At 45.9% G+C, this 72,089-nt stretch overlaps 2 long non-coding RNA genes across 2 annotated transcripts in view; one reads left to right on the top strand and one right to left on the bottom strand.

The window, feature by feature from the left end:
* The first annotated feature begins 14,375 nt into the window (after nucleotides 1-14,375).
* LOC135400302 (uncharacterized) lies at nucleotides 14,376-49,003 on the top strand. The gene is made up of 4 exons (XR_010424580.1): nucleotides 14,376-14,413; nucleotides 24,892-25,021; nucleotides 44,975-45,109; nucleotides 48,767-49,003. It is a non-coding gene; the product is annotated as an uncharacterized LOC135400302 (long non-coding RNA).
* Nucleotides 49,004-66,744: 17,741 nt separating this feature from the next.
* The window catches only part of LOC135378377 (uncharacterized), a 5,966-nt gene continuing 621 nt past the window's right edge, over nucleotides 66,745-72,089 (bottom strand). The window contains exons 1-3 of the long non-coding RNA XR_010418339.1: nucleotides 68,340-72,089; nucleotides 68,176-68,251; nucleotides 66,745-67,055 (exon numbers count right to left, since the gene is read on the bottom strand). The exon at nucleotides 68,340-72,089 is cut by the window's right edge and continues 621 nt beyond it. This is a non-coding gene — a long non-coding RNA (uncharacterized LOC135378377). The remainder of the gene's footprint in view (nucleotides 67,056-68,175; nucleotides 68,252-68,339) is intronic.

Here is a 72,089-nt window from a genome sequence, read left to right as displayed (position 1 = left end):
TACCAGATTCTCAGAGCAGGAAGGACTGCACACCCCTCTCCTGTGCCACCATCTATCACCATTGCTCTTCCCCCTCCTCTGCATGCACAGAGGCGCCACCTGCGATCAGTCTGATCGCACCTTTCCCAAATATTTTATCCCCCTCGCGACGACGCAACGTCACAAGCCTCGTCAGCACTGGCTAGGGCATGTTCTTTCTTGTGCCCTTCGAGAGGGACTATCTGGATTACCAAGGTAGTTTCGTCATTTGTCCAGTAGATGGCGGCACCGGCATTTCGGTAGTCTTCTCTCTTCGCACGGGAGAGGCATCGCAAACAGGAACGTTCCCAGACCCACACTTTAGGGGCGACTCATTTGTCGAACCGCGTAACGGGGGACTGGAGAGGGAGAACTAATGGTTATCATAATTAACACGGTGGGTGAACTGTTAACCTAATATTTTGGCGGGCGATCTCCCAACCGGTCAACGCGGATTTGCACCCGGGCCACCTTCCAGTCTCGGCGTTTAATGCCATCATCGTAGCCACTAGACCACGGAGCACGGCAGCAGTTTTGTACCCCACTTCAACACGTGATCTCCAAGCAGCAGCCAATGAGTCCATGGCTTACGCTGCGACACACTTCACCTCAGGAGAACTGTGAGGCTTCGCACAAAAATTTATATCATGGATGAAAATGGGTCTGTAAACGTTGAACGGGATTTACAACGCCCAAAACCAGCATGTTTATAAAAACCTAAAGCACACCATTTGCATAAAGTAGGCTACCACCAACTTGTTTTGGCATGTAGAACAAGTAGCTTTCCATGATGTAACAAAGTAACTTTACATAAAGTAGGTGACCTCCACCTTGTTTTGGGCATGTAAGATAAAACTGATGACCCTCCAAGGCTCATTGCTCCAGATGAGGTGTGTTCCGCTTGATGATTTCGTTGAAATTAGCCCAGCAAACCATTAATATCCTAGGGACACCCCTACAAGGCATGGACATCCATAGGATATGTATGGGATGTCGTACAATGACAGTTGCGTTTCTGGAGGTGTATTAACATTTTTAATTGCATTGTTGCATATTCCTGCAGTAATGGTAATTCTGTAGGTGGTGCTCCTTCCAAACGCGTGTGGTGATTCTTTCTGAGTTATGAGCGTGGTACGTGCCCCGGCGAAGGTTCCAAGGTGGCTCATTGACGGTCTGCCCTCCCTGACGGTGACGAATGGAGGAAGCTCCATTCGTCACCGAGTCAGAGGAGCGCTCCCAACGCGCTCCCAACTGCAAGCTGGAGCGTAATAGTTCATGAAACGCTCCGCGCTCCGGAAAAGGAGTGCCACCGTTTAGTAAAAAGAAGCGCGCTCCCTGCGCTCTGGCGCCGCTACTTAACGCGGCCCGGAAAATTCGTCTTCGGGTGCATCATTTGTAATCGTCAGTCATGTGAGCTCGCGCCCGTGCGTCACTGAAGGTGCATCACCAAAAGGTTGCTTGTAGCTGGTGCATTTATGTGTCATGTACTTGTATGTATGCGGCGTGTGCATAACATCAACTTTTCTGAGGAACACTGTTTTGCAGGAAACAAGTTCTCTTCTACCAGATGAAAATACAATTGGAAAGGTAAGATAGTCATTCACCTCGTACCTGATTTTCATGCGATAGACTGTTTCGGTTTGTTTGTTTTTCTTTATTGTCTTTTTGACACAGTGGCCTCAATACTAAACAGACGCTGCAGATGCGAACGAATGGTCTTCAAATATGACAGAATTTACTGTTTTCCTCCTTATCGTTGCTTTAACCTCATACAATGTTACTAATATTTCACATGCCCTCTCTCGCTACGGCACGTATCTCCTACACTGCCTTATAGAGGTATCAATGGTTTATCCGGATATTCTTCAAGACAACACATTGCCTCATGCATGTTCCTAAACCCCGAGGCACTGCACGCTACTGCTTCGCAAGAGAGTCGTGGATGCTCCGAATATCTGAGACGCTAAAGCCCGTTATGCCAGAAGTGGGCACTTCTCGAGTTATTCTCGAGGGCATCGGTTCGGTGGGTGGGAAAATAACTCTTAAGGCTGAGCCGAGCCGGTAATATCAGTGGATGCAGCCTCTCTAATACATGATACCGAGTATTTCACGAAGGCGCCTTCTGAATAATTTGTACACAGGTGGCGCTGTTGAAAAGCCTTTCAGTGAACATCCCTGAGACATCGGTCAAGAACAGAGCACTGAGCGACCCATTCACCATACGCTCGTTAACTAAATGAAACTCCTCACTTAACTTTTAGATTTTGCGTTGTGGTGGATGTACTAGATCCCATTGCTGGTGTCTTTTCTTCAACTGCTTTCATTCAATATTTGATTTTACTTCGAACGCTTTCTGTTTTACGCATCGGACTCCTTCAGCGAAAAATATTAAAGAAGAACTTGTGTTTTTCGATGATTAATAGAATTATTGGTTACGGTTAACATATTTCTCGCGCGGAGCAGCGTACCAATGCGCTCATTCAACAGCGAAAGAGACGCTTCGGTATTCCCTGTCCCCCTCTGCACGATTGGTACACAACGCCCGCAGTGCTGTCGTCCAGTGGGTGAGATAGTGTGCCTTTATCGTGATGATGACAAATGCACCTTGAACACTGTATACTCGTGTGGTAGTGAAGGATAAGGCATACCGAAGCCTCTCTTGCGTCTGCTTTCTATCTTTCGCCACCGCCTATGAGTGAACCAGACGGAAGAACACGTAATTAGCAGCCAGATAGCTAAAAAAGAAGCTTGGTAAAAGCAGATAGGTAAAAAAGAAGCAGAACATTGGTATTAGTATACAGTATTACTCGAAAAATTGTTGGTTGACATATGTAATGGATTACTCGTAAAATTACTCAAAAAGTAAGTGATTACGCAATTACTTGTAACACGTTACGTGCAAGTCTGGTTTAAGGCCACCGCCTCTTGTTTCTCTGGCTGTCTTTGTCGTGATTTGGCGTTTTTCTCACTCATGAATCACTATCAACTAGCCCCACACTCGCTTCTAGGTCCATCATAACCCATGACCTGATCTCGATGCGGCTTGGCAAAACGTGACTCGTGAAGATGGTAGAAAGGCGTCACCAACGAGTGGGAAAGAATAATCACACCCTAGCCTATATCATTCTGTAGACGCGTAGTGCAGTACCTTTGTCAGTTCACGAAAATCCCCCGCTGAAAAATTCAGAAACTGATCGGTTTATCGGGAAACGTCCCTTTCAGTTCGCAGCCTTGAGGCGATGACCACAAACTGACCACTGAGTTGCTCATGTGCATACGCTCGTTCAATATATAGAACTTCTCACTTTAAAATTGTACATGGGACGCTTTAGGAAGCTTCGTTTTACCGATCGAAACCGATCTTCAGCGAAACATATTCCAGAAAAAGAAATTCATCGGCACTTAGTGATATTCCCAAGCTATTACTTGGTTTCGGTTTACATATTTCTTGCGCGGAGCAGTGTAGCAATGCGCTCTTTTGCCCCCATTTCTTGTTTATCTGCCTGGGTTCCTGGGTTGGTGGCGGGGGTGCCGCAAGATAAGAAACAGCTGCCGAGTGAGGGTACGATAGTGCGTCACGTTTCCTATTCAACATACAAACATGATTGCGGTCGTGACACTGGATGGGCCAGACAGTGCTCTTTTATCGCGATAGGTCCATAAGGGCTTGTCATTATCTCGATAAGTCTGTACCAAGCCCACCAAATGTCACGACCGCGATCCAGTGTGCTAATCAGACAGAAAACAAGAGACAATATCTGCTCGTGGCTCTTCCTAATCTTGCGGTACCCCCGCCTCCAATCCAGACGGATGAACACGCAATTGAGCGCTAGAGCAGATTACTTCACTGCTCCGCGCAAGAAACATGTAAACCAAAACCAACACGAAGTGTCGACGTGTTTTTCTTTGTTGGATATATTTCGAAGAACGCCCCGATCGGTAAAATAAACGTTGAGAAGGTTTAAGTAAAATTTAAAAGTTCGGATCTCGGTTGATTAGCGTATGCAAATGAACAAATGAGCGGCCAGTTTGTGGCTGGCGCCTCAACGTTGCTAACCGAAAAGAAAGCTTCCCGACATTGTCAACTGTTTCCGAATTATTTAGTCCGGGAATATGGTGAGGCACCCTCAGGATTACAAGGCATTTTCACTAAATACAACAGCAGCCGTCGTTGTTTGGAAACTCAATGCACAGCACTATCGTTAGCGAAAAGCATCCAGATACTCTGCATTTGTAAGGAAGCTACAGCTCCTCGCTTCGCAGTAACCATCATCAGCCAAAGGTTAACGGCCAGTAAGTGCCACTAACATGGGAAGTTGGGGAATGCGGGGGACTTAGCAATCGTTTTGTGTGTCTTTGTTCCTGCCCTTCAAGGACCTTCCTCTCCCCCTGTATTGTCTTCCTGCTTACCACCATGTCAGTTAGGGCCACTCTTCTGCGTATACCAGTGTTGACCACAGACGCGACCCACTGTTGCTTAAGGCTGTCCCAGTGCCGCGGACCAAACGTCGAGGGAAGAATTTATAGACCACTTACCCGAACTTCTTGCGGAGCTCGACGGCGTAGACACACGCAACACAACACAGCACCACACACACAACACCAGATGTATTACCTTATGCTAGGTGCACTTGCACGACGTACATATTAAAGAGGAGCAAAGATGTCTTCTGGAAGTTGTAGTGCCGAGGCTCCTCTTGCCACCGCTCTGAAAGAGACACAAAGGGAACACACGTTAAACAACTCCACAAATTCTTGGCCATTTCTAGACGTCTAGTCTCTACCGCCGATTGTGTGCTTATAACCGGAACCCTTCGCTAATTAGGTAGGTATTGCAACAAAAGCGTATATTTCGCGTATCATTCGCGTCACATCCCTCATCGCTAGCACACGTAAAGCATGGGCACACTAGTATACCTGTAAGGAGCGAAAACGGGTTAACTTTAAAGGGACGCTGAAAAAAAAATGCCAAAGTCAGCAGATATGACAAAAATTGCACATATTTTAGTGCTCATAGCTCCTCCACGGCAGGTCAGGTATCCGCAAATGAAGTACGCTTTTAATGTGCAATCTTTCCTCTATTGTTCAATATATAGAAAACCATTCTAACCCGTGTCGTTGCCGAAAGAGATGTCAGCAAAGTAAGGTGAGAGCAGAAAATTGCCGATGTTTGGTATGGCATGCCCCAGCTGCTGCAATACTTATTCTAATAATTTTGCGGTTACTGAAAGGCCAACGTATCCCCTAAATCCAGCTGCAAAAATATGTTGCACTATTTTACTAGGGTGAACGCAGCGTATTTTTTCTGTGCCCATGTCTCGCCGTTGCGGCCGTGCACTCCGACTCCACTTTCGAGTGGAACGCCATCGCGCGTTTACCATTTCACAGGGCCTTCGGTCTCCCTGATGTTGCACTGATTCCCGCCGCTGGCACTTATTTGTGGACATGTCCACTTCGGCATTCGTATTTACGTGCAAACCTTTTATATGCCGTTGCGAGACGAACAGATGTCTGTAGCGACTGTGAGTGGACTACTGACTGACAATATGTAGCTGAGTATAGCAACAACTTTTGAAACAGTATTGCCGATACTGCACAGAGTGTGCGCTAAAAAAAAAACCTGTACTGGGAAGTGCTACCAAGTGGCTCGTTGCTGGAGGTGCCGTCTTTATTACAGCCGCAAGAAGTAACAAAAAACTGTCATTAGCTTAACTGACATTACATTAACTTATTAAGAATTAACTTACATTACATAGGTAGCATATGCATCCACTGAGCCCCGACATTATTTGGTCAATTACACAGGATTTGGTCAATAAGAGGAAGGTTGCACCACGCCAGACCAAACGAACCCTTGTTGGTTAAATGCGCCCCTGATTATTGTTATTAATATATGTCACAAATAGATGTTACGATAATTTCCTTCGCAGAAAGGCATGGTATCTATGCAATGTAGGCTGACAGTTTTTGTTACTTCTTTTTGCGGCTGTAATAAAGACGACACCTCCCGCAATCAGCCACTGGTAGCGCTTCCCAGTACAGAATTTAATTTAGAAAATTAACACCTTGTGCTGTATTGACAAAAGTTGCTGCTATACTCAGCTACTCCAGTCAGTACTCCACTCTCAGTCGCTGCGGCATAATAGACAGACGCCTTTGATCATGATCTCGCAACGGCATATAAAGGGGTTGCTCGTAATTAGGAATGCCGACGTGGACCTGTCCACAAACAAGTGCCAGCAGCGGGAATCAATGCAACATCTGGAAGACCGAAGGCAAGTGCAATTTGAAACGCGCGACGGCGTCCCACTCAAAAGTGGAGTCAGAGTGCAAGGCCGCATAGGCGAAACCTGGGCACAGAGAAAAATTCGCTGCGTTCACCCTACTAAAATAGTGAAACATATTTCTGCAGCTGGATTTAGGGGATACGTTGGCCTTTTAGTAACCGCAAAATTATTGGAATGAGTATTGCAGCGGCTGAGGTATGCCATCCAAACATGGGCAATTTCCTGCTCTCACCTAATTTTACAGACGTCTCTTTCGGCAACGAAACAGGTTATAATGGCTTTCTATGTATTGAACGATAGAGGAAAGATTGCGCATTAAAAGCGTACTTCATTTACGGATATCTGACCTGCCGTCGACGAGCTACGTGCAGTTACAGTTTGCTAAAATGCACAATTTTGCGATATCTGCTGACTTTGGCATTTTTTCTCACTTCACTTCACTCCGTACAGGTATCGTGGAGTGCCCATACTTTACGTGTGCTAACTATAAGGGCTGTGACGCGAATGGAATGGCATCCGTAAGGCTGCGGAGTCGCGAGAAAAAATCACGTCGCGAAGATGGCGCCACCTTACTGCTCCCCATCTGTGGACTGGTTGATCGTAGGAAGCTCTGGGAACCTGCTTTCGTCTTGACTTAAGGTCGTTTCCGACATATATTTTTTTTTACTGAAATCAAAAAGTCATGGGCGGACCTTGATCGATTTAAAATGGAATTACCCTGAAGAGGCACCTTATCGCGATGATCGCGGAGTGCGCTATGTATATACACACACAAATATGTGCGTGAGTGGGAAAAACCACGTTTAAAGCTTAGCTTCGCGGCATAGTATGAATAGAAGCGGCCTCTGCGAAACATCTATAGGGTTCCCGAAACATGTGCTGAAACGTGTAAACCCATCTCCCGTGCTTTATATTTCATTGGAAGGCGTCAAAGGAGGGGAAGCTCGCCTTCTGACATGATTGCCGGGCTCATAGAAACAGCGCACACTTGTGCAGGCGGAAAAACAAAGTTCCGGAATGTCCTGACACGATATCGCATGTATGACCTGGAATTGTGGAAGGGACATGGTGTGCACAAAGGGGGTACTTGTAGAAATGGACTGAGGTAGGCAATCAGAGCACCGGAAATGTGAGAAAGTATGTGTGTGTGTGAAAGTGTATGTGTGTGTGTGGTATGGTGAAAAAATGATGACCAATGCTGGGCATAGAAGCCGAACCACCTGACCTTGCAGTACTGCTGTGGAAATGTGATAATTAGGGCGTGCCTTGTGTTCTAGAATGGCTTGACCAATCATCAGATATGCGCATATGGTCATAATGCGCCAGTGCAATAATTGGTATCGCCCTGAACGGGAAAACACCGTGGAATGGTGGTCCAACAAGCATACAAGACTCACTCTGACAGCACGCAAGGGCATGAATGCCTGAACAGCACAAAAATAACTTTACTCAAAGGGCAAAGCAACGCTTAAACCTACAGTGCTTAAACCCTTTCGTGCTGTCAGAGTGAGTCTTGTATGCTTGTTGTGTATGTGTTGGTGTAAAGCAGGCATCAGGATCGCATATAAAACAAAACTTCAAATAAGCAGACGAGACGAAAAGAGACCAGGTGTAAACTAGATGTCTGGATCGCATAGGGAAGCGCAATGCACAGTAATATCGTCCGCGTAAAGCGACCAGATACTCTTGCGCTAGCAAGGTAGCGACAGCTCCTCGCAGCACAGTAAGCACAAAAGGAGAAAGGCCGCCCCAGCAGCCGGCAAGGGCCACTTTTGTGCATATGTTAGTGGTAAGCACAGGCGCATCCCACTATTGTCTGAGGCTGACCCATTACTGCGAACCAAGTTCGTCACAGAAATAATTTCTAAACCACTTACCCAACTTTCATGCGTAGCTCGATGTCCTAGAGGCCCGCAGCATCACGGACAGACAACACCAGACTTCTTCCCATTTAAGTGCACTTGCAGCATACGCATATTAAAGCTATATAAAAGCCTTGACGTCTTCTGCAAGTTGTATTGTCGAGGCTCATCTAGCAAGAGCCCTGAAAGAGACGCAAAGGAAACATGTTACATCTTTGTAAACCCGAATGAACGTGAAAATTAGCCTAAAATGAAGAAAGCGAACATGCACTATGTAGCACTGAGGTTCTTCTGTTAACAATTAACACAACCCTGAAACGCAGACTTCCATGTATGTGCTGAGTTACACAGAAAGGAGGACATAAAACTTGCGCATACCGGTTGAAGGGAAAGGGCGCTGACAATGTCAAGGAATGAAATTTGTCGTTCATCAGTAGCTGCCAGCGACACCTCAGAACAGTATCATGTTGGCTATGGGTCTCGCTTGAAATTGACAACGAAATAGAAACAGCTATAGTTGGAGGGAAATCAAAAATGGGAATGCTAAATTACAGTAAACCGCTAGCACATTGCAATTAAACAGTGAAAAAGACAACCGCCACATCCCGATGACAAAACGATGACTCGTCTATCGGTCACTAGAAAGAGCGCTAAATGCACACAGCACTGACTGACGCCGTGGACCAAGTAGCTTTGAAATTATGTAAGCAACGAAACAAATTCGATATCCGCAATGGAGCTGCAGTTTACAAAAAGGCAGATGTTCTTGAACACAACAAGCATGAGCCGCGCTTTGAATTCGATATCTTGGGAGGCGCAGACGACAAAGTACAGAGACGAACACACTGAGACTACACTATTAAAATTCACTCCTTGGAGGTTCTCGTTTCTGTTCTGTGTTGTCCATCTGCGCCACTCACCAAAATTTGAAACGTCAACAGATATTGACAGGCAGATATAATCTCATTTAGTCCCAGCCATAAGCAGGGAAAGTAACGGACGTGTTTTCGTTGCAGTATCAATTTTCGTTATTGCAACATTTTCCATTCCGTTACTCGTTTGTAATAGCCTGTGAATTTCGTTTCCGTTAACGTTTCTGGTACGGGAATGGCTGGTCTGTAACAGCCGTTACATTACCGGAGCTGTCTCCAGAAATTCAATCGCTCTCAACAAAGCATTCGTAATATAAAACACAAAAACAAAGCTTAATTCGATTTCAGAATATTATAGAAGGATAATGCAAGCCACGCCAAGCATTTCCAACGAAAAACGTGCAATAAAGGCGCTAATAAACTATAAAAAAATATGCCAACAGTTGTTTACCTGCAATGATGTACAGACGGTGGTGCTGGTAGCGGTGATGCACTGACGATGACAATCGGCACTGCACGTAATCCAATGGCAAAAAAGAGCAAAGGTTTTCACACCAACATCACAAAAATTTATAGCCACGCCCACGCCCTGTAGTGGTCAACTGCTGCAATCCACAAAGATATATTCAAATAAATAACTGGTGTCAACAACACTTTGGTCGACAACTAAATCATTTTAAAGTATAACAAAAATTACTTTCAGCTTAAGAATTATTGTCTTATTTTTCAAAGCTCTCCGTACAATGTGAGGATATGACTCCCGGAGCCCACCAGAGGAGAAGAGGAGGGTAAGTGACAACTATTAGTGGTGGACATGTTGTGGTGGAGGCTAAAGAAGAAGAAGAATTGTCATGATGTCAAACGATGATGCCAGAAAAGGCTAAATATGTCCACACGCTTTATTTTGTGGATATTCAAAAATATTCAGATCACAGATGGGTAAACAACGCTTTTGTTCTACATCAACCCACCGCATATAGCAGTACCCATCAAAGTCGGGAGGATTCCTAGTAGGGCTGCAGAACTGTGCAATTTAGCATCGCTATACCTTTGGAGCTCGCTTATACCAGGAATATTTCGGTTTGATACGCAATCATTGTGTTGTAACCCTATCATCCAACAAAAAATGCTGGATTTGCAATATTGGCACCCACGACCTACTCTATACTAGGTCATGTTGGCACCTCCCTGTTGTCTAAGGCACATATCCAATCCACAGACACACCTTAAGAACGACGAGCTACTTGCCACGCGATACGAACCACACTACTCATCTTGTGTCTTGTGGTCGAATCGCTTCGTGCGCAGCTTGCTCATACAGCTAATATCATCAGACAAGCCTCACGTCTTACCAACCACAACTGCTACAGCAGATAGCATGCATGAACTGCAATTCGTGTAGGGACAGTATGCGACATGCCTTTAGCAAAACGATGACAGCACGTGTAAACAGAGGAGGAAAAAAGAAACACGAGACCATTTTCTATTCCTTTTCTTCTTCAAAGGGCGGCACATCGAAGCACTCGGTGCATTCTTTTCGCTTGCACCTCCTGCACCAGATCTGAACTGGGTTATTTGCGTGCTGCACTTTCCTGTTGAAAAGAAAGGCATTACTAATGAAGTTACTTTCAGCTGGAAAGTGCAGCTCCCGAAAACCCGTCTTGCGTGGTATCTAAGGTAGTGCAGTCCAGTGCAAGTGAAAAGAATGCGCTTACTGATCTCGATTGTAAAATGCCTTTATACATAGAGATCAGTGCATCGAAGCCACACGTGCACGGTGATGGCGATGGCGATGGTGATGGTGATAATGGTGATGGAAGTGAATGCCGGAAAGCGTGCTTGTAGAGATGGCAAGGTGTCGAATTTTTGTGGAAAGATCGTGAAAGATCCTGTAATTGTGTCTGAAATGGGGTGTTGTGGCCATGGGCTTTCTAATTAACGGGAAAAAAAAGTTACCTTTCCTTTGGATTTTTTAAAGTTCAATTAAGCTAATTAGACAAATTAATGAGGTACACTGATGGAAACCACCTGTTTGGGCGGCAAAAACCTTCACGAGTATGGCGCAGAAGGTTTCAAATTTTTATCTCAAGTACTTTTTTTATAATTGTGGTTCACTCTTAAATGCAACACCCTGTATACTGTGGTATTGTAATTTCGGTAGGTTTCCTCGATCATTGGACACCACTGCATGTGCGGGCCTGACACTAACGTAATTGTCATATTGACCTCTGTCAGCTACCGGAGAGACCATGACCTGCTAGTATGGCAGAAGAAGACTTTGTGAACCAGCTATTGATAAAAGTCAAGCAAAGTGTCCGAGTTATATAATAAATATGCTGTCTTTCTTCTGCAAAACCGTCTTCTCTCAATTTGCCATTATACAAATGGGGTGTTCACGTAAGCGAGATTTCTACGTTACATCAACCTTGTATTTCCAACAAAAGCATCGGGCAAAGTATCGTGTTACTTTTTTTAGTGACGGTAGCGGTACTCTATTACTTTAAGAAGGAAGTGTCGATGCCGGTATTTCGATACCCTTTTACTCAAATAACGAGTATCGGTATTACGATGCATGATGTAAAACCCCGGGACTAGGGAACACGAAGGGACAGACACAAACACGAAGTGTTTGAGTCTGTCACATCAGATGTGTCTCAGATGTGTCAAGATGTGTCTCATCATCTTCACCAGCTCACTTGCTTTCTAGCCATTTTTTCATCGGTATTAGGACACCCTATTTCGGTAACGCGTACAACACTGCGTGGAATACATTATCTGGCGCACGAAGGGACGATGGCGCCTTTGTGTCCAGCCATCCTATCTGCCGCGCAGTAATATTTTGACAGCTGACGGACTTTCCTCCTTAAGTGGTGGTGGTGATGCTGAAAGGGCTCGCAGTTGTCAGCCTCACAGAGGTGGGCAACGTCACGACTGACGCACTGGGTGAATGTGCGTCTTGGGCCCACTTGTAAGGGAACTGCCGACATATGTCTGAAAGCGTCTGAGGAAAACCCAGGAAAAAACCCAGACAGCACTCCTTAAGTAGTTTAGAAGAAGTGCTGTTGTTGCTGTTGTGGTTGGTTAAATAACAAGGGGAGGTTGAATTCGCGCAAGCGAATTCTGCTACCCCCCAAAAAAAACAGAAAAAGAAACAGAAACACAGAAAAAAAAAAAGAAGGCGCACCGCAAAAGCGCACCGTAAAAGTTCACCGGGGCGAGCGTCACGACCGCGACCACGCAGGACCGAGCGCGCCGTTCACATCAAAGGACCATATTAATGTCCACGCACCGTCTAGTATAGGGTTTCTAGTCCAGATTTCACAATGAAATTGACAAGAGCATTGAAGGCCGCGTCCATCTGCTTAGCGCCCATACGCCTACGACTTTCTGTATGCTGAAGTCCCTGCCGTCGAGATGGCCAAGGGTCTGCTTCAAGATGCCTCTTTGTGCAGCATGTTTTGGACAATGCATGATGATATCTTCAGTGTTTTCCACTGCCCCGCACAGTAAACAGTTGGGCGAGTCCACCTTGTCCACTTTATGAAGAATCTGGCGACCATAGGGCGCATTCAGGCCTAGACGATGCAGGAGAGTTTCTATGTGTCTGGGCGTTCTTGAAGGTATGGTAAAATTCAGCTCCGGGTCTAGCGCGTGCAGCAGTGACGGACCACTGTCGGCTTGGTGCCATTTTGTCCTGCGAATGTTATCAGTCATAGATTTTAGGAGAGATTTGATGTCCTGCTTAGAAAACGTGACTAGATGTTCTGTCGATGACAGGTGTGCGATGTTCGCCATTTCGTCCGCCTTCTTGTTACCACTTATGCCAAGATGGCCAGGTATCCACTGAAGAATGACGTCATGACCGATGTCTGTGCACTTGCGATACACTAACATGAGGTCTCGTACTGTTGACGCCGTACGACCTTTATCCAAGAACGATGAGATAGCTGTCCTTCTGCTGTTAATGACATGTTGCATGTTGTCTCGACATAAACTGCAGTTGATGTTTGCTATCAGCAGCAATATTGGTGATTGATAAGATGTGTGGCTTCTGCGGAATGTCTGGACATATCTGTATGAGCAAGCTGCGCACGAAGTCATTCACCTGCAAGCCACTGCAAGCATGCGTAGTGTGGCTAGCAGTCCGTCGTTCTTAACGTGTGTTTGCGGACTGGATATGTTCCTGAGAGAAGGAGGTCGGTGCAAACATTACATTGGCAATCCACATTGCATTTTGTGTTAGGTGATAAGATTACAGCAAACTGGTCTATAAATTATAGACCAGTTTGCTGTAATCGGTATATGACCAAATTAATTATAGACTATAATTAATTTGGTCATATACCGACATGTCCGAAAAAGGTTATCTACGTACGATGAATAATTACATGAAGCAATATTTCTTCCCCGGACAGATCTCGTGGTTAGTGTGTGGGGTTCTCGCAGAAGAATGAGGACAGACTACAACAGCCGTTGTCGGTGAGCGAAAGAAGAATGTTTAATTCCTGCGTGAGGCAAGAGCGCGTGGCGTGGGCGGATTGTAGTGTCGTTGTCGTCGCACTACATATGCCCCCCTTCCAGCGTTCCGGAGGAAAGTTGGAGCGGGAGTAGTCGGAGCCCAAGTGACACGTCTTGGAGGCGTGGGTGGCGTGACTATGCCCGGTGGTAGTCGAATTGTTAAGCTGTTTTCTGTGTCGCAATCTAGATGTGAGTCGTAGTCGGATGCCCATAACCCTGTAAGCCTTAAAATCAAACCGAAATGTTGCTGCTATAAAGTGAGTTCCAAAGGCGTAGCGATGCGAAATGGCACGTGACAGGACCGTTCGGCAGCAGTTCTGAGAATCCTTTTGACTTTGATAAGTAGTATGTAACATATGCTGTGGGTTCACAACGTCGTGCAGCTCACTTGTGACGGGCACACGCGACACAAACATGCAGGACAAAAGCGCTATTGCTACGTCTACACACGGGTGATCGCGATATTTTCGGATATCCATAAAAAAGGTGGTCAGCAATATTGAGACCCCTTTTGCAGCATCGATTTACATCAGAACAATTATATTTTTTGTAGATTTCTTTCCCTTCTCTCCTTTAGTGGTCTCCGTGAATCATATCCTCACAAACGAAGAGCTTTGAAAAATAAGACTAATCCTTAAGCTAAAGGTAATTTTTATTGTACCCTTGATGATCTAGGTATCGACAAAGCTGCTGTTATCAACAGTTACTTATTTGTATATTTATATGTTGTTTGCAACTCTTGACCGCTAGAGGGGGAAGGCACGTGGCTATAAATTGTGATGACGTTGGCGCGAAAACCTTTCTTTGTCGTTGGATTACGTGCAGTGCGGGTGGCGTCGGCTGTGCATCACTGCAGGTAAACAACTGTATGTTTTTTATCTCTCACTTTATTAATGCCTTTATTGCACGTTCTTAGATGGAAATGCTCGATGTTGCTTGCATTATTCTTTTGTAAAGTTCTGAAACTGAATTAAACTGGGTTTTTGAGTTTTATATTACGAATGCTTTGTTGAGATGAATTTCTGGAGCCAGCTTCGCTAATGTAACGGCTGTTACAGACCATTACAGAGCGATTCTACCGGAAACAAAATTGAGAGGGTGATAATAGAAACGAGTAACCGAAACGAAAATGTTGCAATACCGAAAATGAATACTGCAACCAAAACACGTCAGTTGCTTTCCCTGCTTATGGCTGGGACTAAATGAGATTATATCTGTCTGTCAGTATCTGTTGACGCTTCAAATTTTGGTGAGTGGCACACATGGACAACACAGAACAGAAACGAGAACCCCCGAGTGGGTGTTTTAGTAATGTAGTCTGAGTGTGTTCGTCTTTGTACTTTGTCGCCTGCGCCTACCAAGATCTCGAATTCAGCGCGCCCTCATAGTAGTTGTGTTCAAGAATATCTGCCTGTTTGTCAATTGCAGCTCCATTCCGGATATCGAATTTGTTTCGTTGTTTGCGTTACATAATATCAAAGCCACTTGGTTGACGGTGTCAGTCAGTGCTGTGACCATTTCGCGGGCTTTCCGGTGACCTGTAGATGAGTCATCGCTTTGTCATCGGGATTTGGCCGTTGGTCTTTTTCACTATTTAATTAAAATCTGCTAGCGGTTTACTGTAATTTAGCATACCTATTTTCATTTTGAGTTCTCTTCGCCTATAGCTGCCTCTACGTCTTTGTTAATTTAAGGCGGGATTGACAGACAAGAATATAGTGTTGTGAGGAGCCCCTAGGCGTGACGGCAGTTGCTGTGCGTCTTAGCAACGAACAAGCGGAAGGTTCCTCGATTGTCCACAAGTAAATTGGTAGTTCGAGACCGTCACGGTTTTTTTTTTTCCTGGGAGACTTATTTTCGCTGTGTTGGCTTCATGGCAGAATACATTGGTGTGTCTTAATCCTTTAATTACGTCAAAACCAGGGCTTCCCCAAAAGGTGTCCACATTGGACATGAAAGATTGGCCTGTCTTGCGCGCTCTGCAACTTTGTGCGCAGTTGCAGGTGGTCCAAATTTTTTCCCACGACGAAAAAAGTACACGATAGGCCTACGATGGCCTTCAGAATATTTCTAACCAAATTCTTCGCGCTGGGTTGTCGCGTTGCTGGTCTCGTGGTATAGTGAGCGCGTTGCGGATTTGTGTTCTTGGGTTTAATCCTCGGTGTGGTACTTTTGTTTTTATACACATTTCATATATTTTAAATTTCATTTATTATACCTGAAGTATATTATAAGCGCTACATCAGGGGATTTGTACAAGGTCGCACAGCTTAACAAAATCACAGTAAGAAAGAGTATATGAGCAACGTTCGATGACAAGGCACTCCATTATCGGATGGGGCACTGTATAGGTGAATAAAAGAAATATTCTGTTGAGCCTAATGCGGGTTCAACTTCTTCAATTATGTTATGGTTCAATTTAAATACATTGTGGACACGGCTAGAATCAAAAAGTGTGAGAGTACTAAATATGAAGAACCCGAAAGCACAACAATGCATGTTTTTGCTGGGCTGAGAGGACACGCCTTCGTTTGAAAAATACACACAATCTTAGAATTCAGGTACACTTGCTCATAAAATTGGCTTTACCTGCCTGCAGATCACTACCGTAGGCGCGACGTAATTTAATAGTTTCGACAATTAAGATAGCCCAGTATACTGAGTGTTGCACACAGTGTCGTCCAGGCCTGGAAGTATGGATTAGTTCATGCCTGTCCCTGTAGAAGTAGAGCGGCTGAGCATTCGCCAATATGACTCCTTCGTTACAAGAAGAGGACGATGACGATGATTCACGAGAGCAGAAGACCACGTGCAGATGGTCTGGCGTAGATTCGTAACGGAAGAGCACTTTGATTGGTTCATCTGCAATTGACGCTTCCGGAATCGCGGACGCTGGGCGAAAATATCTATATGGGCAAATCGGCGGCGGACGCTCACATTTTTGACGCCTCGCGCAAGGCGTCCGACGCTGATCGAAGTTCGCTGCTTCTTCGCTGTACATTCGCTTCATGGAGGTTGCCCTTAATAGAGGTTTTTAATAAAATAGAGGTTCCGGAAGCGTCCAGTGAAAACGGGCTTTTTATTTAATTAATGAGCGGAGGCTTATTGCTATGCTCAGTAAAAAGGAATCTTTTAAATATGTAGATATCGCCACTTGTTTACGAATAATTCAACCGCAGGCCTTCATAAAACACCGTATAAGCCCGGCGTCGGGAAAGTGGCGCCCCCATCGCCCGACGGGTGAAACCTGTCGCAATAGCCCGCTCTCACCCTTGGCTGGGTCACCGTGAGAGTTAAGACCCCCGCGTAGAACTGTGCGCGGCATTCCCGTGTCTGAGGAAAGGGGAGACCTAATGGTTGAGTCAACGCTGAGGTTGTGTGGACCGCTTGGGGTCCCTCAGGGAAGACAACACACCCCTTTGGCCCCAGCCTCTCCTAGACCGGCGGCCCTGGAGGGTCCTCCAGGGTCATCCAGTTCAGTTGCCACCCCGTTTTTTCCAGCCTATTCTCCCCCTTTTTTTCTCTCATCTACTTCCTCTACTCTTTTTCTTTATTCTCCCGGTGGCGGCAAGGATCAACCTCGGGCAGTGTCTTCCATCCTTGAGACTTCACTGCACTTGGGTATAGTTCTCGCCTAAGTACTGACGTGTCGAACACGTCCCCTTGGTTGGACTCGATGGTGGGTGGTACAACGCGGGTTCTGAATATTTCTTTACACTCTTATGGGTACTCAAAATCAAAACAAAAAACATGATCGGCCCCCGAAAAGGAGCCGCACCGAGGAGATAGTGAAAATCGACTTAAAACACATAGAACGCACCCTGACAGAGCTGTCCTTCCCGAGGTATCTAATTGTTCATTCAACAAACGACGAGAAACCCTTGAGCAAAATATCGCCATTCCTGATTGCAAAGTCCATTGATGCTGCATCAGGAAAATCGTACTCAGCAAAAAAGCTGACCTCGGGGGATTTGCAAGTAAAAATCGAAACAAAAAGACAGAGTGATGTGCTACTAGCTATGAAAGACATTGCCGGAACGCCAGTATGTGCTACGCCCCACCGTCAGGTAAAGGGCGTAATCTCAGAAGATGACCTCCTGACCAGTTCTGAAAGCGAAATCGTGGAAGGTCTGTCAACATATGGAGTGGTTGCTGCGCAGCGAATAAAAATTCGCAGGGATGGCAATGAAATCTTGACCAAACATATCATATTGTCTTTTTGTCTTCATATACTCTACCAACGACCATAAAAGCAGGATACATAGAATGTCGCGTTAGGCCATATATTCCAAACCCTCGTCGGTGTTTTAAATGTCAACGGTTCGGACATGGCTCGCAAACTTGCCGAGGTGAGGCTACATGCCCGAAATGCGCGGGAAAGGACCACTCTTATGAAACTTGCAATAACGCAGTAAAGTGCATGAACTGTTCAGGGGACCACCCTGTATACTCGCGATCGTGCCCTCGGTGGCAAGAAGAGAAGCAGATCATTAAGCTGAAAACAGTCCAGAACATATCATACAAAGCCGCAAAGGCTCAGTTCGACATCGGGGGAACAGGTACTTACTCGGAGGCAGTGCTCAGGGGGATGGCACTGCCCTCGACGTCAGTTGGAAATCAGACCTCGATGGGGTCTGCGTCTCAACCTACCATCTCCCAAAACACAAGACGAGTTGCACGAGCACCCAAGCTGGTGGCCGTTGCGTGCCAAACAGATTTCGGTAGTCTCGGGGGACTATCTCCGATAACTTTAGACGTTCCCTCTTCTGACGGTGGTAGCACAGTCCCAGAGGGAATAAACCAGCAACCTATGGAGCTGTCGGATGCCGATGAGCGAGAGTCGCTTAAAGTGGCACGAGACGTGTCTAGCGTACCTCTCCGATCCGACGCTCCAAAAGGCAAGGGCTCTAAAGGCAGAGGCAGAGGAAAAACAGGTGAACCCTCCATGTACACTCTTAAAAATGAACTTCACCGCATAGCACGCTCCTAGCCAACCATCGTCTCGAATGATATCGTTATCTGCCCTGATTTGTTGAAAACGGGAGGCGTACGCCCTTTCTGTGACAATTATGAACAGCATAAGTGTCACAGAAAAGGCGTACGCCTCCCGTTTCCAACAAATCAGGGCAGATAACGATATCGTTCGAGGTGATGGTTGGCTACGTGCTATGCGGTGAAGTTCATTTTTAAGAGTGTAGTTAAAAGGAGTGGCAACTTTTTTGTTGTAAAATTATACATTCAATTATGGTCATCTCATTTACACAATGGAATTGTCGAGGCATGCGGAGTAATCTGGAGGATATACTGAAAAGAATACTACCGTTGCCATGTCTCTTCAGGAAACCTTCCTTAGTGGGCAGAGTAAAAACCCTTTCAAGTATTTTAACCTTTTTTTCAAAAACGAGGATGAATTCAATGCGACCAGCAGGAGGGGTTGCAATACTCACAAAAAAGGTTTTGCCAGCTGTGGAAATTCCTTTGGTGACAGATTTTGAAGCAGTAGCGGTGCAGATATGCGTGGACAGAGTTCTGACCCTCTGTTCATTATACATACCTCCAAACTTTGCCTTCGAACCTGAGAATTTGGAGCGCCTTGTGTCGCAGCTGCCACGTCCGTTTATAATACTGGGTGGTCTCAATGCAAATAATCCTCTTTGGGGCAGCGACCGAGCTGATACGCGCAGCAAGATTATTGAGAGCATGATGCATAACCACTCCACATGTGTCCTAAACTCTGGAACACCCACATACTATAACGTAACACACCGTAGTTCTTCTTGTCTAGATGTGTCGCTGTGCTCAGCGTCAGTGTACCAATATCTCGAGTGGTCAGTGGAGGATTATCCATATGGAAGTGACCATTTTCCAACCAACCTGAAATATATGTCTACCAATAGCTCACTCCCCAGACGACCACGACGATGGAAACTGTCCCAAGCAGATTGGGCAGTATTTCAGGATGCATGCAAACTAGAACCACTATCGTCCAACGACGTGTCAATCGACAAAGTAAACCAAAATATAGTAGCATCAATACTAAATGCTGCTGAGAAAAACATCCCAAAGACGTCGACATTTTTGCCCAAGCGACCCAAACCATGGTGGACAGATGAATGCAAGATGTCATTTAGTGCGCAGAGGAAAGCTTGGGGAAAATTCCGTAGATGTCCCACGCAAGACAATCTAATAGATTTTAAGAGGAAGCGTGCGGCAGCAAGACGGATTCAACGACAGGCAAAAAGGAGATCTTGGCGCGAATTTCTCACGTCCGTTAACTGTAACACATCTTCCAAAGTGGTATGGGACAGACTAAATAAGATACAGGGTGAATATCGAGGCTTCACGATACCCCTGATACATGTCAATGGGGTCCCCTGTAAAAGTCTCCAAGAACAGGCCAACGCCTTAGGAGAACATTTCGAGCACGTATCCAGCTCGGCACACTACAGCCCTAACTTTGTAAAATACAAAAATACCGAAGAACGGAAAAGAATTACTACTACATTTTCTGGTTGTGAACCATACAATACAGACTACACCTGGGAAGAACTTCAGCTAGCTTTGCGTGCAGCAAAAAAAAAAAAAAACGGCACCAGGACCAGACTTAATACATACTGAAATGATAAAACATCTCTCAGCTGAATCACAGAGATCACTATTAAACTTCTTTAATCGGGTGTGGAAAGAGGGAGAGCTCCCAGCAGGATGGAAGGAAGCTATCATTGTTCCTATTCTTAAACCAGGGAAAGAACCGTCATCACCTAGTAGTTACAGACCAATTGCGCTGACCAGCTGTATCGCGAAGATCATGGAGCGAATGGTTAATAACCGTTTAACATACACACTAGAAAGCAAAGGTGTTCTCGACAAATATCAGTGTGGCTTTCGGAAATGCCGTTCTACAACAGACCACTTAATCCGCTTGGAAACGCAAATTCGGGAGGCGATTTTACAGAAACCATACTGCATCTCTGTATTCTTTGACTTGAAAAGAGCTTATGACACTGTCTGGAAATATGGCATAATACGGGATCTCGAGCGGTACGGATTTCGTGGGCGCATAATCAAGTTCATTCAAAGCTTTTTGCGGGATCGGGTATTTCGAGTCCGATTAGGAGGTGTTTACTCTCGTCACTTTATCCAAGAGAATGGAGTTCCGCAAGGGTGTATCCTTAGTGTCACCCTTTCCATAATGAAGCTGAACTCTATATCTGAGGTCATTCCCCACAGCATTCCGTATTCATTATACGTGGATGATATCCAACTATCATATAGCTCGGTCAATCTTCGAATGGCACAGAGACAATTACAAGTCGCAATAAATAAGCTTTGCGGTTGGGCGGACCAAAACGGTTTCCACTTTTCTGCTGAAAAAAACACATGTGTCGTTTTCTACCGAAAACGCGGGCTCTTTCCAAACCCCGAACTTAAGCTGAATGGGCATGACCTACCAGTTCGAAAGGAACACAAATTTCTTGGGTTGATTTTTGATCAAAAGCTCACGTTTATTCCACATATTAAACACCTCAAACAGAAATGCAGCAAGGCCCTCAATCTCATGAAAGTATTATCTCATAAGTCATGGGGAGCCGACAGAGAAACTCTCATAAGAATATACGAGTGTACTGTAGGATACACTCTTGACTACGCAGCTGCTGTTTATGGGTCAGCTAGCACTAGTGCGTTGAAAATTCTCGATCCCATACAAAACGAGTCACTGCGCCTGGCAACAGGAGCATACCGCACTTCGCCAGTGGAAAGCCTGTGTGTGGAGACAGGCATTTGCAACCTAAGCAAAAGGCTATTTCTCTCCTTCACATACGCAGCAAAAATAAGGTGCCAAACAAATAACCCTGCGTACAGCTGTATTAAAGAGACCAGGCACAAACGACTCTTTGAAAACAAAGCCAGTGCAGTCCCACCAATAAGCATGCGTCTAGAACAGCAAGCCCACAGATTGAACTTCAGTGATTTTCAGAATCCGCTATTCAGTGTAGTGGATAGTTCCCCACCGTGGGAGAAGAAAAAGGTTCAGTGTAATCTCATGCTGAGAAAGTTCGACAAGAAGGTGATTAACCCACTGATAATAAAACAAGAATTTCCGCAGATCAAAGAGAGGTTTGACAAACATGAGGAGTTCTATACTGACGGCACAAAAGGCATGTGTGGAGTTGCATGTGCTTTTGTTGGAAATACAATTAGGAAACGGCAGAAATTAAATATGCATTCTAGTATCCTTACTGCGGAGTTATACGCAATAAAAATTGTTGTTGATCACATTCAAGAGCATGGAATCCAAAACTCAGTTATATACTCAGACTCGTTGAGCTCACTCCTGGCTATAGCATCTGATGAACAAAAAAACAATTATCCAGCGCGACACATCCAAAACGCGATATCCGCGCTTTCAACGACCGGACATACTGTCCAACTCATGTGGATCCCAAGCCATAGTGGGATAGAAGGAAATGAACTTGCAGATCGTGAAGCTGCACGAGCACTGCATAGTGAACCAACTGAACGGAGGATTTTGTTGCATGACTTCCGAACAGTAGTACGTAGGGTTATACATTCCGATTGGCAAGCTAGATGGAATGAACAGAGCGGAAACAAGCTCCATATGATAAAACCTGAGCTCATAAACAGAAATCGCGGCATAAGCGCGGACCGCAGAGAAACAGTGGTCCACTGTAGGCTGCGCATTGGTCATACGCACCTCACCCATGCACGCTTGCTTATGGGAGAAGACCCACCCATTTGTGAGTTCTGCGGTGAGGTCGTCACAGTTCTTCACCTTCTGTTGGTATGTCCTGCATATCAGCAGCTTAGACGAAGACACTTCAAAAAGTTGTACGATTTGTGCATTCCGCTCCACTTGAGGTTACTTGTGGGAGATGAACCACTGGTCGCTTTTAATGCGGTGTTGGCTTTTTTGAAAGGCATTAAGCTCCTGCAGTTTATTTAGCAACATAGGTTGCTGGAGCAGGGCTGTAAACCCTCGGCCGAGTGTGCCCCGAAGTCCTGAAAGACAGAGGAATATAGGTGACTTCCTTACCGGGGGCACCCTCGGAATCCCTCTGGGTAGAGGGTTCGGTGAGCCCCTCGCCAGATGTACCTCCGAAGTTTCACAATGAAACAGAGGAATATTGGTGACTCCCTCGCCTGGTGGTACATCAAAGCTCCGTGGCTTTTCGTTGCGACATGTTATATTCATACACAACCATATACTTTATTCAACCACAGATCATCTTCTATGTACATTACACATCACCCCATACTAACTTTGCTGCGACCTGCCCACACGTTTGGCACCATTCGGCCGGTAGCGAGCTGGGTTGTCCTTACCCAGTGTCACAATGATGTGGGCTCTGCAGCATGATGAGAACATACACAGTCTCAGATCTGACAATGGGCATAGGAAATTCATAGTCTCTGAAAATGCAAATACCTGACTGAACTGGACCTAATGTAGAGTAACTCAACAAAATTATTCGGCGCAGCATGATCTTTGATATCCTTGCGCCAGTAAAGTCAAATCAAATCAAATCAAAACACCGTATAAAGGGCAACCTCCATGGAGCGAATGTACAGCGAAAAAGCTGCGAACTTCGCTCAGCGTCGGACGCCCTGCGCGAGGCGTCAAAAATGTGAGCGTCCGCCGCCGATCTGCCCATGCCAGATATTTTCGCCCAGCGTCCGCGATTCCGGAAGCGTCAACTGAAATGAACCAATCAAAGTGCTCTTCCGCTACGAATCTACGCCAGATCGCCTGCACGTGGTATGGCGGGCTACACGTGGTCATCTGCTCTCGTGAATCATCGTCATCGTCCTCTTCTTTCAACTAGATGCTGTCGTCTGCTCGCTGTTTCGCCAACTGCATCGTTAGAACGTGAGGCATTCTCTGCCAAGAAACATGTTTTCCTTTCGCAGTAGTGAATATGCCTTTCGGTACGTTACTGGGCGCATCTTTTCAGTGAGTTGTTGGATTTAGTTGCAAAATTTGTGACATTAAATGCAATTTTTCGAGCAACTGATTTCATTAAGCTTTCACCTTATACGCTGGCAACAGTGACATCACAGCATGACTTCCCGACGCCGTCCGCTGGTTTTTCGCTCCATGGAGCTGGTGCCGGCGAACAACTGGCGGCGGAACGCGCGTGGCAGTCTGCCGCGCGAAACTCGTTGCAAAAATTCGCTCCATGGAGGTTGTCCTTAAGAGTGATGATAAGCGCTGAGAAACGTATGCTACCGCTTCATTCAAAGATAGGTGAAGGCAGCGACATAACTGCGACCACATTGAAAAAGGACTCCCAGCAGCTGGCTCATTTTCTTGTTTGCTTACTGTCGCGAGTGGTTACGTCGGGTACGGGTACTAAATGGCGTAAATGTAGCTACATTGGTACTGATTGACGAACAGCAGGTCTGCAATAGCGATCTGTGGACGTCCCTGTCTACTCTTTTTTAATTCTAATAGAAACTATTCTCGAGTACATCGTTCACGTATGTATTAATTTCCACTGAAGGTTACACTAAGGCCATAGCTGCCTTTGCATCATGAAATTGTTCACAAACAGACCAATCTCTCTACCGTGGCGTCGCTCATGATCATAGTCGGCGCCACGAAGTATTAATATTAAGATCGTGCCTTTCTCATGCGGACCAATCATTTCGCTTCACAAGCTTCTATAGGGCGATTTTTGATTTCGCAACGACATTCATCCAACAGAAAAGGCTTGATGCATGTTTCAATTTCTGAGCCACGCGTTGCATTTTTTTTACCTCTCTTTTTTACCGCTCTCGTGCGTGCCCCGCGTGCCCACGGTGTTATTACCGTGCAGATGGCGTTAAAAGTTATCTTTATCTCTCCTCCTCATCCCTCCCCGAAATTTTCCTCCTCCCATATCCTCGTGCAAATCTGCCACGTCGGCTTTCTTGCATGGTTGTCTGCTATCCCGCGAAGCCGGCTTTCTGTATCGTGTCCCTGAATTCTGGTCAAGGAACACGCGAGCGGCGTACATTTTCTTCGGTGCGACACCCTAGCGGCTGCCGGATGAAGTTGAGTTGACTGTTTCGGTAGTTATATTTCCTCTATCACTTGGGTGTGCCTGGGAAGTGGAAGCTACCGCTGTGTGCCGCTAAGAGCCTACCATTCCACCCCGCCGAAACAGTCAACCCACCTGCTTCCGGCGGCAGCAAGGGTGTCGCACCGAAGAAAAAGTACGCCGCTCGCGTGTTCCGTAAACTTTGTCCCAACCTGTACATACCTTTTAGCCTCGTTTTCGCGCTCATTCGGAGGTAGTAAGATGTAATATGTTTCCTTTGTGTCTTTTTCAGAGCTCTGGCAAGATCAGCCTCGACAATACAACTTGCAGAAGACGTCAAGGGAAGAAGTCCGATGTTGTCTGTCCATGGTGCTGCGTTATGCAGCGCGCGTCTACGTCATCGAGCTACGCATAAAAGTTGGGTAAGTGGTTTACAAATTCGTTCTAAGTCTGACTTTGTCCCCAGTAGTGGGTGAGCCCCATGCAATAACGGGTTGACTGTGTGGTTAACACCAGTATACGCCCAAGAGTGTCCTGCCGGCTGTTGGGGTAACCTTTGTCTTGTTGTGCTCACTATGCTGCGAGGAGCTGTCGCTACCTGGAGAACGAAAGAGTATCTGGTCTGTTTTCGCGAACGATATTGCTGTGCATTGAGTTTCCCGAGCGAGATCCTGACATCCTACTTTACATCTGGAATGGTTAGCCCTTGTAGAGCGGTGTTGAACCGATAAGATGACGTACCCGACAACGACACAAAGTACCGCACTATGTCTGCATAGAATCAGAGCTTCTGACGCGGCCCCAGGAAGCCTTTTCACGGATTTGTACGCGCACACACACACACACACACACACACACACATATATATATATATATATATATATATATCTCTTGAAAAGTTGGAGTTGGATCGGACGGCTACGTAATTATAGTTGAAATAAATGGGAGACAGAAGACAAAAGTAGGGGAAGTAACAAAAAAAGGGTTTATTAAAACTTAAAAATCATGAAAGTTAGGGAGAATGTCTACGTTACGGCGGAAGCTCCGCCTTCTTCGGGACAAAAGAGCTAAATGTGGCCACGAGGCTGATAAGGGGTCCTCGAGGACCCTGGCATGCTGTCAACAATAAGAAGTCTAACAACCTAGATAAGACCCTGTTGCCTTTTCTCGTTTCAGCCAGATCAAGGTCCCCACTGACCCACAAGGACGATGACCCCACTCCTGGACCTGACACAGAAACGCTCTGGAATTTCCCCAATTGACAACCGCCAGGTGGCGGGAATTTCCCCCAACCGATCACGTCATTCTCAAGCCCCTTATCAGCCTCGTGGCCACATTTAGCTCTTTTGTCCCGAAGAAGGCGGAGCTTCCGCCGTAACGTAGACATTCTCCCTAACTTTCATGATTTTTAAGTTTTAATAAACCCTTTTTTTGTTACTTCCCCTACTTTTGTCTTCTGTCTCCCATTTATTTCAACTATATATATATATACGCTACAAAATGGAGGTTCGAACGACCAGGGTGTTGTATAAAGATAGGGAAACAAGACACCAGAGACTGAAGTAGGGAGTGGGGGAAAGATATTTATTAAACTGGCATTAAAAGTATGGGGGAGGGGGGCTTGGGTTCGTCGTTGCGTTTACCGAATAAGTTCCTCCGGTCTGTTTGTCGTGCTTTGGACAGGGCGTCTTTTACTGGACTGGGTGGAAAATTACGATTAACGAAGGTGTGCTCTAATTCCGCGAGGTTTTTGTTTAGATCATCGTCGTCCGAGCAGATCCTCCTGTATCGGAGTGCCTGCCTATCAGGAATGGCGAGTTTAGTATGGCGCGGGTGGCAGCTGTTAAAGGAAAGGTACTGCTGACCATCAGTTGGCTTTCGGTACAGGTCAGTGGAAAAACCCTTCTCGGTTAAGAGGACATATCACATAGGTCTCAACTCAAAAATGAACTTTTTTCTGCGATAGATGGCGCCACACGCGCCCTTCCCACTCCTCCGACTTTGTAAGAAGTCCATCGCGTCTCTGATTGGAGGACACGACAAGCCCACGTGACAGGCGGAGACCTATGAGCTGGGTTGTGTTTCCTTTATTTTTAGATTTCCTCCTTTCCCCGATTTGCTTTTGCGCGGTGGATTTGGTCGTCTCGCGTTTGCTGTGTACATTTTACTGGCATTTCTCGAACATGCCGTGTGGCTGTCGCGTACCGCCGTTACCACCTCGCTTTCTCGTGGATGAAGATTGCTCTGATCGGTAGCAGCGGGCTAAAGCTTTTCACCCAATACGCAGAGACTGTCCGTGGAGGTGTCTATTCGTGATATAGTGATCGTAGTTTTCAGTTTTCGTGGTGTCACAGGATCACCTGTGCCTGAGAGTATCGGGGGACTCCAGTTGAGCTGAATAGCGATTTTTGTCAGAGGCAACAGTATCCAGAAAGGACGCGGGGTTGTCGACGGTCATATATGACACTGCAACATCCCGTTGCAAAACATCCCTGCTTTTCTTGCCAGTGACATTTACGCTGTTGAACCATGACGTTCGTTGCTGTCGATTGGTGTCGTGAAAGCGCTCCCTCAATCGGCTCGCATTATTTCATAGTAGAACTCAAGGCCGGTGCGCTCGCACAGGACTGCTAGCAAATTTCGATAGGGTTTCGCACTCTCTTTTAGAGCATTGCGCGGGTCTTGTCGGGCCGGGCTTTACGTTTTTCGCACGTGCCCGTGCCAGGTTCGGATTCGACAACACATGGTGCGGCATGTACGTCAACAGACTTCATGATACTCGACAGCTGAATGTTTGTGTTGGGTCTCGGTTCTTCTTCTACATAGGGGTTAGGAGATGTCAGCCAGATGGCTACGGCTTGCTACTCAAAATTCCACACACATGCACTCACACACGTTGGGGCCCACAGGCGTGGTGGGCGCGTTTGGACAGCAGAAGGAGCGTCCTTCAACAAAGCCAGAGAGGAGCAACGAGCAACCGCGTACACACGACACCGCTCTCTCCGTGAAGCAGAGTGAGACGCTGATCAAGAGGAAAGCCGAAGTGCGGAGTTTTCAGGCGTAGTGCAGGGTTCTGCACGACACGCTCTATCCTGCGGTGCGGATCCCGGTTTGGAGTTTCCCGCGGGTAGCGGGTCGGTTGCGGGTGATATTATTGACACCCGCGCGGGTAGCGAGACTGTTGCGGGCAGCGTTTTTGGCACAAGCACTGCTGGCGGGTCGGCCACGAATAAGCAACGGCTACAGCAACAACAACGAAGAGAAAAGATCATACCAAATAATAAGTAAACAAAGGCGCCGCAGCCCCTGCTGGTCGGGTCCGGTTGGGTGTGGATTTCATTTTCTGGTAGAGCGCGGGTGGCGGGTCTTGTCAGAGGATTTAGGGGTCGGGTATGGATTTCGCCCTCAAATAATGGGTTGCACGTCATACGGTCCAAATGCCCATTTCGTCAAACTACCAAGTGTCCGTCTGGCTTACGCGAACATTTGGGAAAACAAAATGTGTGATAGCGCTTTTCTATAGAAACGGCTGTCTTGTCCCCCGTCCCGAGTTTCTTCAGCTATCAAACAAACCAAACAGTGCACGTATGCACAGGTCATGCGCATTTTGGCACTGTAGTCGCCTTTGAGAAGAGGTAGAGCACTGCATGGGCCGGATTTTCAGGCCCGTGCCCTGCCCATACACCAATGTTTCTATACTGAGGCCCTATCCAAACCCACCTCTGCTCTCCCCAGGCTCGCAGCGGGCCCGATGGCCAGTCCCATTTGTCCATTCCAATTTTCTTTCTGTGTTCTCGGGAAGGATAGCTCCATAACGTACCCGAAAATCGTGCCAAAATTTTGGCGGCGATTTTGAGTAAATGGCCGCCGGATTTGGCCAATTTCGTGATACAGTGTGCGTGCAGACGGCAGGTATCAATTTGTTACTTCCTTCACTGTATTACTGTTACTTTTTTATGGGGTTTAATGCTAGCCGGGCCTTCCTCAACCACGATAAAAATTTCATAATTCCAAGATAAAGCAACCTGTCTTCCAGTCTGTTCAGGCTGACGTGTTGAATTGTTTGTCTGAATATTCGATATTTCGGACGCGACTGTTTATCATAGTGTAGTTTGCATCAATTGCGGACTATCCGATTCAAAAATAAAAAAGTGTTTATTTCCGCGGCAATCGAACTACGATTTCATTTTCACCGTCAGAGATCGCAGGCGAATATCCATCCTTTCCGCGGTGCATATACAGTTCATAAAAGGAAGCTTTTGACCGCTCGATAAATAATTTGTTGTTTTTAGTGTTTAAACATATGATCGTCCCACTACAGCGAAGGATTCTTAGGAATACGTGCAGAATGCTCATGACAAATAAATCCGGGTTTGGGTAGCGTGCCGCGAAATCTTGTGGCAAACGTCCCCACCCTCACGGTCATCCCACTATATTTGGTTTCGCTGGTCCATAAGGCCCTAAACCAATGTGCAAAACACCACAAACGCATGTGATTTTATTTATATTTTTGGATGCGGTGGGTTTGTTGTGTGGGCCCCGTCACATAACATCCGCGTCTGGACGAGCGGGCTGCCAAAGGCTTGGTGGTCGCGTCGACCTCAGCGAGCAGACGACCAGACAGCTGTGGTGAGGAGGACTACGCAACAGCGCCAACTGCGTCTCGCGCACGGCACAGACGCACGCATGGTTCTCCCTTGCAGCTTCTTCGGAGATTTACTTGTTTAGCGTTCAACTGACTTTGCAGTTCGCCGCATAACGCATTGTGATCCCACAGAAACGTAAACGATGAAAGGCGCGTTGGTTGGCAGTAGCCAGCTGAAGTTTACGACGCGCGACAGGCTGTTCGTAGACTCTGACGTGGAAATCGTCACTTTTAGCTATCCCGGAGCTACAGCGGCCCGTCTGAGAGAAAAAATCCATCGACTGCACCTAGCAGTATAGACTGGATCGTCATGTATATCGGTGGCAACGATATCCAGGATGGGAAGAGTGCCGCAGCTGTTTTGCGGGAAGTCTCAGTAAGTACAGATTGCAACAATTTCAATCTCCGTGCTGCTAAAACCCATTTCCTCTGACACGCCAGGGAAGATTCATTTCCATGAATTGTCTTTCACAGGATACCGTTGAGGTGGCGAAAGGCTACGCGGAGCATATATTCCTGTATAAGCTGATGCCACAGACAAGGCGGCCTGAACTTTCTGGCACAATTCAGGGATATAACGCGATGCTGCGCACGATTCCAGCTGTCCGTGCCGGTGACGCAACGGTGTTGAGCATTGACGTGAGTAGTCGCTTCTCGAACGCTAACTCTGGAACTTCCTGCTTCCTGGTGGTCATGGCAGGTATTTTATAATGCTCGTTAGTTTTGGAAAAACAGTGCGACAAAAAGTAACTGGGGCTACCTTTGTGGTGCTTGAATTACAAACAGGTGATGGTCTTGATGCGGTGCCTGTTTGTAATTCAAGTATCACAAAGGTAGTTTCCAGCTGCTTTTTATCGCGCAATTTTTATGAAAATAAAATGCGTACGAAGTACTGGCACATGCCTACCAGGAATTCCGGTTTATTTGTATTGCTGTCTTTGTGAAGTGCTGTTTGCAAAAACATTCCGTATATATGTTCAAATATCTTTTCCAGCACAAGGTCTTTACCAGGAACAAGGAGGTGAAAGAGGGGATGCTTTCACGGGATGGCTATCACATTTCGAGGGGACGGGGGTTATCGTGCCTAGCAGGCATCCTCCGCACAGCCCTCGTGAAACGCTATGGACGATGGCTGAAAGCACCGGGTCCGCGTCGTGGCATCGTACTCAAGCCAATGGAGTCGTGTGAAGAATGTCGTGCTAAGGGACACCCCACGAGTGCATGTAGGCCTGTGCGCTCACCGTGGTGAACGCTCACCATTTTAGCCGCCATGTCATGACGACACAGAACGATGTTACCACCATTACCTGCTGTATTATAACAACCACGTTATCTGATCCCCAATCCTATGCTCACTTCTGTCAGCAGCAGCAACGTAGCCAAAGCTTTTTGTAACCTGTTCCTCCTGCCATCGCATACTTTGTCCCATGATTAGTGTACAAATGGCCCACATCTTACACAAGACCTGCCCGATAAAATTTTGTAAACAACTATCATCATTCCAATGGCGATTTTGTAATGGCTCCATGCCGTCTGCCAGCTTCCGGCTGGGCTGTCTGCTCGTTACCCTAGGCACCCTCAGACCAGTAGTTTCCTTAGAAGTTGGTCCAGGGCACATATGTCCCCCTCCCCGTGACATTTCCTGGAGCAGAAACTCTAAACACAGCGAGGTGGTGCATGATAATGCGTGTCAAATTTGAAATTGAAAGACTACTGCATTGCTTGCCACTATGAATGCGAGTCACTGATGCCCACTGTAGCCTGAATGAGATGGCTGGGTATTTTCCTACGGGTGCAACTCGTGCGATATGTTTTGGTTAATAAAATATATTATGCTTCATAGCAAGCTTTTCAAGGGAAAAAATGTATTTCTCCTCAAATTTGTATTGTGGTCCGTACAGATGTGTTTGCAGTGTTCCCCCGGACTCAAGTTTTTCTTCAGATGAAATCTGGTCAAGGTGACCAATAGCCATTGTTAGTAACCACTGGTTCACAGATTCCTGCAAGCAGAAAATCCTAGACAGCCAGCACCCGAAAGATTAAAAAGAAATCAGTAGCATGTGTTCGCTATTGGTAGATATGAGATATTTTATTGAAGAACGCAGCATGTATACATCGTCACGTTTTCTGCATTACTTATGCGTATCAGCTCATGCTTGTAGCCTCAGAATGTTCATTCGTGGGTACAGTATCCAACAGCACATTTCATCATTGGCGATGTGGCATACACACATAATGAAGTACCATACAGTCCGCTGCATGTAGGCGCACTTTGACATGAAGGTCTCGCACATACGGCATCAACATATAGCATCCTGGTGCACAGAGCCAGATTCATAATATGGGAACAGTAAAAACTTGGAACGTGTTACTCAGCAACGAGTTTCCTTTTTGAGCAATGAAGTAGCAACTGATAGTTGCTTTTGCCATGCTTGTCAGTTGGCAGCTAAAGCCTCAGAGTGTGTGTTTATGGGAAAAAAATGTCCAACAGGGCACCATTCATCATTGGCCACATAATGCTGAACCAGGTACAACACTGGCAAGGGCAGGTGCTTCATAATCAGGGAGAGAGTAGGAAATTTTCAAATGACAGGTAAAGACAGTAATACTTAGGAAGTTTGACCTTTGGGTGTCTGGCCATCATATTTGCAGTAGTACTGGATACCTGAATCTGAAAATACAATTTTCATATGTTGAAATGACACCCAAGGAAAGGCAAGATGGCAAGAGGACGTAACGCAGAGCGACACGTTGGGATGTTGCTCGTGCTCAACAATGCGGGGAACTGGCGACAGTTGGGAGACAGCTCTGCACAATTATGATACTTACCGACCTTGTCAAAATATCAAAATGGATTCATACTCAGGATGTCGACATCTGAACAGGCTGGTGGAGCTTCAAAAGTGCTAGGAATACCATTCATGTTTCTTTCCACAATTTTCATACACTCAAGCAAAGGTAGAATACCATGATGGCCTCTCACATATAGCATCAATGTGTGGACGTGTTTCAACCATGCCTGGGAAGAACGACGGTTTGGGGACAGCTTTGCTATATCTTCATACACTCAAGCCAAGGCAGAATACCATGATGGCCTCACACATATAGCATCAACGTGTGGACGTGTTTCAACAATGCCTGGGAAGAACGACGGTTTGGGGACAGCTTTGCTATATCTTCATACACTCAAGCAAAGCTAGAATACCATGATGGCCTCACACATATAGCATCAACGTGTGGACGTGTTTCAACCATGCCTGGGAAGAACGACGGTTTAGGGACAGCCTTGCCATATCATCATACACTCAAGCCAAGGTAGAATACCATGATGGCCTCACACATATAGCATCAACGTGTGGACGTGTTTCAACAATGCCGGGGAAGACGGTTCTACGGTTGGGAGATTGTGCACCATTCTCATACTTAGATCCTCACGTGCTGATGGCTGGATTCAGATTTCACACTCTTACGCCATGTTTAAAATATGACAAGCATCGCACGACTAGTCTGTGGATTTATACATAGAAATATATTAATATAAATATTGAGGAAAATTGAAAAATATGCACAGTAAAAGTGGAAAAAGGTAACTTAAATATGAAACACAAACGTGAAGATATGCAGCCTGAGCCAAAGTCGAAGACATGTATATGGAAAAACATTCAGTAAATTATGAAGCAAAATGGATGAATATGCATTAAAACACTTGGCAAAGGTGGAGCCGCACAAACTAAATGACACGTAAATCCACAGTCTAGCCATAATTACAGAACAGCGGCAGGTGAGTTATCTTTACCAGTCTTCCGTCTCTTTCTGGATGAATCGCCCTGATTGGAAGTTGTTTTGGCGGCATCACAGAGCGAGGCAACCTGATGGTCACTCTTCTTGTTATCTCTGAGCTGCAGCCCACGGGACTGCCGAGGGTCAACCAACTCCGGTAGAAGGCTATGCGAGTAGAACAGTTGAAGGTGGCCAATCATTTTGCTCCAGAAGCCATCATTTCTCTCGATCTTCTGGACAAAAATTTCCTCACCAGAATATACCACAAAAAGACAAAACTGATGTCGAGTGATGTGGAGCTGTCCCTGCACCTGATAGTGGTAGTCATGGTTTTCCTTCAACGAAATATTACCAGAGTTATCAATAGTGCAAAAGGTGTTTTTTTTTTGCCCTCACTCCCTCCACAGGGGTAAGGGACCGAGCCGAATAAGGGCACGTCACTTCCACGACAGTGTCGTCACTGACAAGCCCATCAGGTGTTGCAGCAAGGTATGCAAACTCCTGATCAACAACAAGGCCGCATGGTGAAACAGTCACCCCCGACTCATCCTGCAGCTTAGCAATTGCAATGGGCTCAGCGTCGCGACCATATCGGAGAGCCTCAGTGTCAAAATGACCATAGAGCAAGGAACGAACAGTACTTGCACTGCTCGTTGCATCTCGCACCTTGCATACCTTGCCAAAATTAGAAGCGGTGAATCGCTTTCGCCTCTCCTGCATCCACAAAGTTCTCCTTCCTTGACCTCGAGTATCAGCCTCGAGCTGCTCTGCATCTGGTTGGGAGAGCACAAGGGAATCCTTGTACGCTGCAGCAGCTTCAACATAGTCATCGTGGTTCATGTCTGGAGCATCCACTATGGAACCATAGTGGTTGTCGCTGGAAGCACGCTTGCAAGGCACACCTTCAAGTGAACGCTTACAGCGAGCAGCCCCAGAACTCTGATGCCTTATGCAAGCAGCACGAACAGCTGATTTACGCTTCAGCATAATTTGTGCATACTTCCCAGGGCTGGTGTTGTACACTGCCTTATGTACAGCACGATGGTACTGCTTAGAGTTGAAAGACACGACAGCTCCTGAAGCCCGCATTTCGAATGATCCCCTCTGGGAAAAGTTTATTCTTTTACCGCCAGAAAACTTTGCAACGAGAGAATTGAAATGTTCTGCAGCATTATTGTTAACGTCAAGGATCAAGCTGCTACCATTGTTTGCCAAACGACTCATCGCTACAAGGGGGGGGGGGATATATTTATTAGACGAAAAGGAAAAAAATACGGGGAAAGGTCAGCCAAACGGGACGTCGGCTTGCTATTCCAGAAATAATAAATAATAATAAATAAATAAATAAAAAGAAAAGATAAGAATTAAAGAAAGAAAGAAATAGGAAGGAATAAGAAAGAAATAAAGGAAGAAAATTAAGAAATAACAAATAAAGAAAAAGAATTTGGAAATAACCAAAAAACTAACAGATGATGAAAGAAGGATGAGGTAGATTAATGACAAAGATGACAAAAAAAAGGATTTCATTGAAAAGTCCGCATTTCCTGAGCTCTGGGACGTGATTGACTTCCCCTTCTTTTGGACCACTGCAAAAGTAACCCGCACATTTTGCGTGGTCACCAAACACATGGAGTGGCCCATTACGGATATCAGCCACCAGGTTCCGAATCTGATCTTGTTTGCTGAACTCGGCCTGCTCTTTGCGATAGTGAATAGCCCTAGCAACTCCAACTCTTAGTCGAACAGCATTATCCAGAAGTAGCTTCTTCAGCGATGGGGGAATGGCGGTTGTTCTCTTTGCCAAAGCAACATCTCGAAGACGACTTACATAGTTTCGAAGAAGGTGGTTGCGACATTCTACCTTCTGAACTACCTGATGCTGGTACGGTGCAGCTTCAAGAATTGACTTGTATGTGCTCGAATCACCGTCAGCGATCAACTGCAAGTACTTTACCCCGTGCAACTCAATGCTGCGCCTGAAGCCTTCAACGACGATATCCTTCTCCATACTGGTAGAGCTGCTGTCCCAGTTCTTGAAGCACAGATGCTTTTTTGGGCTCGACCCTGCCTTGCAACTTGCGCACAGTGTACAAAATTTGTTCCGGACGCCTAGGAACAGTACTTTCTTTGTGCGGTACCCAAAAATTACAGCCTGCAAAAACGAAAAAATGTCAGGATTGTATTCCACAAAACTCTACCCCCAATGACAATGTTTCCAGGAATTATGCACTTGTACGCGTATCGTACGAACTAATGCCACAGGATGTATACCACTCTAGAAAGTGTATTTACCAAAAGACAGCAGTGCCACTAATAGCACCAGAGGGGTCAACTTTTTCCTCCAAATAAATGCTCATAGTGTTCTTTCCACAAATGGTGGGCACAGACTTCCTGTATATCCCGTCCGCCAAGCGGTGTGCAAGATAAATCCTCCTTTTTCGGGCACCTTTATTAAGTGTAGATAAAAATATTTACTTACCAAGCCAGAAAGACCGTCGTACTTGTTCTTGTATGAACGTTTGCACCAAGCACCATCGGCAACGACCGTAATTATAGGAAAACCGTCAGCATCGACGTCCCCAGCCTCCCTAGCTAACCGAGCTTCCTCAGTGCCTGCTTTTCTTATTTCTTCCCAAGCTGTTTCGTCGATTCCTTTAGCAACAATATCCTGATACTTACTGTACGTGCTACTAGCCATGCCGGGTATGTCCAGAGCACCTAGGAGCTCGAGAAGGCCTGAGAAACCAGAACCTATAGACACGATACCGTTCACTGCTGAGGAATTGACGTCCATGCGTTGTTGAACAAGTTGATCAACTGGTGCCTCCGTTGTGACTACATCTTTCCTCAGACACATCCTGCACTTCAAACTGAAAGAGCTACACAGACCTCGCCGATGTTCTGATACAATTTCCATGTCAGCCAGGCCGCAACCAAACGGACTATGTACCGACAAACTTTGCAAAGACGAGAAGAAGTGATCAATCTCCACTATACGCCGACCATTCACACTGCTTGTGCGCTGACTCTGTGTCTGGTGAACATTGCCAGTATCGAAAGATGGAGATCGACTGGGTGTAACAGCGGCAGTGATTGGAACGGGACTTGCTCTGGAACCGGCAAGCTCGTCACAACCTGAACTGCAGGGGACTACATTATCTACCTCAGCTGAATCAGCAAATGACGAATTTGAAGGGCGAATTTCGCTTGTGCTCGAAGCGAAACAAGCATTCCGACCGGCACCACTTACAGTTTGAGGAACAACACTACCACCAAAGGTTGAGCCTACAAGGGTATCTGCGCGATGTGGAGTCGTCGAAGTGCAACGATCACTGGGAACAGCACGGCTGGAGCATCCTGCATTACCAAAATCTCTCAAATCCGCAGGCTCCGTCACATGCCTGCCTCTACCACGTAAATTCGCAAAGTCCTTCTTCTTACGTTTCCGTTGTCCGTAGACGTGACTTCGAGCCATAATGGGTAAATACTATGACACGCAGAAAACACACAAGGACAGAGAGCAAATGAACAGGACAAGAAAGTGAAAAAAACGCGTAACTTAGCCACGAATTGGTCACTTCAGGACGAACCGCCGAAACCACGGACGCCGATCAGCTGCTGCGCAATACGCGGATGGCGGATGTGTACGAGCGGGCAACGTTCGGGCGCTGCGAGCGGACGGCGCCACCTTCCGGAATCAGCCTTGGATGCATGCCTGTACTCACTTTTAATTCTTTTTCGGAAAAACAGAATGCTAAAAACACACAAAAAACGCGTCATTTGAATCCTGAAACATGTCCCCGGTTAACCTCAGAAGCGGATTGTTTTTATTTGCTTTCATTTATTTATTTGGATTTTTTGAAGCTGTAGCGACAAAATTCGTTTTTTTCTTTTAAAAAAAAATTACAACGCTAGAGCGATGTTTCAGTTCCCAGAGTTAAGATGCCTTGACGTCACCTTTCCGATGAAAGTTTCCGCATTCCGATCTGTCTCGTAGTTCAGCCACAAAACCTATGCAAAGTTCACATAGAAAACAGGGGGTGGTATGTCCTCTTAAGGTTACTTTTACATCTAGGAAATGAACAGTCGTTGCCGAGAAGGAGTGGGTGAACTTGATGGCGGGGTGTGCCAGGTTGAAATCGCGAATGAATCCTGTGAGATCTTCTTCGGCGTGTGGCCAAACCATGTATATGTCGTCCAGGAAGCGTTTGTATAGACTAGCTTTTTGTCGCGCACGGCCAGAAATTTTTCCTCTAATGCACTCATGAAAATATTTGCGTACGTTGGCGCTATCTTAGTTCCCATAGCTGTGACATTTATTTGTAGATAATTGCGGCCGTCAAATTCGAAGTTATTATTTTTGAGGATCAAGTTGAGTAGCACTGGTAATACAGATGGGTCAACCGCGCGATCGGAGTGCTTCAGATACACGGCCTCCGCTGCAAGCACGCCATGCTCATGTGGGATGTTAGTGTAAAGGGAGGTCACGTGTAGCGTTACAAGTAAGCTTGCATTGGGTGGTTCACATTTGCGAAGGATTTCGAGGAAATGGTTGGTGCCCTTAATATATGAGGGTAATCGGGAAGGTATATCTTTAAGGAGGTGGTCAACGAAGCTAGAAATTTTCTCCGTTGCGGTGCCGATTGAGGAAACTATAGGTCGCCCTTGGTTTCCTGGTTTATGGATTTTCGGTAGCATGTCGAACCTGCCTGGTTTAGGGCTGTGGGGGGGGGGGGGGCTAGAAATTCATATAAGCAGGAGTCGATTATTTCACGCGCTTTTAGGGATTCTAGGGTTTTTGTGATTTCGGCAGCTATCTTATTCGCTGGATCACTGTCAAGCGGCTCATAGAACGTGTTACAGCCAAGTTGTCGGAAGCCCTCGTTAAGGTAGTCCTATTTGTTCATCACTACGATTGCACCTCCCTTGTCTGCCCTTTTAATAATGATATCGCCACAGTTCTGTAAGTCGGAGAGACTGCGCTGCTCAGCTGCTCTTAAATTTGGTTTAGTTTTGCGGTTAGATGAATTGTTGTATGCCTCAAGTACTTCCCTTTGAACAGCCTTGATGTACATATCCAGGGCTTTGTCGCGGTTGGCATCGGGTGTGAAATCGAAAGTTGGTTTAAAGGGATTCGGATTGGAGTTAGGTTTGTCGAAAAAATATTCTTTTAGGCACATACGCGTTGCGAAATTGTCCAAGTCAAGATGGAGTTGATATTCATTTAGTTTAGCGTTATTGGGGCAGAATGACAGACCCCAATTCAGAAGTGAGAATTCTGAGTCGGTGAGGGTGTGGGATGACAAGTTCACAACGTTTTGTGATACAGTTACACGTTGTTGGACGGAAGAGGCCGCACCACCCAATTCACCATCACGGTCACGTGGAAGTTGGGGCAGTAATAATGGAGTAGAGGTGACCGGTTGTTTATTTACCGAGACACTTTCTGGGGACGTTTCATTATCAGATAAAATAGGTGAGCATACTCCGTCCCTGGCAAGCTTTTTGTGTTTAGTTCCCGATACGAGCTGTTCCCGGGACCTCCAGAGTTTCGACAGTTCTTCTTGATGGGCGTCGGATAATGTGGTCGTATCGTGGATGATTTTCGCTTCCCGAGAAAGTTGGTTAATAGAGTCATCGCAATGAGATATCAGCACATCTATGAGTGCAGCAGAGGCATTTTGAACGATGTTATTCCACTGACGGGAAAGTCTATCATCGAGGGGGAACGTCGGCATTCCCCCTCGATCATAATGAGTAATTATAATGAATTATAATTTTTTCTTCATTATAATTCACTGGCTTGCACTGTGGCATTGAGGAGTGCTCAGTCACCCTCCCAGGTGTATATCGCTCGCTGAGCGACCCCTGGTTTGCCAATTCCGAAGGATGCGCAGCTACCCAGAGCTGACGAGCCGTAAACACGGCGAAACACGTGTCCTCTGGTGCTGTCGCATCGTTCCATGAGTATCTGTTTCTCTGCGTGCAGCCATAGAAGCCGTCTTAATGTGTAATTTGGAATTTCAAGCACATCTAGTGTCATTTACTTGTTTCTTTAATGGTTTTTTTCCTCATTATAATTTACTGGCTTGCACTGTGGCATTGAGGAGTGCTCAGTCACCCTCCCAGGTGTATTTCGCTCGTTTAGCGACCCCTGGTTTGCCAATTGCGAAGGATGCGCAGCAGCCCAGAACTGACGAGCCGCAAACACGGCGAAACACGTGTCCTCTGGTGCTGTCGCATCGTTCCATGAGTATCTGTTTCTCTGCGTGCAGCCATAGAAGCAGTCTTAATGTGTAATTTGGAATTTCAAGCACGTCTAGTGTCATTTACTTGTTTCTTTAATGGCTTTTTTCCTCATTATAATTCACTGGCTTGCACTGTGGCATTGAGGGGTGCTCAGTCACCCTCCCAGGTGTATTTCGCTCGCTTCGCGACCCCTGGTTTGCCAATTCCGAACGATGCGCAGCAGCCCAGAGCTGACGAGCCGCAAACACGGCGAAACATGTGTCCTCTGGTGCTGTCGCATCGTTCCATGAGTATCTGTTTCTCTGCGTGCAGCCATAGAAGCCGTCTTAATGTGTAATTTGGAATTTCAAGCACGTCTAGTGTTATTTACTTGTTTCTTTAATGTTTTTTTTCCTCGTTATAATTCGCTTGCTTGCACTGTGGCATTGAGGAGTGTTCAGTCACCCTCCCAGGTGTATATCGCTCGCTGAGCGACCCCTGGTTTGCCAATTGCGAAGGATGCGCAGCTACCCAGAGCTGACGAGCCGTAAACACGGCGAAACACGTGTCCTCTGGTGCTGTCGCATCGTTCCATGAGTATCTGTTTCTCTGCGTGCAGCCGTAGAAGCCATCTTAATGTGTAATTTGGAATTTCAAGCACGCCTAGTGTCATTTACTTGTTTCTTTAATGGCTTTTTTCCTCATTATAATTCACTGGCTTGCACTGTGGCATTGAGGAGTGCTCAGTCACCCTCCCAGGTGTATTTCGCTCGCTTAGCGACCCCTGGTTTGCCAATTCCGAACGATGCGCAGCAGCCCAGAGCTGACGAGCCGCAAACACGGCGAAACATGTGTCCTCTGGTGCTGTCGCATCGTTCCATGATTATCTGTTTCTCTGCGTGCAGCCATAGAAGCCGTCTTAATGTGTAATTTGGAATTTCAAGCACGTCTAGTGTCATTTACTTGTTTCTTTAATGTTTTTTTTTTCCTCGTTATAATTCACTGGCTTGCACTGTGGCATTGAGGAGTGCTCAGTCACCCTCCCAGGTGTATATCGCTCGGTGAGCGACCCCTGGTTTGCCAATTCCGAACGATGCGCAGCTACCCAGAGCAGAGGATCCGCAAACAGGGCGAAACACGTGTCCTCTGGTGCTGTCGCACCGTTCCATGAGTATATATACAGGGTGTCCCAGAAAACGTGTAATTGAATTATAATAAAAAAACTACGCCACCTAGAATCATGCGGTCAACAGCATTTGTTCTTATTAGGTTTTTGCCCCCTCCTAACGTGAATGTCATGTACTCCAAGTTTAATTATGTAAATATTTGAGAACTGAACTCGGAAATTTGCCAAGTAAAGGTCACTTTTTTACCCCACCAATATGAACAGCCGAATGCACTCAAATTCATGGTAATTGACAGTGATATTCACGAGCCATCCCATCGGAAAAATAGCCGAATATCATGCTTTTCGGGGCACTGGACCATAACGCTCGATGACTTTTTGAGCGCAATCACTCTCAGTGCGACGAAAGGAGGTCCCGAAGCCAGCCCACAGAGTGATAGTAGAAAAAGTAACAGTTCCCAAAATTGGGAAGGGAAAGCATTATCCAGGCGAAGGTCGGACGTGAGAAGCCGTGCCTGTTTTATCGCTTTCTGCGATGTCGGCGAAGGCTCGGTTTCCAACCTCCTTTCGTCGGACTGACAAAGATTACCTACTAACTAACCCGTACTACTAACCCGTACTGGCTGCGGCATGGTAAGCACCAGTGGCAGTGGTCATTTAATGTCTTGTGTGGCATTGATGGTGACCGCGTCATTGGCCCATACTTTTTTGACGGGCACCTAACTTCACATAGGTACGTTGGTGAAGTGCTTGGGAACGTTGTCCAAGACTACCTCGACGAAATGCCTTTGTCCGACCGACGCGGCGTCTGGTATCAGCACGACGGCGCCCCAGCTCATGCATCGCGGACGTCCTGCCTATGGTTAGACTCCGTTTTCGGAGACAAGTGGATAGGCGCAAGAGGTCCTGTTCCCTGGCCAGCCCGATCCCCTGACCTGACTCCTTTGGACTTTTTTTTTTGTGGGGATACATAAAGGACAGAGTGTACGACACCGATCCGGCGTCGCCGGAAAACTTGAGGCGAAGGATCGAGGAATGCTGCGCACAGATAACCGTTGAGCAGCTACGAGGAACCGTGGAATCAATTGAAAAGCGGCTCCGTATGTACCTTGCCGCGGAAGGAAGGCATTTTGAACACGTCCTGTGATTTCTGTGCCGCAATAAATCAAATTTGTGTTTTCCTGATTTTGTAGTTTGAACTTAGGAGGTTGCGTTCATTATAAGTAAAGAACGGATCTTCATTGCGGTTGCAAGCACAAGAACACATCGTGGTGGTGCATAAGGAGCACATCGCTCTCTGCACTGTCACACCACCGTCGATACATCGTCCAACGGTCGCCTATAGAAATTCAGAGAATATGGCATTACAGAAACGAAAACAAGTGGGGAAATGGCATGATACGCATAATTTATCCTGCTTCGAGATTGAAAGTGAATAGAAGGTCAATTGGTCAGAAGGCTTGTTATTTCATGGTACGAAAGCTCAGGACAACAACAGAATCCCCGCTTCACTGCTTTGTTTTGCTTGTTTGTTTCGTGCGTACATTCTTTGTTTTGGCGATAAAAGCACGTTATCTCGACTACACGACGGCCCCATAGAGCGGACTGTATATCAATCAAATAAACAGGAAGGAAGGTTGGCGAAGCCGGTTCTGCGGCTGTTACCTTTTCTATCAGCACTCTCTGCTGCCAAACATGCGGAAGAACACGTAATTCCGAGGCGGATAGCAATGTGAAAGAACCTGTGTTTGCGGTCCTACGCGAGGAAAATATGTAAACCGAAACTAATTAATTACTCGCGAAAATGACTAGGCCCGATTATTTTTTTTTTTCCTCTGATGGGTATGTACTCAAGATCCCCAATGGTGTTGTAGATGTCGCGGTACCGTCGGACGCGTACTTTGAAAGCTGTCATTTCCGGGTAATTGATTTTTATTTTTAGCTAATTAATGAAAGTGCGCACATCAATTTCACACCGCATGGCTGGCGGACGATATCTCAGAGATGGTAACAAAAAAGAAAGTTGCCCGATAGATGGCGCCGTTCCCGAATTATTCAGCCCGGGGATTTATCTGAGACACCATGTATATTGTCTGAGCTTTAGTTGTAGTAAAACGAATGTATATCGTTTTCGTGGCTTCTGTTTGTAGTTTTGTTGTATATGCGATCCTGATGCCTGTTTTAAATCCATGATGGTTGGGCAGCCCCTGTCGAATCTTGTTGAACGCCCCACTCCCCCTGCCGGCACGATCTGCGGAACGTTCAAGCAGCAGGAGTGGGATGCAGTTTCCTGTAGATTTAAGCGTTGTTCTGTCCTTGAGTAAAGTTATCTTTGTCCTGTTGAGTCTTTCACCCCTTTCGTGCTGTCACAGTGGGTCCTGTATGCTTGTTGGTTCACAATTCCAGAGTGTTTTCTCGTTCATCCAGGGCGATAACAATTGCAGGATAATCTCCACCAGTTCCAGACTTGTAGTAATGGTCATAAGCTGCTTCCTGATTTGTCATAGACCGTCCCCCTGGGTACTTATTGGTCTTTTCCAGTTAGTTGTGATGTTTCTTTTTCTTCGTTTCTTGCACAAGGCGCCAATATGCTACCGCAGAATGGGGCCCCAGCTTTTATGGGCTTTGCCACTAATTGGTCAAGCCATTCCTAAAAAAAGGTACTCTCTAATTGGTCATCACATTCCCACAACAGTACTGCAGATCAGGTGATTCGTCTTCTGTGCTCATCATGGGTCACCCTTTTGCACCGTTCCAGAACACCTTCCCACATGTCCAGAGGTCTTGTTGCCTACCTCGGTCTATTTCTAGAAGTACCCCCTTTTTGCACAAGATGTCCCTTGCAGAATTCCAGGTCATACATGCTATGTCGTGTCAGGGCATGCTGGAACTGGATTTTCCCGCGCCTCAAGTTGGCGATCTCTCTTCTATGAGCTCGCAATTCTGCCTGAAGGCGTGTTCCCCTACCTTTGACGCATGCCAATCAAATATAAAGCACGGGCGATGGATTTACACGTTTAAGCACAAGTTTGAGAAACCCTATACATGTTTCGGAGAGTCCGATTCTATTGGCACTATGCTGTGAAGCTAAGTTTTAAGAGTGCTTTTCCACTCATCGTAGCGAAGCAGTCGAGAAGCCCCCCCCCCCCCCCCGCTTTGCCGCAAAACGTGATTTTTGTGTGTGCCATATGCATATGGCGCCCCACAATCATCGCAATCAGGTACCCCCTTCATGCATTACTTGAATGCTGCTCAGTTTTGAAGCGATCCCCACGTCTTTGGCTAAGGTGCCACGAAGTCGTAATTTATGCGTGATATTAGAGAGTTTTAGCAAACCTTATCAAACCCATATCAACCGGTACCAATCAGTGGATAAGATTTCTACTCACACACGACTGTGATTGGCTTCGAAAGGCACGATAACCTTGCCAACGGTGTGCTGAAACTGCCTATTATCTTTTCCCGAATCTGGTTGGGAACGGAAAGAAATACTGTGCTCTTATGCACATGGAGGTGTACTGTCTTCTAGATCATTTCAACAACGTTTATACCTATGTGCAATCCGTTTGTTGATGTTGGATGGAGTCCTTTCAAAGTTTTCAACCGAATGCCGAATGGTGCATGACGTGAATAGCCTAGACCGAAGTGCGCTGTATGTTCAACCCCAGCGACTGGGGGGCAGTGTAAGGCGTTGGAATGGAGGTCTGTAGAAAGTTGCTCTATGCAAATGTCGCGGTGCGTTGGCGTACAGGAACGGTCCAAGCTATTTTGGAAACTGTGCGTGAAGCGGTAATTCGTGCTCGGGGGTAGCGTGTGTACTCTGTGGACACATTTGTGCGCATTGGCCTGCATCAAGTTGTTCGACTGAATCACCGTGAAGCGGCAATGTGCGGTGTATAAACCAAGACCGCGTACCTCACGTGCTGTGGGTGACTGCGATGCCCATACACGAGGTGCGCGACCACCGGAAATATGCATGAGAACAGCGAAGGGGTGCGAAGGCGTGCCGGGTGACCTTGGACCGTTGACATGCTGAGCAGGCAGAAACCCAGGCGCGAATGTCCGTGTTCATTTTTTGCCAGATGAAACGTACATTCACAAGTCTTTGGGTGGCCCGGACTCCAGGATGCGAGAGGTTGTGAAGAGAGTTGAAAACGAGGCGGCCAACTGTAGTGGAACATACGGCCTCGGGGTGGTGGTGCCAGTGTCGCGACATGTCGGAGCCGGGTAGAAAATAGTCATCTAGATGGAGAGATGAGGAGTTAGAGCGCCGCAAAGCTTTAAGTTCCGGGTGATCATGCTGGGCACGGGCGATGGCTTCTGGCGATAGAGGCGTGAGGGCTGATACGCGGGTGAGAGCATCAGCTGGGCAGTTTTGGGACCGGGAACATGTTCAATGCGGGTGGTGAATTCTGCCAAGAACGCCTAATCTCACGTGGGGAATAGCGAGATCTTGAGGACGTGAAGCCGTAGGTGAGCGGCTTGTGGTCGCTGAGGATGGTGATCTCACGGCCTTCAATGTAGTGCCGGAAATGCCTCACTGCGAGGTATGCAACCAGGAGTTCCCTGCCGAACGTGCTATTGCCTTCTCTGCAGGTTTAAGGGCCTTCGAGAAGAAAGCTAGGGGCGCCAGTCTTCGTCCAATTGCTGATGGAGCGCTGCGCCAATAGCAGTGCCGGAAGCGTCAACCATAAGGACCGTTGGTGCGCCAGGACTTGTGCGTGCGGGAAGGTAGGTGAAGGGTAGACGTTCGATTCCAGGTCACCAGAAATGAGGAGTACGAAACGACTACCTCCACATGAGTCAGGATCAAAACTGATTTATTCTCCGTCGGCAGCTAGCCACGAAAGCAAATTCAAAAAGCGTGCCTCGAGGAGGCATCAGACTTCCTCGTCCTCTCTGTGACCTTGCCCCCAGCAGTTCACATAAGCGCAGAAAATTTGAATTCGGGGGCATCGTGTGTAGCCTGTGAACATGCTTGCACATGCTGCTGTCGCTTTTCAATGTATAGTTTGCCTCGTCAAGCCATAAATCATCGCCATCCCCTTCTTGACATCGTGCGAGGTGTGCGCATTGAAAATTCGCTCTCTGTAGATGGGGCATGAAATATCTGCGTTGTGTCTTAAGGCGGACTCACTTATGAAGAAAGTCTATGGGGAATTTTTGTTCGCACGGTTCTCGTAAACCTCTCTAAATTTCTACACAAATGATGTACATGTGTGTTTCCCTCGAGTTCGTCTAGGGAATGACACATCTTTTGAAGGCCTGACGCGATCCACTGATTTTTGGTGAGTTAAAGTTTGTCAGATTTTCGATACATTGTACCGCCGACCCGTGCGCATCCCATCTAGAAAAGTATTTGAATTAACCACCCTTATGGAACTACCTCGGCAACAGAACAATGCAAATCACATTTACCAGTATGAATGAGCATCTGGAAGAATGATGGTGATCACTCCGTACAGATTCAATACGCACTAACTTGTCATGTTTAAGGCGGACTCATGCCATCTAGCTAACGCTCGCTTTCAGAGAGGGTTGGCTGCACTGTCGCAAAATTGTTTTCTTCGTTTTTCTGTCCCCCCGCGCTCCAAGGTGCCGTGCCAAGAAGCCGTGGTGGCTTGGACTGCCGAGTTGTAGGCAAACGTGACGCAGGGGAGGATGGCGTCCCAGTTGCTGTGATTGGCAGACACGTAACAAGCCAGCATATCGGCGAGGGTGTGATTGAAGCGCTCCCTAAGTCCATTTGTCTGAGGGTGGTAGGCAGAAGTGGGAGTGTGCACCACAGAGCAAGCCCGGAATATCTCCTGAAGCAGGGCGGCCAAGAAAGAACGGCCACGGTCGCTGACGATAACCCGCGGGGCGCCGTGACGTAGGAGAATGTAGTTGACGAAGAAGTGGGCGATTTCTTCTGAGGATCCGGAGACGAGGACGGCGGATTCCACGTACCGGGTAGCATGGTCTATAGCGACAATAACCCACCTATTGCCGGAGGGTGTTATAGGGAGTGGGCCGAAAAGGTCGATCCCAATGCGTTCAAACGGGTGCTGGGGTGGGGTTAGGGGTTGAAGAAGGCCTGTGGTGGGCGGAGAGGAAGGCTTGCGTCGTTGACAGACGAGGCAGGCGTCGACGTACCGGGAGTCTATGGGAGATGCAACAAAATCGCTTCACCCGGCACGCCCGCCCGTGATATTGGTGCCAAAATGATGTCATTCCCTACAGTAACAGTCTGGGAATTTATTGCAATCAACAAATTCGACAAGCTTACTCCAGTGTTCCAGATCCCTGCGAATGAAAATAATGGGTTTGTCGTTTGCAAGCATGTTCTGCACGCTGGCGCCGATTACATTTCTTCCTTGGAGCGCGGGGGGACAGAAAAACGAAGAAAACAATTTTGCGACAGTGCAGCCAACCCTCTCTGAAAGCGAGCGTTAGCGAGATGGCATGAGTCCGCCTTAAACATGACAAGTTAGTGCGTATTGAATCTGTACGGAGTGATCACCATAATTCTTCCAGATGCTCATTCATACTGGTAAATGTGATTTGCATTGTTCTGTTGCCGAGGTAGTTCCATAAGGGTGGTTAATTCAAATACTTTTCTAGATGGGATGCGCACGGGTCGGCGGTACAAGGGGAACGATAAATATGCATGCGTGGTGCATTGCAAGGCAGGCTAAAGTACTTGAACGTGTGATCTGTAGAGCTCCCGTGGCATAGTGGTTAGGATGACCACTTTCCACGCCGTGTCTGGGAGGTCTGAAGTTTTTCCTGGGTTTTCAGAGGACTTTCCAGGCTAATGTCGGCACAGTTGCCGATGAAATCTGCCCAGGACGCATACTAACCCCTCTGTACCCCACTCCTTCCTGCTGTCCTCTCTCCGTGTGTCCACGCCTGTACGCTGCTCATTGCCACAGTTGCTTCGCGGTGCTAACACGGAATTTAAAAAAGTGGTCTGTACATATGTTTATGATGCACGCAGAATTGGCTTTTGTTTTTAAGGAGTGTAGTGCGAGTGCAGTCAGGTGCATACTGTACGATCTCATTTAGTGCGATGCTCTACGATCCGTGTCAGTGCTGGAAATACGCATGCGCAGCTCAAATTAAGCACCGAAACTTCAAATTTACGAGTCCCTTAGCCAAAGACGTTTCCATTTCTGCGAAATTGCGTAACAATCCCTTCATGTACGAAAGGGATGCCTAATTGTGATAGTGGGGGAAGTACCAGATGCATGTGCACACACACACACACACAAAAAAAATCATTTTATGCGCGAAAGGGCCTGCGTGGGAGCCGTGGTGGAGTGCGATGTACACGAAAGCTGTACGTCCAAGCTGTTCGTATATTCGTTCAAAGCTATACGTGGTTGGGCGGAAGCGTCGCGTAAGGAGGGTTTGCTAAATGGCGTACGGGAAATATAGCCGTATGGCACCGAGAAGTGTCCAAAAGAAAGTAATAGCCGCCGAACAAGACAGCATATCATTTTTAATTGATATGCTAATGCAGTCATTCAAGTAATCGTCCTAGCGTCGAACTTTTCGCCGGCAATCGTTGCTGCGCTCTTTAATACATTGAGAATAATGATGTATGAAGCAATACCTTGTGAATGGATGCTAGCCAGTCTTTATCATTACGGGAGCGATTTTTTCTCTGGGATACGATAGTCGGTGTTCGAATGTTTTCTACCCGAGCTGTACACTAGATTGATGTGGTAATTTCCTGGGATAAAGTATGTATCGGGAGGTGTACGTCGTGCCCGAGCATGTCGAGTTAATGTAAGATGGTTTGTATGAGGTATTGAATGATGGATGCATTTATTGTATGCGCATTGAATTTGAAAGTAGTTGATTTGCAGTTTAACCGTATTATTGTCGTGCAGTTACGATAGTGTTGTGTTGACGAGTCTTTTAATTGCGAAGAGAAAATTAAGGCAAAATTTAATGAAGCGAAAATTCAAACACATATGACTGGTGTACGTCACTAAACGCTGAAATCACGCAATCATGCAAGTTTCGAATGCGATCTAGAAGGAAATATAGCCCCGCGCCTTGCAGTGGGGCTGAAGTTGGGAACAAATGGAATAAACACCTCACGTGATGTTCGTGGAGATTCGGTACCCTGGGTGGGCAAGGTCGCGGAGTGCGAGCGCTGTGGTATCTGCTAACAAGCGACATTGCGACGAAATTGCGTAGGTCATGACAGAAATTGTTTGTATGAGGCCAAATACCGCACAGGGACACATATAATATACGCTTTTGTTGCATTACCTGCCCAATTAGCGAGCGGCTCCGGTTATAAGCAGACAATCAGCGGTAGAGACAAGAGGGCTACAAATGGCCAAGAAACTACGGAGAGGTTTAACATTTGTGTTTCCTTTGTGGCTCTTTCAGAGCTCCGGCAAGAGGAGCCTCGGCACTACAACTTCGAGAAGACATCCTTGCTCCTCTTTGATATGGCGCAAGTGCACCTAGCATAAGTGCATACATCTGGTGTCGCGTGTGTGGGGATGTGTTGTGTTGCGTGTATCTACGTCGTCGAGCTCCGCAAGAAGTTCGGGTAAGTGGTCTGTAAATTCTTCCCTCGGACTTAGGTCCGCGGCACTGGGACAGCCTCAAGCAACAGTGGGTCGCGTCTGTGGTAAACACTGGTATATGCAGAAGAGTGGCCCTAACTGACGTGGTTGTATAAGCAGGAAGAAAAGCACACAAAGCGATTGCAAAGTCGCCCGGGTTCCCCAAATTTCCATGTCAGTCGCACTTACAGGCTGTTAAGCTTTGGCGAATGATGCTTACTGCGAAGCGAGGAGCTGTAACTGGCTTACAAATACAGAGTATCTGGACGCGTTTCGCTAACGATATTCCTGTGCGTTTTACCGACCCGTTCATCCAAATATATTCTAGAAAAAAAAAAAAAAACAAGAACGCGCCGACACTTCGTCATGGTTTTGGTTTATATATTTGTTGCGCGGAGCAGTGCAGTAATGCGCTCTACACTCTTAGAAATGAACTTCACCGCATAGCATGCTTCTAGCCAACCATAATCTCGAATTATATCGTTATCTGCCCTGATTTGTTGAAAACGGGAGGCGTACGCATGTCTGTGACAATTATGAACAGCATAAGTGTCACAAAAAGGCGTACGCTTCCGGTTTTCAGCAAATCAGGGCAGATAACGATATCATTCGAGGTTCTGTTGGCTAGGAGTGTGCTATGCGGTGATGTTCACACAGATACCAGGTACCACAGGTACCGCAAGATTAAGAGGAGCCACGAGCAGATATCGCCTCTTGATCTGTATCTGATCAGTATACAGGATCGCGGTCGTGACATTTGGTTGGCCAGACGGTGCTGTTTTATTGAGATAATGACAAGCCCTTATGGAGCAATCGCGATAAAAGAGCACTGTATGGCCCACCCAGTGTCACGACCGCAATCATGTTTGCGTGTTGAATAGAGAACGACAGGCAATATCGGACCCTCGCTCAGCAGCTCTTCCTTATCTTACGGCACCCCCTCACCAAATCAGGCAGATAAACACAGATAAACACGAAATGGAGTGGCGGATGAGGATGAAACAGCGCGACTGCACTGTTCCGCGCAAGAAGTATGTAAACCGAAACCAATTAATAACTGGAAAATATCACTAAATGTCGATGCATTTTTTTTTTCTGGAATAAGTTTCGCTGAAGATCCCCTTCGGCGAAACGAAGCTTCCGAAAGCGTCCGATGTTAAATTTTAAAGTTAGAATTTGGTGGTGGGTGGGTGGTGAGTTTGTGGTCTTCGCCTCAAGGTTGCGAACTGAAATGAAAGTTTCCCGATAAAGTAAGCAGTTTCTGAATTTTTCAGCCGGGGGATTTTCGTAAACTGACAAAGGTACTGCACTACGCGTCTACAGAATGATATAGGCTAGGGTGCGATTATTCTTTCCCACTCGTTGGTGAGGCTTTTCTACCATCATTTCTTCACAAGTCACGTTTCGCCAATCCGCTTCTAGGCCAGGTCATGGGTTATGACAGACCGGGAAGCGAGGAGCGTGAAGCTAGTTGATAGTTATTCATGAGTCAGAAAGACGCGCAATCACGACATACGGACAGAGAAACAAGAGGTGCTGCCTTTCAACCAGAGTTGCACGTAACGTGTTACGAGTAACTGCTTTAGTCGTAATTAGTTACTAGTAATCCATATACATATTTCAACCACCCATTTTTCGAGTAATACTATATACCAATGCTCTGCACGAAATTCCCTGTGCCTTTGTTGGGCTATTTTACTTTAGTAAGCGGAGGTCATCGCAACAGCGCTCTGAAATTTCGTCGTCCCTTCTATCTGCCCCTACGTCAGTGTGCTGTGCCAAGTTACACTTGACCATGCTTGCGAACTTTATTGAGTGATGTGAAAGTTCCAAGTGACATAATCCCCCGTCCATCACGTATGCTATTGTTGACGCCTCGAAGGGTCAACCTATTGACGGCAATATAGTATTCGTACAGTGGGCTGTACTATACTTTTCTGTGTTTACCGATCTAGCCCTTCTGCGAAAAATATTTAAGAATGAATCCACGTCCTCCCTTAGTGATTTTCTCTTAATTTCTTGCTTGGGGCAGCGTACCAATACGCTCTTTTTTAGCTATCTGGCTGCTAATTACGTGTTCTTCCGTCTGGTTCACTCATAGGCGGTGGCGAAAGATAAAAAGCAGACGCAAGAGAGGCTTCGGTATGCCTTATCCTTCACTACCACACGAGTATACAGTGTTCAAGGTGCATTTGTCATCATCACGATAAAGGCACACTATCTCACCCACTGGACGACAGCACTGCGGGCGTTGTGTACCAATCGTGCAGAGGGGGACAGGGAATACCGAAGTGTCTCTTTCGCTGTTGAATGAGCGCATTGGTACGCTGCTCCGCGCGAGAAATATGTTAACCGTAACCAATAATTCTATTAATCATCGAAAAACACAAGTTCTTCTTTAATATTTTTCGCTGAAGGAGTCCGATGCGTAAAACAGAAAGCGTTCGAAGTAAAATCAAATATTGAATGAAAGCAGCTGAACAACAACAACAATAAATGAAGTGATGATGACATGGGATGTTTCCCCGTGGTAGCCACAGGACACTACCCCATTTCACAGTGGTTAATATGAGAGGATGAATTATGGTGAGAATGAAGCAACGACAGGTCGGAGTTCTGTTTAGAGCTCTTCAAGGAGTCCAGTGGCCTGCATGAAAACGAAAAGGGAGCGAAGAGCCCGGCACTGATGTTCAGGGGAGCTCCATGGGCCAAGTACTTTGGACAAGCTGAATGGTCTATGGTCGAGGAGTTCAAGTTGGCGTCGAAGTACCCGGCGTTCACACGTGTACCGCTCACAGTCCTCGATGATATGGGGGATCGTAGCTGGGGTGCGGCAAGCTAGGCACAGCGCCGTGTTACTGTAACCCAGCTTAGCACGGAACGCAGGGGTGAAGGCGACGTTGAGTCGTAGACGCCGCAGGAGTGTCGTAAAGCTGCGAGGGAAGCCACCTGGCATCCTAAATGATAATGACGGGTCCACTGCATGGAGGAGCGACCATTGAGTGATGTCATGCAGCCATTGCTGGCGGGCCAAGGGTGACACCAACGCAGACAAGTAGGAGCGCCTATCCCCGTTGGAGAGGATAATGGGCAGGACTCTGGAGATACGGTGGGCCGCAGCAGCCGCCAAATCTGCCTCTTCGTTGCCCTGAATGCCGGTGTGGCCGGGGACCCACTGTAGCGTCACCCGGTGTCCCTGTTCGCCGAGAACCCTGAGCGCCGTCAGGATACTAACAACCACCGGGGCCAACGAGCCGTGGATGCCCATGGTTCCTACACATTGCAGGGCTGATTTTGAGTCGGTGTATATCACCCAGGAACGGGGAGGGTACTTTGAGACAGACTTTAGAGATAACAAGATGGCATACAGCTCCGCAGAGGTCGACGAAGTGCGATGTGACAGGCGGAACCCACATGATAGTGACTCCTCCGGTATGACAAAGGCAGCGGAGGAGCCATCCGACGTAGACGAACCATCTGTGAACACAGCCGTGCGGCCTCTGTAGTTTGTATCCATCATTTCCAAAGTAGACTGCTTGAGAACCGAAACGGGGATCTGGCTCTTCGGCCCCAGGAGGCCAGGGATGTGTGTCGAGAGGGATGGGCTCGGCAGTGTCCATGGTGCCACTGAAGGGGCGGTCGGGGCAACAGTGAAGTCAGGGATGTTTCCAGATGTTGCTGTAACACATAGCGAGAGTTTACTGTTCTTCCGCCTACGTAGCTTTTGAACCAGAGGATGACGCCGGTGGTGAGCGAGCAACCGTAGGTAGTGTCGGATGGTTTCTCTTCGGCGGAGGACATCGATGGGTATTTCCCCGGCGTCGGCGATCACCATCCGTGTCTCAGCGCTGCGCGGGACACCAAGGCACGTCCGCAGGCTGCGTGCCAGTGTACACCGAAGCTTGTGCTCAGACGTGGCTGATATACCGTGCAATACGGGCAAGCTGTATAGCAGGGAGCCGCGAACCAGAGTTTTGTGGAGCACAAGAAGATCCCGCTCAGTGCAGCCCCAGCGCACGCCGGCAAAGTGGCGAATCACATTCCCCCAGCGCTGAGCCTTTGAGATGATGAAGTCAATGTGCCTTCGCCACGACAGGTTGCGGTCCAGGATAACACCCAGGAACCTGTGAAACTTGACTTGTATGAGGGGGCAATCCCCAATCCGCAGTTGGAACCTCCGCATCTCTCTTCGAGTAAACGGAAGGACAGCGCTTTTTTCGGTGGAGATATCCATCCCCGCGTTCAAGAAGAAGTTGTTGATGGCATCCAGTGCTCTTTGCAACCGATGTTGAATTGCCGGCCGGGATTTTCCAACAGTCCAGATACACACATCAGCAGCTGAAGCAGCTGAAGAAAAGACACCAGCAATGGCATTTAGTACATCCACTACAACGTAAAATCTAAAAGTGAGGAGTGTCATTTAGTTAACGAGCGTATGGTGAATGAGTCGCTCAGTGCTCAGTTCTTGACCGATGTCTCAGGGATGTTCACTGAAAGGCTTTTCAACAGCACCACCTGTGTACAAATTATTCAGAAGGCGCCTTCGTGAAGTACTCGGTATATCATGTATTAGGCTGCATCCGCAGATATTATCGGCTCGGCTCAGCCTTAAGAGTGATTTTCCCACCCACCGAACCGAACCCCTCTCGAATTATTCGAGAAGTGCCCACTTCTGGCATAACGGGCTTTAGCGTCTCAGATATTCCGAGCATCCACGACTCTCTTGCGAAGCAGTAGCGTGCAGCGCCTCGGGCTTTAGGAACATGCATGAGGCAATGTGTTGTCTTGAAGAATATCCGGATAAACCATTGATACCTCTATGAGGCAGTGTAGGAGATACGTGCCGTAGCGAGAGAGGGCATGTGAAATATTAGTAACAATAAGGAGGAAAACAATAAATTCTGTCATATTTGAAGACCATTCGTTCGCATCTGCAGCTCCTGTTCGGTATTGAGGCCACTGTGTCAAAAAGAAAAATAAAGAAAAACAAACAAACCGAAACAGTCTATCGGATGAAAATCAGGTACGAGGTGAATGACTATCTTACCTTTCCAATTGTATTTTCATCTGGTAGAAGAGAACTTGTTTCCTGCGAAACACTGTTCTTCAGAAAAGTTGATGTTATGCACACGCCGCATACAAGTACATGACACATACACGCACCAGCTACAAGCAACCCTTCGGTGATGCACCTTCAGTGACGCACGGGCGCGAGTTCACATGACTGAAAATTACAAATGATGCACCCGAAGACGAATTTTCCGGGCCGCGTTAAGTAGCGGCTCCAGAGCGCAGGGAGCGCGCTTCTTTTTACTAAACGGTGTCACTCCTTTTCCGGAGCGCGGAGCGTTTCATGAACTCTTACGCTCCAGCTTGCAGTTCGGAGCGCGTATACGTGCTCCTCTGACTCGGTGACGAATGGAGGAAGGGGAGGGCAGCCTGTCAATGAGCCACCTTGGAACCTTCGCCGGGGCACGTACCACGCTCATAACTCAGAAAGAATCACCACACGCGTTTGTAAGGAGTACCGCCTACAGAATTACCATTACTGCAGGAAAATGCAACAATGCAATTGAATATGTTAATACACCTCCAAAAACGCAACTGCCATTGTACGACATTCCATACATATCCTATGGATGTCCAGACCTTGTAGGTGTGTCCCTAGGATATTAATGGTTTGCTGGGCTAATTTCAACGAAATCATCAGGTGGAACACACCTCATCTGGAGCAATGAGCCTTGGAGGGCCATCAGTTTTACCTTACATGCGCAAACAATGTGGAGGTCACCTACTTTATGTAAAGTTACTTTGTTACATCATGGAAAGCTACTTGTTCTACATGCCAAAACAAGTTGGTGGTAGCCTACTTTATGTGAATTGCGTGCTTTAGGTTTTTGTAAACCTGCTTTCGTAAACCCTTCTATAAACCGTATACAGCCCCATTTTCATGCATGATATAATTTTTTGTGCGAACCCTCAGACTTCTCCTGAAGTGGAGTATGCCGCAGCGTAAACCATCCACTCATTGGCTGCTGCTTTGAGATCACGTGTTGAAGTGGGGGTACAAAACAGCTCCTGTGCTGCGTGGTCCAGTGGCTACGATGATGACATTAAACGGAGACTGGGAGGTGTCCCGGGTTCAAATCCGCGTTGACCCGTTGGGAGATTGCCCGCCAAAACATTAGGTTAACAGTTCAGCCACCGCGTTCATTAGGTTAACCATTAGTTCTCCTCCCTGTCCCGTCCCCAGTTAGCCGCTTTGACAAATAAGTCGCCCCCTAAAGTGAGGGTCTGGATCCGCGCGTGTTCGCGACGCCTCTCCCGTGCGACGAGCGAAGACTGCTGAAGTGCCGGTGTCACCATCTACAGGACAAATGACGAAACTCTCTTAGCAATCAAGATAGTCACTCTCGAAGGAGACAAGAATATGACCTAGCCACTGCAGACAAGGCTGGTGACATTGCGTCGTAGAGAGTGGGATAAAATATTTGGGGAAGGTGCGATCAGACTGATCGCAGGTGGCGGCTCGGTGCATGCAGAGGAGGGGGAAGATGCAATGGTGAAAGATGGTGGCACAGGAGAAGGGGTGTACAGTCCTTCTTGCTCTATGAGTCGGGTAGTCGTGGAGAACTACACACCACAGAAAATACACGAGCATCCATTAGTTGCCTTGATTGAGATGATCTCTATACCATGGTATCTACCATGGTCACTGGCGAAGTTATTCCACTGATGCGTCCTAGAATTGTACTGCAAAGATGCCCACACCCTCATCGTGCTGATATACATGACATCGAGATCCTTTAAAGGAGCTATGAACTGTACGAAGCGAGCCCGCTGACTATGTCGGCTCCAAACGGTGATTTCAACGTGTTGTCTGTGACACCTTTTTTATATGTGCGTATCTTCAGCACATAGCACGCCCTTAGCCAACCATCTTCCCGAATGACAACGTTCTCGCCCATGATTTGTTGAGAACGAGAGCCGTAGCCAATAATGTACCTATTATGCACGGCTACAAAGTGGGCTACGCCTCCCGTTTTCAACAAATCAGAGACGAGAACGTTGTCATTCGGGATGATGGTTGGCGAGGAGCGTGCCATGTAGTGAAGTTCATCTCGAAGAGTGTAAAGCAGAACGTTATGTGTACTTCCGCGTTGGCGTCTGATTGGGTGCTGCAATTCTTCAGATGACGTAACGATGGATAGAGGTATCTGGACGGCGGTGCGTCTACTCGCCCGAATATGAAACAGAGTGCGTTTTTGTATTAATGGTGCACAAGTTATGAAAGAGAAGTATTGAACAATAAATTGGGTAAATAGAATTACTAAAGAAACGAGGGAAAGGGTGCAGGCTAGCTGGTATAGATCCATGAAGAAGACCGAGAGAAGAATAGAATTGAATAGAATAGAATAGAAGTACTAAGCATAGAAGAACAATATTACATCTATTAAGCCCGTAACTAAATACATGCAGATAGGAATTCTTACCTCCTTTAAAGGCACTATCAAGAGGTTCCTTCTATCAAAACTCTTCAATTACTCTGTAAGCATGGCCTTCGTAGGAAACTTGAAGGCACACATGCCTGTAACTCGCATGAGACTTCACTACAGACCTAAACATGCCGCAGAACAACTTATTCGCGGACATCATGAAGGAAGTCTACGATTTGCATAAATTCAGTGATATTATCCCCACAACCCGTACAGGAAATATATGGTGTTTTCTAGGGGCATTGACGAGCTAGTGCTTGGCAAGTATGCAAGCCACTTCATTTTCCACAGGCCTCTACTGTCCATCGTCGGAGAACGCTCGCGACGAGCGTTTCATCCACCATCTGCACGGCGACATCTGCCGATTTTTACATAAGATGTTACTTGTAGCGAAGGGGGGAGTTTGAAATCGGACTGGAGGCATAGATATATGTGTGACATTACCTAACAATCACACGTCTCCGATGTCCCCACCACCAGAACTGTTGGGGATGGCACTTTTGCAACAGCCATCCGTTGGAACGGAGGCGACACTCCGCGCAATCGCGCTTGCAGAGACTTGTAAATACCCTATGGATGCTTGCATACACTGACTCAACATGCACACATTTTTTTCATTTTAATCACGTTGTGGGAAAGTCTCCCTCGCCACATGCAAAGCGCACCGTCTGTAGAGATCCTGTTTTCAGAGCTCACGTTTTCCACACTGTTAGAAACATTTATACATTTTGGGGTATAAACGGCTTGTCCCAGGGCGCATACCTTTTGAGGTATAAACGTTATACCTTCCACAAGATATACTATCTTTATACCTCCATGAAGGTGTATTATTTGCACCTCAGGGTATAAACATATACCTCCTAGAGGGTACATTTTGAAGACCTTGTGGTATAATTGAAGAAAACGGTAATATTCGATTTGCTTCAGCGTCATATCCGAGTGGCGGCTTCCCAGCGCAGCTTTGCACACATATTGAAAGAAAAAGGACCAAAGGAACGATAACAAGAAAAGAAAATACCTGGAGACACTCGCGCACAAACTCACAAGGCATGGATGTGAATCCGAGAGGAAAGAAATTAAGCAACAATTAGTATTAAATTGGAAACCAAGAAGCAACACCAACAAATATTAGGAAAAATATTTCCAGGAGCCGTTCGCATTTGCTGGAGAACAGATACATATACAACACACCGCGGGTACACATGGTGGAGACCATCCTTCGCCCGGGAAGCAACTCAAGAAGTGAGGGCGTGTAAATTTATTTATTTTGGGATCATATCATAGGCTTCCAGATGTCACTACCCAATATAATTAGAATGCTATTGTATCACTGCCTATGTTTTTAAATTAACTTATTGTTTAACTGAGATGATATAGTCGCTGTCACAAATTAATGTGATAAAAGCCAGGGAGGCTCCGCCCCCAAATGACGCGCCAATAGGAGGACTCGGGAGGCGGAGCGCTGTGGCCTCTGCTCTTGCCTAATAGATGGCGCATCGGTAGCGCTCGGCTCGGGATATGTGAGCCGCTGTCGTCTGCTTCTTCCGGTAGAGCTACGACCTTGAAGTCTCTGCTCTCGCGTAAGAGATGGCGCAACATTGCCGCTCCGTAAGGGCACGTGTGGTCACCATAACTTTGAGCCTCGACCTTGAGACTGCCCGGTAACATACATTCCGATGACGCGGCGATAGCAAACCATAGTGCGTAGTTTTGACGATTATGCTTCATGGATATGTCATTACATTACCAAATTTGTGGCCAGTTCGACGTTTCGCTCCGCTCTTTTGCGTAAACATTGTCTCAGCTCATGAAAAATGAAAGAAATATTTGTTCTACTCCTCGCACTGAAATAAGTAATTTAAAATAAATAATTAGCGCTCCGTAAGGGCACGTGTAGTCACCATAACTTTGAGCCTCGACCTTGAGACTGGCCGGTAACATACATTCCGATGACGCGGCGATAGCGAACCATAGTGCGTAGTTTTGACGATTATGCTTCATGGATATGTCATTACATTACCAAATTTGTGGCCAGTTCGACGTTTCGCTCCGCTCTTTTGCGTAAACATTGTCTCAGCTCATGAAAAATGAAAGAAATATTTGTTCTACTCCTCGCACTGAAATAAATCATTTAAAATAATTGTACTGTGTGTTTCTTTCTTTCTTTTTGTAAGTAGTACGGAAGTATGTAAAAAGGAAAGAAATGTTGCTGCTTGTTCTACTCCTCACACTGAACTAAATCCTTTGAAATAATTATACGCTGTTTCTTTTTTCCCTTTTTGTAAGTAGTTACCGAAGAAAATAATTGTACTGTGTGTGTGTGTGTTTCGTTTTTGTAAGTACAGAAGTACGTAAAAAGGAAAGAAATGTTGCTGATTGCTCTACTTTTTGCACTGAAATAAATCATTTGAAATAATTGTGCACTGTGTGTGTCTTTTTCGTTTTGTAAGTAGTTACGGAAGAAACTGTTTCGTTTTTGTAAGGGATTCCGGGATCGAACGTCGTTTGGTCGAAAACTGTCGCGGAACATTTGGACGAAAGCCATTTAATCGAACACCGTTTGACCGAAACGGAAGCGGTCATGAAATAGAACACACAGACAACGTGACAAGATTAAGAAGCAATTCCCCAAGGCCCTGATACCTTCTGCATATTTCCTGCAGATGTGTTGGAAAAACGCAGTGAACCACATGTCTCACGCAGGGATGGGCACTATTTAAATACATGGTAATTAAAATACTATTTAAAATATAAATACATGTATTTATATTTTGTATTTAAATACAGACCTGAAAAATGTATTTATAATTATATTTAAATACCAATTTTTGGGTATTTATTCTTGTAAATACTTTGTAAATACTCATAAATACAGTATATACTGAGTACTGACTCGTATTTTAAAGTTGCCCTCCATTTGACCTTTCGGGAAGAAGAGAGAGTTTGGGGCGCAGTTATGCTGTGTTTGCGCTACCATGCGCATGCGACAAAAAATTTTAGATAGCAAGTTTTTCACTGTTGTTGCGGACAACGGTCGCGAGTAGCCAATTACCTTGTTGTACGAAGCATCTTCGTCAAATTTAATAAAAGTATTTGTTCATCGGCACCTGTGGAGATGCTCTTCTCCTTTGCGAATCTGATTGTACGGCCGAACAGAAGATGCCTAAAAGATGCAATATTCGAGAAACTTCTAATATTAAAATTGCCATGATAATCTAACAAATAAATGCTATTGTTCGTTGCTGATTTGTTGTTATGATCATCGTTATTTCTGTAATTCCAGATGACATTTTCGTCACAGTATTTATGGTAGTAGTTACGGTATTTAAATACTGTATTTATATTTTGTATTTAAATACTCATGTTGAAAAGTATTTATGCAGAGTATTTAAATACCTCTTTCAACAAAGTATTTTGTATTTATATCTAAATACTCAAAAAATGTATTTATGCCCATCCCTGGTCTCACGTTAGCGTGGGCGTAGGAAAAAATTGTCCCAGTTTGCGGAGCATTTTACCAAATGAAATGTTTGGGCGTACTTTTAGCAATACGCTGAGACAGTATCAGCCACGAGGACATGAGAGTGGAGCTAAACGTCTAATTTTACTTTCAAACTCCTGCAAACGCAGTTTCAGCAAATGCAAATAAATAGCGGAAAAAAAAAGGCACATCATCGGATCGCCTTCTGGATGCGAAAAAGTGGATTAGGATGAGGAATGTGTTTTTGGGCGAGCGGATGACACAGAGTGAAATATTCCTTGGGATAACAGCATTTAGAACTGAAGATTTCTTTTGTTGTTTTCTTCTTTTTTGTTTCATCAACGCTCCAAGCCGACCAAATGTCCCGCGTTCGATCAAACAGCTTTCGACCAAACGACGTCCGATCAAATGTCCCGGAACCCTTACAAAAAGGAAACACACACACAGTGTACAATTATTTTCTTGCATAACTACTGACAAAAAGAAAAAAAAAGACACACACACACAGTACAATTATTTTCTTCCGTAACTACTTACAAAAAGGGAAAAAAAGAAACAGAGTATAATTATTTCAAAGGATTTAGTTCAGTGTGAGGAGTAGAATAAGCAGCAACATTTCTTTCCTTTTTATATAGTTCTGTAACTACTTACAAAAAGAAAAAAAGAAACACACAGTACATTTATTTTAAATGATTTATTTCAGTGCGAGGAGTAGAACAAATATTTCTTTCATTTTTCATGATCTGAGACAATGTTTACGCAAAAGAGCGGAGCGAAACGTCGAACTGGCCACAAATTTGGCAATGTAATGACATATTCATGAAGCATAATCGTCAAAACTACGCACTATGGTTTGCTATCACCGCGTCATCGGAATTTAGGTTACCGGTCTCAAGGTCGAGGCTCAAAGTTATGGTGACCACACGTGCCCGTACCGAGCGCCAATGTTGCGCCATCTCTTACGCGAGAGCAGAGGCTTCAAGGTCGTAGCTCTACCGGAAGAAGCAGACGACAGCGGCTCACATATCCCGAGCCGAGCGCTACCGATTCGCCATCTATCAGGCAAGAGCACAGGCCGCAGCGCTCCGCCTCCCGAGTCCTCCTATTGGCGCGCCATTTGGGGGCGGAGCCTCCCTCGCTCTTGGTCAGCAAAGTCAAGGATAGTCTTTATTTGTTAGATTATCATGGCAATTTTAATATTAGAAGTTTCTCGAATATTGCATCTTTTAGGCATCTTCTGTTCGGCCGTACAATCAGATTCGCAAAGGAGAAGAGCATCTCCACAGGTGCCGATGAACAAATACTTTTATTAAATTTGACGAAGATGCTTCGTACAACAAGGTAATTGGCTACTCGCGACCGTTGTCCGCAACAACAGTGAAAAACTTGCTATCTAAAATTTTTTGTCGCATGCGCATGGTAGCGCAAACACAGCATAACTGCGCCCCAAACTCTCTCTTCTTCCCGAAAGGTCAAATGGAGGGCAACTTTAAAATACGAGTCAGTACTCAGTATATACTGTATTTATGAGTATTTACAAAGTATTTACAAGAATAAATACCCAAAAATTGGTATTTAAATATAATTATAAATACATTTTTCAGGTCTGTATTTAAATACAAAATATAAATACATGTATTTATATTTTAAATAGTATTTTAATTACCATGTATTTAAATAGTGCCCATCCCTGCGTGAGACATGTGGTTCACTGCGTTTTTCCAACACATCTGCAGGAAATATGCAGAAGGTATCAGGGCCTTGGGGAATTGCTTCTTAATCTTGTCACGTTGTCTGTGTGTTCTATTTCATGACCGCTTCCGTTTCGGTCAAACGGTGTTCGATTAAATGGCTTTCGTCCAAATGTTCCGCGACAGTTTTCGACCAAACGACGTTCGATCCCGGAATCCCTTACAAAAACGAAACAGTTTCTTCCGTAACTACTTACAAAACGAAAAAGACACACACAGTGCACAATTATTTCAAATGATTTATTTCAGTGCAAAAAGTAGAGCAATCAGCAACATTTCTTTCCTTTTTACGTACTTCTGTACTTACAAAAACGAAACACACACACACACAGTACAATTATTTTCTTCGGTAACTACTTACAAAAAGGGAAAAAAGAAACAGCGTATAATTATTTCAAAGGATTTAGTTCAGTGTGAGGAGTAGAACAAGCAGCAACATTTCTTTCCTTTTTACATACTTCCGTACTACTTACAAAAAGAAAGAAAGAAACACACAGTACAATTATTTTAAATGATTTATTTCAGTGCGAGGAGTAGAACAAATATTTCTTTCATTTTTCATGAGCTGAGACAATGTTTACGCAAAAGAGCGGAGCGAAACGTCGAACTGGCCACAAATTTGGTAATGTAATGACATATCCATGAAGCATAATCGTCAAAACTACGCACTATGGTTCGCTATCGCCGCGCCATCGGAATGTATGTTACCGCCAGTCTCAAGGTCGAGGCTCAAAGTTATGGTGACTACACGTGCCCTTACGGAGCGCTAATTATTTATTTTAAATTACTTATTTCAGTGCGAGGAGTAGAACAAATATTTCTTTCATTTTTCATGAGCTGAGACAATGTTTACGCAAAAGAGCGGAGCGAAACGTCGAACTGGCCACAAATTTGGTAATGTAATGACATATCCATGAAGCATAATCGTCAAAACTATGCACTATGGTTTGCTATCGCCGCGTCATCGGAATGTATGTTACCGGGCAGTCTCAAGGTCGAGGCTCAAAGTTATGGTGACCACACGTGCCCTTACGGAGCGGCAATGTTGCGCCATCTCTTACGCGAGAGCAGAGGCGTCAAGGTCGTAGCTCTACCGGAAGAAGCAGACGACAGCGGCTCACATATCCCGAGCCGAGCGCTACCGATGCGCCATCTATTAGGCAAGAGCAGAGGCCACAGCGCTCCGCCTCCCGAGTCCTCCTATTGGCGCGTAATTTGGGGGCGGAGCCTCCCTGGCTTTTGGTCAGCAAAGTCAAGGATAGTCCAAATAAATGCTATTGTTCGTTGCTGATTTGTTGTTATGATCATCGTTATTTCTGTAATTCCAGATGACATTTTCGTCACAGTATTTATGGTAGTAGTTACGGTATTTAAATACTGTATTTATATTTTGTATTTAAATACTCATGTTGAAAAGTATTTATGCAGAGTATTTAAATACCTCTTTCAACAAAGTATTTTGTATTTATATCTAAATACTCAAAAAATGTATTGATGCCCATCCCTGGTCTCACGTTAGCGTGGGCGTAGGAAAAAATTGTCCCAGTTTGCGGAGCATTTTACCAAATGAAATGTTTGGGCGTACTTTTAGCAATACGCTGAGACAGTATCAGCCACGAGGACATGAGAGTGGAGCTAAACATCTAATTTTACTTTCAAACTCCTGCAAACGCAGTTTCAGCAAATGCAAATAAATAGCGGGAAAAAAAAAGCACATCATCGGATCGCCTTCTGGATGCGAAAAAGTGGATTAGGATGAGGAATGTGTTTTTGGGCGAGCGGATGACACAGAGTGAAATATTCCTTGGGATAACAGCATTTAGAACTGAAGATTTCTTTTGTTGTTTTCTTCTTTTTTGTTTCATCAACGCTCCAAGCCGACCAAATGTCCCGCGTTCGATCAAACAGCTTTCGACCAAACGACGTCCGATCAAATGTCCCGGAACCCTTACAAAAAGGAAACACACACACAGTGTACAATTATTTTCTTGCATAACTACTGACAAAAAGAAAAAAAAAAGACACACACACACAGTACAATTATTTTCTTCCGTAACTACTTACAAAAAGGGAAAAAAAGAAACAGAGTATAATTATTTCAAAGGATTTAGTTCAGTGTGAGGAGTAGAATAAGCAGCAACATTTCTTTCCTTTTTATATAGTTCTGTAACTACTTACAAAAAGAAAAAAAGAAACACAGTACAATTATTTTAAATGATTTATTTCAGTGCGAGGAGTAGAACAAATATTTCTTTCATTTTTCATGATCTGAGACAATGTTTACGCAAAAGAGCGGAGCGAAACGTCGAACTGGCCACAAATTTGGCAATGTAATGACATATTCATGAAGCATAATCGTCAAAACTACGCACTATGGTTTGCTATCACCGCGTCATCGGAATTTAGGTTACCGGTCTCAAGGTCGAGGCTCAAAGTTATGGTGACCACACGTGCCCGTACCGAGCGCCAATGTTGCGCCATCTCTTACGCGAGAGCAGAGGCTTCAAGGTCGTAGCTCTACCGGAAGAAGCAGACGACAGCGGCTCACATATCCCGAGCCGAGCGCTACCGATTCGCCATCTATCAGGCAAGAGCACAGGCCGCAGCGCTCCGCCTCCCGAGTCCTTCTATTGGCGCGCCATTTGGGGGCGGAGCCTCCCTCGCTCTTGGTCAGCAAAGTCAAGGATAGTCCTATTGACTGTACTGTCTTGTGTTTTATTTCTTCTGTTATGGGTGGTGCAGGTTTTTCGGCTGGGTTTTTCTCCTTCACCTGATTGGCATCACACTTGGCAACACTATTGGCACAATTCTCAGCACTATTAGCAATATAATTGACACTAATAAATATATTTCAACTTTTTGTGTATGACTCCTCTTTGCATGTCTATACTTGCATGTAAACCACCCACCACACATCTGTTGTAGCAGAAAAAATACGAATGAAGTCGGCCCAGGCTGAAAAATACGCTAGGATATGCGCACGCGCAGCCCTCCCCCGCCGCTACGCGCGCGAACCACCCTCCGCACATGCCGCGCGCGGGAAAAAATACGCGAGTGAAGTCGGCCCAGGCGCGCCCGGAACTGATCCTGCTTTTACTTCTGCCAGCCCATTTACTACTGAGGGCTCTGGAGTAAAATGTCCCCTGAGTAACTTTAGCACTGCATCAAACGTCGTCGAAGTTGTCATATCGGGAGTACATAACGACTTTAGCTGGCCATAAGTTTTGCGCCGACGATACTGACAAGGGCATGCACTTTGTCGGCTTCGTCAACATTGTTGACATGAAAGTATGCAAGAAGGCGTTCTTCGTACGCCGGCCAGTCACTTATGGATTCATCGAATGGTTCTGTGTGACCTACTTGAATTGACCTTGCCATGTTTGTAGTTCTATCCTGGCTTGCTTGAAGTTGAACTCCTTAGTATCCATGCGTGGTTCAAGCTCGTCGCCAATATGTCATGTCGACGAACCAACGACGACACAAGGTTAGCACAGCAACCATCTTTATTGCTGCCCGAACGTCCTACTCCCTAGCATGGGAGACTACAGACAAAAAGAGGGCGTATTATACGCCAGGTACACTTTTAAATACATCTGAGGGAGTGGGAAGTGGCGGCCTGCCTCGTGGCGATTGATAACAAAGGTAACGGTGCACGCAAACATACATGACACCCTGTACATTACCTAACTTTCTGCCACAAACCCTTGGTTTATTGCTTCCCAAACAGGCCAATAGATGTGGTAGATACGCGCCATCTTGTTGAGGAGTTGGATGGTGATGGCTAAGTATTACGATGCATTGTGGGGGATGCTCTTTACCTTCGCTGTCTGCTTTATTATCATCTGCCAGAACACTGTTAGTACTTGCATTCCTTTACAGCAATGGGATTTTGCCCCCCCACTTGCTCTTATTATTACAAAGATTACAATTACAATTGCAGAGATGCTGTAACAAACTAGCAAGGGCAGGGAAGAATTCTGTGATACATTTCCTGGAGCTTTGTTTTGTTCACAGTGTGGGGTTGTATGACTTTTGAAGTTTTGTCGTGTCAGCAAGATTAAATATTTCTCTCATGTCCATCCTGGCACGCTCCAGCCTTATAGAACTCCTAAAAGTGTGCATCGGATGCTCATCATCACTCACAAACAGGGCTCGAAACCGTTATTTGTTGGGGTTCGGTTCAAGTTCCGGTTCAAAGGTATCGGTTCGGGTTCAGCAAAACCAAAATAACGGTTTGAACCGATATTAATCGGTTCTAACCGGTTTACGTGTGCTGTGCTAATCAGTGTACCACATGTGAGAATTAATATCAGGTTCCGGCGATGGCTTCCTCCTTTCTTCCTCTTACTGCTTCGCCTCTACACTTCATAGGTACAAAGAACCCTGCAGTTCACAGAAGATAATCTTTTGCTATACCAAAAAGTGCTGGGAAATGACGTACAGCTAGCATACCAATGAACGCCATTGCAAAAGGCTATCGCCAATTTCTAAAGAAAAAAAGGGGAGAAAGCAGCCACGTGGTTGATAGGCGTATCCCAGAGTCCCACGCGCAGGCCGACACGTTGCTACTCTTTCAAAAGAGGGCGCCGCTCTGTGTTTTCTTTCTCCATGCTCTGGGTCTTGACCACACGCCAACATCTTTCCCGTAGTCGCTAGAAGTATGCGTTGCTTGCGGATGTTACTCTGTGAACTATTAAAATTTACGTCGCCTTCACACTGCGACGCTGAATGAATGCAAGCAGCCGAGGCAATAATGCTGTCAAGTGCAGCAGGCAATTGTAGCTGTCGTGTAGCACTTTTTTTTTTCGAGTCACAAATATATGCAGGGATGTCATGAACCTTTTGGAGGTGAGGCTGTAGGAGGTGCATGGATGGACTCAACACTTCTTGGTTTATCAATTTGTCTGCTCTATGAATTCCGAGATTCCGAGCGATGTAGGGAACTGGTGCGTGGCAATCGAGTGGGAAGGTATAGGCGTTTTTACCGTCTGGCGAACCGGTTACCGCATCATATTTTTTTCGGTTCAGTTCCAGTTCGTTCAAGGGGAGAAAAGATGTTCGGTTCGGCAAAAAATAACGTTTTTTTTGAGGTTTTTCGGTTACGGTTCATTTCCGGTTTCGACCCCTGCTCACAAACGTGCAGCTCACAACAATGGGAACGCTTGGAAGAGCTACAATCACTTGTGAGAATGACCACAGGAACCAGTCAACAGCCAGCTGGCCTTGTTCATGAGAAACCTGTGCGCAATATTGCAATGTGCTCCGCAATCCCTTTCTCTGGTAGCAGCATCACCAAGACGCTGCGCCTGTTCGACATCATGGGCCTTGCTCATATACACCGGAGTCAGTACTTCCTCTACCAGAAGTGCTATTTATTTCCTGCAATACAAGATGTGAGTTAATGCTGGAAAATTATGTGTGCTTTGTGTTAGGATTACTGCATATGCTTTAACATTGGTACACAGCACATGTCTGGGCTGAAAAAGTCATGTCATCATGAAAAAGTCATCATGTGATGATCATGACCTCCAGTGTTGACGACCCCGAAATTGAGATTCAAATGAGCATGGGAAAAATATGGCTCTGTGTGATTTGTCTGTCGTTGTTCAGCTTACTTGTTAGAATTAGAATCCACGCCCATGCTGTGTATGCCAGTTACATCATTTAGTGACTGCAGAATAGCGAGACTAAGCTGCAACACGCACAAATTTTTTGTTTTTTTGGTTTACTGAACATCATTTTAAATATCAGTTTGTGTCTTTATTGTTTCACATGGGAAAATAGGAATATCTTGCATTGTGCGCTAGCATAAAGGTCGTAGAAAAAATGTTAAAATGTGGAGAAATTATCACAAGTATGCTGAATAATATTTGTCCTCTCCTCTTATTTGCACAAAATCTAATAATATGAAGATAAAGTGTTTTTTCACAAATCAATTATTTCACAGCACTTGCTGGAAATACACAAAAATTTAATATCTACAATAAAATGAACAAATCGCACAAAACACAACAGCCTTACAAATGACATACTGCGCACTACATGCTGATGAAGAGGCATACGACACATTACCCTGCAGTGAGAAAGAACGTGATTATACTGAGCAGATAATGACAAGAAATCTTCTCAATTCCCTAACTGGTTCAAAACTGGGCACTATACACACACGTACTTCTATTGTGGTTTAGGATGTCTAGGACAATGTGCTAGACATGCAATGCCTAATTTTAAAACCACATATGGATTTCATATCGGTTAACCCTGCTTGTACTATTTATATTATTAGTTTTTAGCGCAGATGCTCCAAATGTCTGCCTCCGTTTGATGCAGAGGTAGGCATGCAAGGATAAAATAATCTTGTGGTATTTTTCAACATGGGTCTTGGATGGACATGCAACTTCTGCAAGACATCCCGAAGTCATGTAATCTCTGTAGCATCACAAGTGCGTGGTTTCTATCAATGTAAATAAAAATTATTTGTTTCACGGTTTCTGTGTACCTTGTACAAGAGTACAGCCAGGTTTCAACGCAGGCTGGGCAGCAAGATCGTTCTCCAGTCATGCAGTGAGCAATCGCTGAAAAAATTCATTACGTGGTCAATACAAATCATAGCAACTTCAATAAATTGCTCTTCATTGGAACTGTTTGTTATATCTGTCCCACCTTGAAATCCGTGATAGACTGGTGATGGAAATGCACTGCGAATAGATGACGTAGCAGCCGGGTATTTGCCTGCGATGTCCACGGCCAAGGCGGCCCCACACCAAACATACGAACAAGGTATATGCTATAAACTGTAGGGTACTGCACACACACACACAAAAGAAAGGAAAGAATCAGTCAAATTTCTGCGTGCCGTCCCGAAACTTAGTTTGGTATTCTAGGAATTTTACATGTACTACTCACACTTTTGTGGTTTCCATATGTAAAAGCACAGTTCAGTAAGTATAAACATATGGTTGTTACAGTACCATTTCTTGTCTCTGTGTAGCTCCAGTTGGGTTGGGATGTAGTGCCTCATGTGTCGTACAAAAACGGAGCGAAGTTGACGGTGAAGGTATGATAGTGGAAGCATATGATGCTGAGCAATGCAATCAATGTTGCTTTCGTCGCAGATTTGGGAAATAATCACGACGGTTCAGCAGCACAGAAATCCATCCGGGCGTTCCGGATTGCAGCCTAAGCACCAGCATCTAAACAAGATATACAGAACGATGGCTCAACAACATATGCCGTGTAAACAGACACAAAACTAGCGTGTAGACAACAGGCTGTCAGCTAAATAAATCTGCTGCTTGAATGGGAATCTCAGGCGACGAAGGAGCCTCATCGTCCGTATGCGTGCATGCTTCCGTGTGTACTTGCGGTACTGGCAAAGGGCCTGTTGTAAACTGACATTCGTCTTCGACGTAGTTCTCATAATAAAGGTCGTCGTCGCTCTCAGAAAGCAGCTCTTCTTCGTGCGTAGCGTTCATGCTAAAAGCACTTTCGATTGCATTGCGTCTCGCGTCGCCGCTGCAGACGCTGCTTTTGGCTGGACACCCGTGACGTCACTAGTGTGGGGCATGGTCGGGGGATACCGAAACCGGATATGGAATTCGCATACAATTAAATTCATTTCCTCTACAACAAGAAAGAATTAAGCTTTCTCGTTTCACATGTAGCATACACGTCCTGTTTGGAATCTAATACAGTCGTTATTCGAAAATCACCAGACCTCCGGACTATCGCTTTAAGTAGGGCCGGAAGCAGGGTGGCACTGACGGACAGCCCGTGTGACGCGCTGCTCTTCCGCAGTGGGATCCGCTCTGCTGGACATCTTGCAATGCCCGAAGGAATTCAGATAAGCTTTCTGCAGGATGTTGAGTACACTTATGTAATTCCTCTAGGACATGGTATTTGTAATCCAGGGGAAGAAATTAGTTTTCTGAACCGACGCTGGAAATCCTGAAAGGACGCAAACTCCGATTGTAACCGATGCCAGCGGGCGGCGTCTCCGACCAAAGAGCATTGGATTAGAACTTCGTCCGAAATTCCCATACCAGTCTGATAGGCGGTAAGGTCGTGCAGGAAATCGGCAACAGACTTCTTGTCGGTTTAACCTGTAACCCGGCATGTTAAGTCGCAGAGGCACTTGTGCCTGCGGCGGCGAAACCGACCCGGCATGAAGGCGTTGAACCACTAACAAACAACTCCGTCATGTGTGACAGGAGTTCTGCCGTTGAAATGGCGTCTGACCGCGGCGTGGGCACATCCGCCTTGTCATTCATCAGCTCCTAGGGTACGTCCACCGGGTGGGAGCTGAAAAACCAACAAAAAACACACGCGAACATGAAAAACCAACAAGAATACAATCAATACTAACCAGACTAGTAAAAACTACTACAAAATGAAACCGTGCCATGTGTTCCCCGCTGCGGAACAGACGAGCTCGGACCCCAAATGTTGGGCGCCAGTTGTAGAAAGTTCCCACCAGGTGGGAGTAAGTAGCCATCTTCCTATGCATTTCTCCATATCCAGCGCGTCAAACGGCGGCGGCAGCCATCAGACGTCCCACAGTTATTAGCACAGAAATTTCGCTCCCCATGCTTGGCGCAAAGTATAAAGTGTCTGTACACACTGTGCCTAAAGTTGGATGATTGTTTGGATCAAAGTGGATTACAGATACAATCCAAGCCATCCAACTGGCAACTTGTCCAAGCCAAGCCAAGCCTAAATGCTCTTAATGTCAACAATAAGCAGTGCGAAGGCGAAGATAATGCGAAATCGTCGGTTTCTGAATTGAGGAAATGTATTTTGAAGTTCTTGATCTACAATATGCTGCACAGTTTTGTGAAATTGGTGATTTGTGGCTTCCGGGCTTCAAGCCTTGTTTACGTCGTCGCACTTGTTGGAGTAGTGTTGTCGGTGCTGTGGTCTCTACATTTGCGTGCCATTTAGCACTTCTATTGTGAATGATGACCTGCGTTCGTTTTTGTGAATTTTGTTAAGTTTTTGTGAAGTGAAGTACGCAGCACATGGATCATCGTGCTAGCTGCATCGTGCAACTTAACTATTAACAGATGTATCAAGTTGTTTGCATCGGATGAATTGTGCATGTTGACGGTACTTGGGACAGAGCTTAGTATAGGTCGATGTGCGATATCACAATCTGCCGTGACTCAGGCAGAATAGCTATTCGACTGCACGAAGTAGAGGGAAACGTGTAGGTGAATGAGAGAGCAACACACAACTGTGTTGCAACAAAGAAAATCTGTTTATTAATGTGAGTCACAATTTCATTAGAACACAGTACCGTAAAATTAAGCTGTTTCACGGCGTAGTCGACAGACATGTAGCTGCTGCTGCTAAGGAGCATGTCAAAACGTAGTTGTGGGTGGGATATTGTTCTCCAGCGCTACGTCTGAACAAACTATACTTCCGTCTGCCTTTTTTTTAAGTATGCTCCCTAGAAAAGGGAAGAAAAATGTGGAGGTACAGTCTTTCAGTTCCCCATCTGTAAATCAGGATGACATTAGGTGCTTCTTGATGCATTTGGGTGTTATAAGCTCCGTAATTTTTTTCTCTTTTCTCTGTGCAGCTGGACCTCAGGTAAAGGAAGTCAAATATACAGTTGTCACAATTACTTGTCACAAATGCCGAATGTTGTGATATCGAACGTGCCTTGCATAGTTTGTTTTTGCACTAAAATAATTTTACATCATACACACGCATTAATATTGCCACTAATTAGTAGATATGATACATGATTGGGGTTCATACAGAGATGATGTTCAACAAAAACTGGGGCTCAACTTATTCGGGGTAATAATCAGTAGCAGATGAGTTTAACTTGAAAAAATCAGACCGTAAGTATAATTTGTAGGTACACAGGCTGTTCGACACAGGTCGCACCTCTATATTAAATAAAAAAAAAACTATAATAAAAAAGGGATGGTGATCGTGAATGGTGTACATTATGGTATCGAATACAATTAACGCACAATTTATGAATGGTCAATATTCCTGCAAAATATTATAATTAATTGAGACTCATAAAGCGAGGCTTGTAATTTTGCAATAAATAAGGAAAATTGGTTTTGTTTGAGAGGGCACTGTTAATAAAATAAAGGAATTTGTAAATTCCAATTTCATCAATCAAGAGATTATTCTATTTTGTTTCAGTGAAAACACCTTGCATTGACTTTCTCTGTAACAAGTTGCGACTGTATTACACAGGCGCCTTCACCACGCCGCGCCACGCTGCACTGTCAATGTCGCTACTCCCCATATAAAAAAGATGATTGACTGAGCAGCCACGATGTAGGACGTGTTGTAGAACATAGCTGTTTGGAGTAGACAGTTCTGGTGCCCACGCACTTTGCTGGAGATTCTTCCTTGGTTTTGGTATAATTGCACAAAAATCTAAGCCAG

Source organism: Ornithodoros turicata, chromosome 1 (assembly GCF_037126465.1).
Source record: "Ornithodoros turicata isolate Travis chromosome 1, ASM3712646v1, whole genome shotgun sequence".
Taxonomy (NCBI): domain Eukaryota; kingdom Metazoa; phylum Arthropoda; class Arachnida; order Ixodida; family Argasidae; genus Ornithodoros; species Ornithodoros turicata.
Note: the sequence above shows the minus strand (reverse complement) of the source record. Positions and strands in the feature narration are given on the sequence as shown.